The sequence below is a fragment of the Erinaceus europaeus genome, chromosome 12 (genome assembly GCF_950295315.1).
Source record: "Erinaceus europaeus chromosome 12, mEriEur2.1, whole genome shotgun sequence".
Taxonomy (NCBI): Eukaryota; Metazoa; Chordata; class Mammalia; order Eulipotyphla; family Erinaceidae; genus Erinaceus; species Erinaceus europaeus.
The window spans coordinates 78,221,326-78,292,590 of record NC_080173.1 but is presented as its reverse complement, the minus strand read 5'-3'; the positions used below and the strand labels follow the sequence as shown (position 1 = coordinate 78,292,590).

General features: G+C 46.1%; 2 protein-coding genes across 3 annotated transcripts; both read left to right on the top strand.

Moving 5' to 3' along the window:
* Positions 1-16,902: 16,902 nt before the first annotated feature.
* On the top strand, positions 16,903-21,048 carry BHLHA9 (basic helix-loop-helix family member a9). The gene is made up of 3 exons (XM_007520471.2): positions 16,903-17,599; positions 18,143-18,245; positions 20,192-21,048. Exons 1-2 carry the CDS (start codon positions 16,940-16,942, stop codon positions 18,185-18,187), a joined length of 705 nt encoding a protein of 234 aa, XP_007520533.2. The 5' UTR covers positions 16,903-16,939; the 3' UTR covers positions 18,188-18,245; positions 20,192-21,048.
* Positions 21,049-30,412: 9,364 nt separating this feature from the next.
* TRARG1 (trafficking regulator of GLUT4 (SLC2A4) 1) lies at positions 30,413-43,218 on the top strand. 2 transcript variants are annotated; one of them, XM_007520472.2, is made up of 3 exons: positions 30,413-31,183; positions 41,951-42,083; positions 42,895-43,218. In XM_007520472.2, the coding sequence occupies exons 1-3, from the start codon at positions 30,794-30,796 to the stop codon at positions 42,936-42,938; spliced, it is 567 nt and encodes a 188-aa protein (XP_007520534.2). In that variant the 5' UTR covers positions 30,413-30,793; the 3' UTR covers positions 42,939-43,218. The 2 variants fall into 2 exon arrangements, with proteins under 2 accessions (XP_007520534.2, XP_060058432.1); XM_060202449.1 differs by lacking the exon at positions 42,895-43,218 and having other exon boundaries at positions 41,951-42,479.
* Positions 43,219-71,265: the final 28,047 nt, after the last annotated feature.

Genomic DNA, 71,265 nt, shown 5'->3' with positions numbered 1-71,265 from the left:
ACAAAAGGGAATAAAAATAAATCAAACTCCAGCCTGTTCATGGAGGAAACTATTTGCTAGAAAGCTTCTTTGTGCTGGGGGATCAAGACTTGTCTTGATGTATTCTATGTTCTCTCACCTACAACCTTCATACCACCAGATAAGGAGGACTCCATTATGCTAGTTTAAAAATGAGGAATCTGGGGCGGGGGTAGATAGCTAATGGATCTTCAAAGAGACTGTCATGTCTGAGGCTCCAAAGTCCCAGGTTCAATCCCCCACACCACCACAAACCAGAGCTAAGCAGTGCTCTGGTTTAAAAAAAAAAAAAAGAGGAACAAGGAACTCAGAGAAGCTGAGTAATTTACCCAAGTTATCCAGCATGGACACCTTAGCAGAGCCAGGATTTGAACCTGTGTCTATCTGGCCCAACATCCATTAAAAGGGCATATATGTGTGTGTATATATATATATATATATATATATATATATATATATATATATATATATATATATATATATATATCCTAGTGCCCCCCCAAAGGAAGGGTTGCACTTATTTGTTCCATGGGAACTGGGGCACTGCTGGGTGAGGAGATGCTGCCCCTCTCATAGCACAGCCAGTGGGTGGTAAGATAGTGGGGTTGTATTTGAGGATAAACACTTGCTGTGCCTCACCAGGGGAGTAGCTAGGACTTTACCACTGTCTGAAATATCCCCCAGAGAGAGGGAGATCTTGTTATACCTGCGGAGGTGGACTCTTCTTTGTGGAGGGGCCCTTGGAGCCAAGCCCCGTTACTCATTGAAGCCCCCAGAATCCTGCTTAATTGGTGAATTCAGTCTGGTCCCACTGTTCCTTTCCCAACCCCACAAAGAAGAGTAATCCACAGGAGTCGGGCGGTGGCGCTGTGGGTTAAGCACACGTGGCACAAAGACTTTAAGGATCGCGGTTTGAGCCTCCAGCTCCCCACGTGCAGGAGAGTTGTATCACAAGTGGTGAAGCAGGTCTGCAGGTGTCTATCTTTCTCTTGCCATCTCTGTTTTTCCCTCCTCTGTCCATTTTTCTCTGTCCTATCCATCAATAACAACAAAAATCATAACCACAACAATGTTAAACAACAAGGGCGACAAAAGGGAAAATAAATTAATTAATTTTAAAAAAGGGAAGAGTAATCCAGATAACGGTTCTCCCATGAGTGAGTGACTAAGCAAAAAGAAAGAAAACTAGACCTGCATCATCCAGCGGCTGCGGAACTGGGCTTCCGGGGTGGGTATTTTGGGGGCGCTGGTAGCGGGGGGGGGGGGGGAACCCGCGTTGGGTTGAAGGGGGGCTCTGTGCATCATTTTTGATGCTCGTTTTCCTCCTGGGGCTGAAACCTTGAGGGACGAGACTCTCCCAAGCCTTCCCTCCACCCAAATTTGTGACCCCCGTCAACTTGGGGTGGAGGCAACCACTGTCACCCACCTTCATTTAATCCGGGCCCCCCCCCCCGCCCTCAGCCTGGCCCACCCCAGGCCTTCGCAGCCCAGGATCTGATCACCCCAATTGCTTGCTTTTTCCCCCTTTGCCTTCAAGGCTGATGTCATCGGCCTCGCCTCGATTTTTATTTTATTTATTTATTTTTATATTTATGGGGGGGGTGGATGTGGGGAGACCCTTGCAGGCTGACCTGTGTCTCCTCCTCCTCCTCCCACAGCAAGACCTGCAGGGGAAGCTGCAGCTGCAGTCAGGAGATCGCCAAGAGGTGAGCCACCCTCCCGGCTCCAGCTTGTTGCCCTGAGCCCCGCGGGGACCTGTCAATCAAAGAGCAACACCTATGGGGGCCGGGGAGCCGGGCAGGTCGCTTCTGCAGAAAAAGCGTCTTGCTTGAAGCTGCTCAAGTCCCAGGTTGAAGCCCCAGCACCAGCAGCTGCCAGAGCTGAGCAGGGAGCTCTGGTTTAAAAAAATAATAATAAGTAAATAGGAGTCGGGTGGTAGCGCAGCGGGTTAAGCGCACATGGCAGCAAAGCGCAAGGATCAGCCTAAGGATCCTGGTTCGAGCCCCCGGCTCCCCACCTGCAGGGGAGTCACTTCACAGGCGTTGAAAGCAGGTCTGCAGGTGTCTTTCTCTCCCCCTCTTCTCTCGTCTTCTCCTCCTCTCTCCATTTCTCTCTGTCCTATCCATCAATAACAACAACAATAAAAAAAGGGCAACAAAAAGGAATAAATGAATATATAAAAAAAGTACTTCACAGTACTTATTTCTTTCCTATTGCTGTCCCATCCAAAGCCTGTGCCCTGTCTGGGTGTGGGCTCTGAAGGAAAGACAGTCAACTTGGCAAGTCAAATCGGCACACAAGAATGAAACAATAAAAGCGAAGCTGCTGCACTGTGGGTAAAGCATTGGACTTTTAAACATGGGTTCCCCAGTTCAAACCCCGGTTTGCTAGAATGATATTCTCTCTAGTTTTTCTTCTTCCTCCTCCTCTCCCCCTCCTCTTTTTTTCTCACAAACAGAATCTTTAAAAAGAAATGCAGCGATGGAGTTAGGACAAATTCAGTCTCTGAAATCTGGTTGTCTTATGTCTAAAACGGGGTAATAGATAGGGAGAACCTACAGGATATGGTGAGAGTCAGACCCTGGGAGGTGAAGGAGGGAGGACCCGCTCCGGGAGCAGGTGTGGCAGCACTTCGGCAGGTCTTTCTCGCCTTGCTTCCAGAATGGGTCCAGGATCCGGTCGTAGCTCATAAATCTCCTTCACGCAGGGCACGATAAATCAGAGAGTGGGGTGGGCGGACCCCACAAATCTCTGCGCCCTCCAAGCTCTGGAGAGGGCGGAGGTGCAGGAAGCCCCTGGGACAGGGTGGGCGGGGCCTCCGGGACACGCCCACTGCGGCAGGTTAATTCTTCTAGCGTTTGCCGGCAGGTTAATTACAGGCTGGTCACTCAGGACTTGATTTATAGCAGGCCTGTCTCGGTCCTGTAGTGGGCAGAGGCACTGGGCAAGCAGGGGTGGGAGGGTGCGGGGAGACGGGGGTGGGGGTGGGGACCCAAGAAGCCTCCAAAGTCTGGGGACTTTGTTAAAATAATGTTCTAGTTGTTTTATTTTTGGTATTTTAAAGATTTATTTTATGAGGAGAGAGAGAGGCCAGGGCGTGATTTAGTCATACACTGAGCTAAGAATCCAATTTGGGACTGGATTGGATACAAGGAATGCGCTCTACCTGCAAAGCTACTTCCCTGGCCCTTGAGGTGACAACCTTAACAGTTATAAACTTTCTTACATTTACATACAAATAAAACATAAACATAATAACAGCAATAACTAACACTGATTGTGCGCCAGTCACTGGGCTAAACACTTTATTCAGTCCTTCCTGGCATATTTCCTGAGTGCCTACTTGATGCCAGGAGGCTTGCATATATTATCTCACCCACTTCCTCAAACAGCTCTGCAAGTGTTCACTATGGTTACCATTATGCACATGGAGAACTACAAAGAAAAAAAGGATTAAATGTGACTTGTTTAAAGTCACTAGGCTGTGGATAGTCCACAGACTATCTATCCACTAGGCTGTGTCTGTCCCCAGAGCTTAAACTTTTGGGGCTACATTATCCTCACCTCTCATTCTTCCTGTTCCACTCAAGAACTGTGTGACATTGGACAAATGCCTTTGCCTCTCTGAAGTCTCAGTTCTCTTTATTGGCATAAGAGGCACTCTGCTCTAAGTTCTTCGTGACTTAGAAGATCAAGTTAAGGGGGGGTCGGGCAGTAGAGCAGCCGGTTAAGCGCACATGGCGCGAAGCGCAAGGACAGGCATAAGGATCCTGGTTCGAGCCCTGGCTCCCCACTTGCAGGGGAGTCACTTCACAGGCGGTGAAGCAGGTCTGCAGGTGTCTCTCTCTTCCCCTCTCTGTCTTCCCCTCCTCTCTCCATTTCTTTGTCCTGTCCAAAAATGACGACATCAACAACAACAATAAAAAGAAACAAGGGCTACAAAAGGGAAAATAAATAATAAAATAACAATAATAACAATAACTTTTTTAAAAGATCAAGTTAAAGCCAAACTTGTGGAAATGCTTAAAAAAGAAAAATGATGGGAATTGGGCAGTAGCGCAGCGGTTTCAGCTCAAGCAGCGCAAAGCACAAGGACAGACATAAGGATCCTGGTTCAAGCCCCTGACTCCCCACCTGCAGGGGAGTTGCTTCACAAGCAGTGAATAAGTTTGCAGTGTCTCTCTTTCTCTCCCCCTCTCTGTCTTCCCCTCCTCTCTCCATTTCTTTCTGTCCTATCCAACAACGATGACATTAATAACAATAATAACTACAACTATAAAACAAGGGCAACAAAAGGGAATAAATAAATATTTTTAAAAAAAATAAAAATGATTTATCCATGATGCCAACCAGACTTCCCTGGACAGACAACCCCACTAATGTGTCCTAGAGCTCCACTTCCCCAGAGCCCTGCCCCACTAGGGAAAGAGAGAGACAGGATGGGAGTATGGATTGGCCTGTCAATGTCCATGTTCATCGGGGAAGCAATTACAGAAGCCAGACCTTCCACCTTCTACACTCCATAATGACCTTGGGTCCATACTCCCAGAGGGATAAAGAATAGAAATGCTATCAGGGGAGGGGATGAGATACGGAGTCCTAATGGTGTGAATTGTGTGGAGTTGTACCCCTCTTATCCTATGGTTTTGTTAATGTTTCCTCTTTATAAATAAAAAAGAAAAAAAGTAATTTATTTATTTACTTTAATGAGGGGGGATAAAGGCTAGAGTTATCACCCTCAGACTTTCACTAGAGGAAATTCTAAAGGACAATTCAGGCAGAGGAAAAAAGAAAAAAACTCTCAGGTGGAATGTCTGAGATTCCACAGCTAATAAAGAGCAAAGAAATAACTTATTCTTGCTATGATAATTTATAAATTAACCTTTATCATAGGTGCTTGTGTAGGATACATAGTGTATATAAGGTTCAGTATTGCACAGTTTCAGACATCCACGGGGGGGTTCTTATCCCTCAGGATAAGGTGTAATTCTATATTAGTTAAGGTGGTATTATATTCTGTGGTAGATAAATGCCCAAACCTCAATGTCATCACTCAGTGTGTGCATTCCTGGTCAGAGAGTTTTCTGGTCAGTTTTCTTCCAAGCATGGGAAGGCTCAGGCTTTTTTTCCTCTTGTGGATCTGCCATCTTTAGCCATGGGCCTCCCAGGCTATTCTCCTACCAGGAAGAAGGGAAGAAGTGTGGAGGCTGTGGATGAGGAGTTATTATGGTATACATCATATCCTCTGCCATTCTCATGACAGCTCACGCAACTGCAGGAAAGGCTAGGAAGTGGTGTGACTGCTGTATTCACTGTCTGTTGCTGTGTAACAGATTACTTCAAAACTTTTGGGCTTAAAAATAGCAATGAACGGAGGCTGGGTGTTGACACACCCTGGTTGAGTGCACATGTTATAATGTACAAGGTCCCAGGTTCAAGCTCCTGGTTCCCCCCTGCAGGGGGAAAGCTTTGCAAGTAGTGACGCAGTGTTACAGGTATCTTTCTCCCTCCCTCAATATCTCCCCTTCTCTACTGATTTCTCTCTATCTCTATCCAAAATAAATAAATAAATACAGCAATATACAGGGCCTGGCAGTAGCTCACCCAGTAGAGTGTATATGTTACCATGGATGAGTACCCAACTTCAAGTCCCCCTCACACACACACACACACACACACAGACACACCTGTCCCCACCTGTAGCAGTGAGGGACTTTATGAGCAGTGGAACAGTGATACAGGTATCTCTCTTTCTCTTCCCATTTCTTTTACACTCTATTTCTCTGTCTCTACTAGAAAGAAAGGAGAAAAAGTGGTTGCTGAGAGCAGTGGAGTTGCACATTCACCAGCAATAATCCTTGTGGCAACAAACAAGCAGACAAAACCAGCAATAAATAGCACTTGCTATTTCATAGTTTCTATGGGTCAGGATTTCAGGAGTAACCTACTTGGATGGTTCTCTTCCCTTTTGTGCATGATGGAGTATGCATCTGAATTCTAGAACTCCCGAACCATTTCTCACCATGAGAGAACCACCTTGAAAAAGACATGTACAAAGGAGAGATATAAACAAATCAGAAAAATAGGGATGACTACACTAAACAGAAGGATACTAAGATTCCCATGGATAAGCATCAAAGGTCAAGAACACAACAATTCTGAAAATGAGCAAGGAGGCCAAGAGACTGCAGGATCAGGTGGGCATGCAGCAGAGGTGGTTGTAGGTTGCATTACACATATGTGTGGCATTCCAGATCACTAGAGATAGAATAAGCAACTCACCAAATGAAGCTGGGAAATCAGACCAAGTTTTAAAAGTCAGAAGCAGTGGGAAGCAATGACAATAGCAATAACAGCTGTCATTTCTCAACACCTTCCTTGTTTTAGAAATTTACATATGAAGGCTCAATCCCTCAGCCAGAGCTGAGCAGTGCTCTGATCTCTCTGCATCTTTCCAAAATCAAAGTCTCTCTTTAATTAAAAATAAATAACATTTTTTAAAAAGACATCCCCATTTGATTGATTTCATTCTACCTTGACACTATACCTACAAAGGTAGGTATTATCAATTATTTATTTCTACCTAACAGATGAGAAAATTGAACCTCCAGAGGAAAGAGGTGGCTCCTTGAGAGGACACCTGGCTCTCAGCCTCCCAAGCACTGCCTGGGAGCCCTGTTTTCCCTCCCCACCACAGTAGCACCCTGCCTCTGGAGACAGGGAGACAGAACCCCTCCACCTGCACAAAGCCAGGGCCCCAGTATCCAGAAGTCTTGCTCAGCCCATGATTGCCCCCTGGGGCAGATGGGAGGCTGATTAGACTCTAGCTAAAGCTACAGAGGCCTCTTTGTCATTTATTTAATGAGAAGCCAATCACCAGGTTATTAGTGGGTGGAGGTGAGGAGGAGCTTGGTACTGGAGTGGGAGGGAGAAAGATGCTTTTGGTTATCTGGATGATTTACAGCTGCAGGACCAGGCTGGTGGGGAAAGGAGGAGAAGGAAGAGGAGGAGGAGGAGGAGAAAGTTAAAATCCACACAGCATCTTAGAGGAGCTAGGTCCTGTGCTGGAAGTGTAACCATGTCTAATTTAATTCTCATGGCAAATCTGATGAAGCAGTACTATCAATAGTACCTTTCTCTGTTTTACAAATATGTGTCTGAGGTTCCACTCAGCTGCCTATCATTTCTGTAATGTCATTAAGTTTTTCAAACTTAATTTTATCCATTGATTTTTGAGTGCTACCCATTAACTTTGTCTTCTACTTACCAGAACCAAATAAGGTTTTGTTATTTACACCCAGGAATCCTGACAATACAAAGCAGAGAGGAAGGAAGCTTCTTGTTTCTCCTTTCTTACTCCCAAGCCAATTATCTACCTGCTGCTTGCCAGCTTTGAGATCCAGGTTGATCATTTAGCTTCTCTGTGTCTCAGTGTCTTCCTCTGTAAAATGGATGGTGTTAGGTGACTGAGATGGGGTCAGTGGTCTGTGTCTACCTGTAGAGCCTCACGCTGGCTTTGGTTAGATAGTGCCAGAATTCAGTGATGTCGCACACACTCAGCAGGATAGTTATCTCATATTAGAGTTGTGTGGGTGAAATGCACAGAAAGCTCTGGTGTAGTGCCTGCCACATAGTAGGCACTTAAATAAAATAATATTTATTTTTTAAATATTTATTTATTCTCATTTGTTGCCCTTGATTTTTATTGTTATAGTTATAGTTGTTGTCATCTGTTGTTGGATAGGACAGAGAGAAATGGAGAGAGGAGGGGAAGACAGAGAGGGGGAGAGAAAGACAGACACCTGCAGACCTGTTTCACAGTCTGTGAAGCGACTCCCCTGCAGGTGGGGAGCCGGGGGCTCGAACCGGGATCCTTACAGCGGCCCTTGCGCTTTGCACCATATGCGTTTAACCCGCTGTGCTACTGCCCGATTCCCTTAAAGGCTGTAAGATAGCAGGTTCTTTTTTTTTTTTTTTAGAATTTTTTGTTTATTTTCCATTTTGTTGCCCTTGTTGTCTTTTTATTGTTGTTGTAGTTATTATTGTTGTTGTTATTGATGTTGTCATCGTTAGATAGGACAGAGAGAAATGGAGAGAGGAGGGGAAGACAGAGGGAGAGAAAGATAGACACCTGGAGACCTGCTTCACCACCTGTGAAGCGACTCCCCTGCAGATGGGGAGCCAGGGGCTTGAACCGGATCCTTAACGTGGTTCCTTGCGCTTTTCGCCACATGTGCTTAACCCCCTGCGCTACCGCAGGACTCTTTTTTTTTTTTTTTTAACCACAGCATTGTTCAGCTCTGGCATACGGTGGTGCGAGGGATTGAACCTGGGACTTTGGAGCCTCAGGCATGAGAGTCTGTTTGCATAACCATTATGCTATCTACCTTCCCCTTAAATAATATTTAGTTATTCATCAAAAACAGCACCAGGGGAGCTCCATGGATGGTTGAGAAGTGCTAGGTTATCTCCTCTTCCTCCCTTCCTCTCTCTCTTTCCTATGTCTCTCTCTCCTCTGTCTCTATCTGAAGTAAAAACAATTTAAAAGCTGACCTGGGAGCAGTGGACATTTGAGGCTCTGGAGCTGTAATAAAGAAAATTTAGTTGCTGTTTATTTGGTGTGTATGTGTGTGTGTCTGTGCTAGATGTCAAACCCAAAGTCACATACATGCAAAGTATATGTATTACCAGTGAGCTATATTCCAGGTTAAGTTGTTCTTGTTATTATCCTTTTCTTAGCAGCCTAGTTCTGCATCTCTGGGGTTCTTTCTCAGAAAGAGAGAGGTGGGGGAGATTTATTAATGAGAGATAGAGGAGAGAGAGAAATAATCAGAGCCATCTCTCTGGCACATGTGATACCAAGGATCAAACTCATGAACTCATGCTTGAGACTCCAATGCTTCATCCACTGTGCCACCTCCAAGGCTGCTTCTGGGGTTCTTTCATCCAATTTCATGCAGGCATGTGACCCCTGCCTGCAAAACAACATTCCAGAATCAAGCGCTTCTCACTTGTTCCTTCTTAGTCTAAAGCCAGAGCATTTCTTGGTCTTTCATCTACACTCCTCTGTACCTCCTGAATAGCAGATTATTTGGGATCTGGAATAAGACCACTTATTTTTTATTTACATCTTTATTTAGCTGTATGGCCTTGTCTCCTTGAAGTCCTCACTCAGATGTTACCCTTCAGGTGACCTCTCCCTGCCCCTGCCTTCCCCCTACCCCATATAGACATATTCCGCTTTCACGAAAGCTGTTTGCACAACCATTTTGCTATTTTCCCCAGTCCCTGATACACTTCTACTAGTACTCACTACACAATTTCCTTATTAGTTGCTCTCCTGACCTCCAGCAAGGCGCTTGTCTGTTTTATTCACTACTCTACATCACCAACAATAGTAGGCACTCCATACATCTTCGTTGAGTAACTGACTGGATGAAGGGGTAGAGTCTGAAAGTAAGCCCAAGTCTGCTCTTTTGAATTTGCCCCATCCTATTGAAATTCCAAGAGTCTCAGTGAGCAGGACTGCCTTCCAGGAGGCCAGCTCCCAGGAATATTTCAGGGCCCTGTGGACTGGGTTCCTCAGTCCCTGACTCTGCTGTGCGAGTGTGCCCTCCCTAAAGCGAAACCAAAGCGGGAACTTCCAGAGGACGAACAGGAATTTCTGAAATCCAGGCCCAGCCAAGCCATAATTGGCACTTTGGCGGCTGCTGCGGAACCGCCTGGCTCTAAATCACCGGCGGCCCCTCCTCCTGGCCGGGCCCGGAGAAGGGGGATGGGAGCCAGGCGGCGACCCGCCGCCTCTGCAGGTGCCGCGGAAATTCTTGTGCCCCGCCCGCCTTTGAAGTCAGCCCGCGGGGAGCCGCGCCCCGGGGTGGCGGCCTGCGGCCTCGAAGTCCCGGGACTGGGCCAAAGGGGCCGGGTGGTGCGGGGGTGCTTCTCTCTTGGAGCTCTGACCATTTGTCAACGGAGTGTGGCCGGAGAATTATGAAGCTGGAACCATGGGGTGATCCCAGATCGCTGTAGGGAAGGGTGGGGAACCGCCCTGGAATTGCAGGCAACACCAGAAAACTGGAAGGGAAACTTGTGCTGTTTGCCCATTGGATTTTGCCTTTTTAAAAAAAATTTATTGTTGTAGTTATTGTTGTTGTTATTGTTGTCGTTATTGGATAGGACAGAGAGAAATGGAGAGAGGAGGGGGAGACAGGGGGGAGAGAAAGGTACACACACCTACAGACCTGCTTCACTGCTTGTGAAGCAACTCCCCTGCAGGTGGGGGAGGGTTGAACTGGGATCCTTACGCAGGGGCCTTGCGTGGATTTTGCTTTTATTAACCTCCTCTAATTGTTGAGTTGAAGATTCACGGTTGAGGACCAGTAGAAAAATCTAAGGCTCAATCTCATTTTTTTCTAATTGATTTTAATTAAACTTAATATTAATGAGAGAGAAAGATACAGAGATAATGACCAGAGAGCACTGACTGGCTTACGGCAGTGCTGGGGATTGAACATGGGACCTCTGAGTCTCAGGTGCTTAAAGCCCTTTTGCATAACTATTATACTGTCTCTCCAGGCCATCTTTTTTTTTTTTTTTTTTTTAATAACAGTGTGGTTCCTTTTGAGCGGTGTGCATGGCTATTCTGATGAATTTCTTTACTGTTCTTCCATACATACCTGGAGCATGTTCTAAAGTAAAATGCAAGAAAAGGAAAGTGTGTTTTAAAAAATCAAATTGCCCAACACTAAGTTAGAAGAAGTTGAAATCCAGAAATCAATTCCGTTTACTATAGCAACAAAAACAATAAAATATCTAGGAATAAACCTAACCAAGGAAGTGAAAGACTTGTATACTGAAAATTATGAGTACACTACTCAAGGAAATTGAAAAAGACACAAAGAAGTGGAGAGATATTCCATGTTCATGGGTTGGAAGAATTAACATCATTAAAATGAATATACTACCCAGAGCCATACACAAATTTAACTCTATCCCCAACAAAATTCCCACCACATTTTTTAGGAGAATAGAACAAATGCTACAAACGTTTATCTGGAACCAGAAAAGACCTAGAATTGCCAAAACAATCTTGAGAAGAAAAAACAGAACTGGAGGCATCACACTCCCAGATCTCAAATTGTATTATAGGGCTACTGTCATCAAAACTGCTTGGTACTGGAACATGAATAGACACACTGACTGGTGGAATAGAATTGAGAGCCCAGAAGTGAGCCCCCACACCTATGGACATCTAATCTTTTTTTTTAATATTTATTATTTATTTATTTATTTATTCCCTTTTGTTGCCCTTGTTTTCTTGTTGTAGTTATTGATGTCATTGTTGTTGGATAGGACAGAGAGAAATGGAGAGGAGGGGAAGACAGAGAGGGGGAAAAAGAAAGACACCTGCAGACCTGCTTCACCACCTGTGAAGTGACCCCTACCCCTGCAGGTGGGGAGACATCTAATCTTTGACAAAGGGGCCCAGACTATTAAATGGGGAAAGCAAAGTCTCTTCAACAAATGGTGTTGGAAAAAATGGGTTGAAACATGCAGAAGAATGAAACTGAACCACTGTATTTCACCAAATACAAAAGTAAATTCAAAGTGGATCAAGGACTTGGATGTTAGACCACAAACTATCAGATACTTAGAGGGGAAATATTGATTGACAGAACTCTTTTCCGCATAAATTTTAAAGACATTTTCAATGAAACGAATCTAATTACAAAGAAGACTAAGGCAAGCATAAACCTATGGGACTACATCAAATTAAAAAGCTTCTGCACAGCAAAAGAAACCACTACCCAAACAAAGAGACCTCTCACAGAATGGGAGAAGATCTTTGCATGCCATACATCAGACAAGAGGCTAATAACCAAAATAAATAAAGAGCTTGCCAAACTCAACAACAAGAAAACAAGTAACCCCATCCAAAAATGGGGAGAGGACATGGACAGAATATTCACCAAAGAAGAGATCCAAAAGGCTGAGAAACACATGAAAAAATGCTCCAAGTCTTTGACTGTCAGAGAAATGCAATCAAGACAACAATGAGATACCACTTCACTCCTGTAAGAATGTCATACATTAGAAAAGGTAATAGCAGCAGATGCTGGAGAGGTTGTGGGGTCAAAGGAACCCTCCTGCACTGCTGGTGGGAATGTCAGTTGGTCTGGAGAACTCTCAGAAGGCTACAAGTGGCCCTACCCTACGACCCTGCAATTCCTCTCCTAGGGGTATATCCTAAAGAACCCAACACATCCATCCAAAAAGATCTGTGTACACATATGTTCTTGGCAGTTAATAGCCAAAACCTGGAAGCAACCCAGGTGTCCAACAACAGATGAGTGGCTGAGCAAGTTGTGGTCTATATACACAATGGACTACTACTCAGCTATAAAAAATGGTGACTTCACCGTTTTCAGCTGATCTTGGATGGACCTTGAAAAATTCATGTTAAGTGAAATAAGTCAGAAACTAAGGATGAATATGGGATGATCTCACTCTCAGGCAGAAGTTGAAAAACAAGATCAGAAGAGAAAACACAAGCAGAACCTGAACTGGAATTGGCGTATTGCACCAAAGTAAAAGACTGGCGTTTGTGTGTGGTGGGGGAGAACACAGGTCCAAAAAGGATGATAAAGGACCTAGTGGGGAGTTGTATTGTTATATGGAAAACTGGGAAATGTTATGCATGTAGAAACTATTGTATTTACTGTCGAATGTAAAACATTAATTCCCCAATAAATAAATAAATAAAAAAATCAAATTGCCCTTGAGTAAGACTTGAATTGCTGTATTCAAAGCATTATGTGTATAATGCAAAAATAAAAAAAAACTATTATGATGCTAGTTAAAATTTAATAACCACTGAGCCAGATCCTGGAAGCACTAATCTATATCTTTCTGAATTTTTGAATCACTTTATTTTATATGAGAATTCAATACATCTGGGCTGGGATCTGAGAAATTTCTTTCTTTCTTCTTCTTATTTTATTTATTTATTTATTTATTTATTTATTTAGTCTAACCAGTGCAATGCTCAGCTCTGGTTTATGGTGGTGTGGGGGATTGAACCTGGGACTTTGGAGCCTCAGGCATGAGAGTCTCTATGCATAACCATTATGCGAGAAATTTCTTTCTAATTGTTTTTTCTGCCAGAGCTTCACAGGAACTTCCTGACTGCATGGCCTCACTATTTTCTTTCCAAATAGCAGGTGAGAGACAGAGAGGGAGAGAGAGAGAGAGAAACCATAGCACTGATTTATGGCTTGCTCTTGCCTGATGCTTTATGTGGTGGTGACAGGGCTCAAACCCAGATCCCTGTTCAAGATACAGCGTGTCCTTTACTTGGTAAGCCAGCATGGGCCCCATACTCAGAAATTTTAAGATAATGCTACTGCCATTGCAACCAGACTTTGAGAACCACAGCTTTAATAGAGCAAACTAGCTTCCTGGACTCTATGCTTTTTAAAATGATTAAAATTAATTTTTTCTGTATTTTTTAATTGATTTAATAATGATTAACAAGATTGTAGGATAAAAGAGGTACAATTCTATACAATTACCAGCACCAGAGTTCTGTATCCCATCCCCTTCATTGGAAGCTTTCCTAGTCTTTATCCCTCTGGGAGTATGGACCCAGGATCATTATAGGGTGCAGACAGTGGAAGGTCTGGCTTCTTTAATTGCTTCTCTGCTGGACATGGGTATTGACAGGTCAATCCATACTCCCAGCCTGTGTCTGTATTTCCCTAATTGGGTAGGGCTCTGGAGAGGTGGGATTAAAATTATTTTTAAGAGACAGAGAATGACAAAGACTGGAGCACCATTTATCTCTGGTATATACAGTGCCACAGACCAAACCTGAGGCTTTGGGCTTGAATGCCCAATGCTCTGTCACTGAGATACTCCCCGTTAGTTTCAAAGCACAGATGACAGGTGGTCAGTGGGCGCTGTGGATGTTGGGAGGAGGTGCTCAGTGAGACAAGGATGCAGACTTAACCTAGAGGGTTTAAGAACTTTTATCTCCTGATAGGAGCCACACTGCTTGGTCTGAATTCCTGCCTCAGCCCATAACTCAGCCCACTGATTTGAGTCAAATTACTTAACTCTCTTCAAGTCCAAGTTCCCTGTCTGTAAAGTGGGTATTATAACAACAGGACCTTCCACATAGGATTGTTGAGAGGTTGAGCTGTGCTTGCTGAAGGAACACTTAGGGGACTTTGCTTGGACTATAATAAGCACTTGACAGACATTACTACCAATATGGTTGAGATGATGATTATTATTTTTTTATTATTGTTTTTTAACAACATAATGTCCATGATGGGCTGTGAATTCTCATTGGAGGGAAGAATACTGTTGGAAGCAGTTTAAGCTTGTTTGTTACTGACTGATACCCTCCCTCTCTTCAGTTCCTGCCACAGGAATCCTGTCCTATCCCACACACCCCTCCTGAGGCTGTCCAGAGGTCAGTGGGAAGGGAAGGCTCCCTTAGGTACGTTACCTCCATTTTTCTGGGCTTGGAGATGTCTTAGGCTCGTCCACCTATTTCTTTTTTTTTAATTATTTTATAAAATATTTATTTTATTTATTTATTCCCTTTTGTTGCCCTTGTTGTTTTATTGTTGTCGTTGTTGCATAGGACAGAGAGAAATGGAGAGAGGAGGGGAAGACAGAGAGGACGAGAGAAAGAGAGACACCTGCAGACCTGCTTCACCGCCTGTGAAGCGACTCCCCTGCAGGTGGGGAGCCAGGGTTCGAACCGGGATCCTTATGCCGGTCCTTGTGCTTTGCTCCACCTGCGCTTAACCCGCTGCGCTACAGCCCAACTCCCTCATCCACCTATTTCTTTCTCACTGTGAGTCACGGGTTCCCAGGGAACACCACAAGGAGGGAAGCTTGTTAAAGTCACACTCACAGAGGTCATCTTCAAGATATCCAGACACAGCTTTCTAGAGACCCAGTCTTTGCCACTTGTTTTTGTTTGTTTGTTTGTTTTTTACTGCCACCAGGGTTATCAATGGGGCTCACTGCCTGAACCATGTATCCACTGCTCATGGTGGCCATTTTTGCCTCCCCCTCTATTTTATTTCACAAGACAGAGAGAAATTGAGAGGGGAGGGGCAGGTAGAGAGAAAAAGGTAGACACCAGCAGACTTGCTTCACCACCTGTGAAATGTTCCCCCTGCAGGTAGGAAGCTAGGACTTGACCGGAGTCCTTTTGCATGGTAATATGGGCACTTAACCGTACATCACCGCTTGGCCCCCTACCACATTCCTTTTTATTGAATTTTCTGTCAGTGATATCACCTAGTTTTTCAAGTAGAAGACTGAGGCTCAGAACTTCTCCCAGGGTCTTTGTGACCCAAGCTTATGCCTGTTGCCACTATGCTATATCCTGTGCTCAGGACCAGCTTCATGGGCATAGGACCCAAGCAGCTACTTAGAAAGGCCTCAAACTCACTTTAATACTCTGCTGCCACCATTTTCAAAATCTCAATAACTTCAAACAAAGACTACTTTTATTCCGCACTGGGCAGTGCACAGATGCAGTTGGTTCTGTGTGCCCTCTTTTGCAGAGACTATCCTTCCTTGTAAAGGGAAGGAAACTACAAGGCAGAGAGGAGACATGACTGGCACAGGGTCATGGATCAAATTAATGGCAAAGCTAGCACCTATCAGAACGGGTCTCCTCATCAATAACTGTACTGTAAAACATAACCCTCCAGTAAAATGGGGAAAAGGGTCTCCACTGTCCAGTTGAATTCTCTGAAAGCATTTATATGTATGTCTAACTGTGCCCTGGCTGGGAAAACTTCAGAGAGAAGCCACTGGTTGGAAGGGTGGAGGATGGGGAGGGAGAAAAGTGTGTGTGTGTTTTCTGCTTCCTCTTGGACTGCCCACCTTTGAGTCCAGGGTTCGGGCTTTTGTAAGAAGCTGGGCCAAGTCGATGAGCAGAGCAGAGACTCAGCTGTCTCTGGAGTGGCAGAGGAGCTAAAGGGACATGGGATCCGAGTGGGAACAAAGGTGGCTAAGGAGTGTGACACTAGGAGACAGACTGCCTGGACTTTAATAACCTGAATCCCTGGCCTCCCACTCTGAGACTAGCACAAATGATATCCTATTATTTGAATTGGGTATGTGGACACTACTGCCTGGACATCTGTGGGTCATAGTCTCTGTAGAATACTGCTGGAAGGTGTGTGTGTGTGTAGTGAAAACACTCTCCAGCAAGTTGAGTTGCTTTGTTTCACTTATTAATTTTATCTACATGACAGATTAGGGGATTAGAACCCCAGAAATACAGATGTCCCTAGTATACTTACAGAATCCCAGCAAACTTCTCCCAGGTCCAACTTTACCCGAGGGACCTGGCGTATCCTTCAGTCCTTTGGGACAGTTATACAGTCATGCTTTCCTCTGTGACAGCTCTGTGGTTGACTAGTGGGATTGACAAGAATTTTGAAGGTTCTTGAAACACACTCAAAGACCATTGCAGTCTTTTTGTGAGCCCAGAGGTCAGATTTGACACTGTCTGGAAGAATGTGTAACCCAGCCATCCCAGAGAGGCCCTAGATGGAGGTAGAACAAGTTCTTTGTGGTGGCTGGGGCTCTGCTCTAGGCCTGGCCAGGCAGCCCTGTCTGATCCTTTCCTGCAAGAATCTGCACACTTCCTAACTTGCTTGCTTCCTTCTTGGTTCCTCCTCCCTCCCTAACTTACCTGGATACCTAGAGGCAGGTCATAAAGCAGGAGGGGGGAGGTGAATGGATGGGGAGGGTGGGGAGCCACGTGGTGCCATAAAGCCTAGCTAGAAAGGGCCTGTCCAGGGAGTGTCCAGCCTGCAGGAGCTGATGCTCAAGAGATAGCCATCCCGTCAACCTCGTAAGCCAGAGCAGCAGGGCTCGGGAAAAGGCCATGCACCCAGGCAAGACAGGACCAGGCCTCAGACACCAGAAAGAGGTCGAGGAATCTGCTGAGGACTTGGGAGTCTCTTGCTCGGAGGCCAAGCGGGATTTTGGGGTGCTGGGGGGGAAAGGGTCCCCCCGCGGCCTGGACGAGGCAGAGGTGCCAGGCATCCGGAAGCGCGCGCGGCCAGTGCGGTCCAAGGCGCGGCGCATGGCGGCCAATGTGCGGGAGCGCAAGCGCATCCTGGACTATAACGAGGCGTTTAACGCCCTGCGCCGGGCGCTGCGGCACGACCTGGGGGGCAAGAGGCTCTCCAAGATCGCCACTCTGCGCAGGGCCATCCACCGCATCGCCGCGCTTTCGCTAGTGCTGCGAGCCAGCCCGGCGCCCCGCTGGCCCTGTGGGCACCTGGAGTGTCACCGCCAGGCGGCGCGCGCGGGGGGCGCAGTGGACGCGGATCCCATCGCGCCGCAGCCCGCGCAGCCGCACTGTGCACCCAGCCCCAGGCGCTGGGACAGAGCGGGTCCGGTGCCGCAGCGCTGCGCCTCCTGTTCCCCGCACACGCAGCCGGAGCGGCCCTGGGCGGCGGCGGTGGAGGCGCAGGGCTGGCGCTGGTGTCGGTGTGCGGGGCTGCCGTCCACAAGGCTGCTTCCCTGCCAGCGGAACCACGTGCGTGCGGGCCCGGGTCCGGGGCTGGGCCCACAGCTCCTCTGATCCGCCCACAGGACAGCCCCTGGGAGTGGCAATGGCAGAGCGACTAGGAAGGGAATGGTGCTCAGAGGTGCCAGACCGAGCAAGACGGGAGTGAGCTGAGACCTGAGGGGGAAGGAACTTCCTTGGATAGTCGAAAGGAAGAAACTGTGACACTTCTCGCCCCATCCCAAACAGGGCTGGCAGTTCTGAGAAAGGAGCCAGACCCTTCTGAGCTGAGCTTAGCTCCCTTATATTTGGACTTAATGAACTCCTCTTGGAAAATAATTCTTGTCTTCTTATGTCTCTGAGTCCTTTTCCCCCTCTTGCTGCTTTTTAGTGGAATGGGTGCTTTGGGAGCAGGGACACTTGTGTGGGGGGGGTGAGTGTGGGTGGCACTTCCTTTAATCTGACAGAACAGTGTGGGGCCCTCTTCCCCTGCCTGTGCTGAGGCCCCAAGTGTGAGAGACCATAGAAAATGCCAAATAAAAAGGAAAAGCTATCGTCTCTGTCTGCTACCAGGTCTCTGCACTAGGCCTGGTGGTGCAAGGTGGCAAGAAGGCCTGAGGGGCTCAAGGCCTGGGGGCTCACCCCGAAATGTCAGTCCGGGGATTGAAGCCCACAGGTAGGTCTCTGGGAGGGGCATTGGCTCGTGGCAAGATCCCAAGGGTGGACCTACACTTGAGGGACACAGGGGTGAAGACATGAATTGGACAGCAGGGGCGGAGCCCGGTCTGCCTAATCTCTGGCCTGTCTGCACAGCTACTGTCTGGAGTGAGTGAATGTATGCGGAACGAGGGAGAGAGGGCTGCAAGGTAGGTAGTCTGTGCCAATCACAGGAGATAGTGGAGAGCAGGGCAGAGAATTGGGGTCAGTAAATTCTGCCTGTACCAATCCATAGCTGAATGGAGCTCCCAGGCAAGTGTAGACCAGCCAGGACCTCTGTAATGAGGAACAGACTTGAAATCCAGGGAAGATTATGCAGAGAAAACTGAGGGAAGTCAAGTCTCAGGCCAAGACTGCTGAAAAAATGGGAGGCATAGGCAACCTTCAAGAAAAGTCTGGAGAGCTACTCTGCATCTGGAATATGAGATTCAGGCTAGAGTGTTGTCTCAGGAGTGTGATGGTGCAGGTGCTTCTTGGTGGAATTAGGACCCAGGAGTGCTAAGAACTTTCAGGGACCCAGTGGTGGCACAAGGCATTGACTGACCTATTTGGCCACCTATTCGCAGCCTACAGGCTCCCAGTTTCACAGGGCAGATGGCTGTGGCATGGATCCCTGGGAGGCTCTGACTCTGAGGCAGACAGATCATGGAGTTCAACTAGAAACAAAATATAGGTTTTTGTTCCCTGACCTGCCCATGGTACTGTCCCCTCTCATGAGAGGCAGAGCCACAGGCTGTCATTGGAAAGGAAAGAAAAAGACCAGCCTGGAACCCAGTCTCTGCTTTGTCATTTATTGCAGGTGTGACCCATGGTGTTTCTTAATCTTTCTAGGCCTCCAGCTCCTCACCTGAGACACAGATTATATTACCTCAGGGTCGCTCTGAGGATTAACATTCCTTCATAATGGACAATTTCTGGCAATTAGAAGGTGTCCTGCAAATTGCTAGTATTGTATATTATTACCATCTTCCGACAGACCAGCCTGGACAGTGATTCTGCCTCAGGTCCTGCTTTTCTGAATTCCAGGACAAAAAGAGTTGAGGGTTCTCTCTCTGCATGCTGCAGTCTCAGCCTGCAAACAATGAGGGTGTCTGCACCTGTAGGTAGATGCATGAGTATGCATGGACATATGAGTTCAAGGGAGGAATGTGAAAGTACTTCTAGGTCTCTTTGCTGGTCAGCCAAATGACCGGGCACAAATGGTTTTGGCCTTGGTGCCTTTGTCCACGTAATGGGATGCAGTAAGTACTTAACAGTATAGGCTATTGTATGCATTAAATGTGATAATTCATTTAAAGCACTTAGCATAATGCCTGCATGGAATAAAGAGTCACTGAATTGAAGCTATTAAGATGTTATATTTACCAGGTTGCACTAAAAAGAGAAAGCAGATGTTTTCTGATCTAAAGTCTGCAACACCTTAGCTATAATCATCACGGTGTTTGAATATACAGCTCCTCATGTCCTCATGCTAATCTGTATTTCTCTAGCACTGAGTTTTCAACACACATTATGTGCTAACATCACCTGTGTGAATATTGTGTGTTCAGGCATATATGTATCAACCTAACAGGGACTCACTTCCTCCTAGGTCAGAAAAGCTTTAGTTCAGCACCTTCCAGGTTTTATTTGATTAAATCATTTTGTTTGATTTTTATAAAACCTGCTTCCCAAGATTATATCCAGCCAACCAGTTTGCTGAGAAGAGAAAAAAAATTGTGATTATTAAAGAAATGTGTGATCCTCTAGAGGAAATATAGAGGAAAATAGTGAAGAGATAGTTGTTAAATGAAAATTGGGAAGGGAAAACATCTACATAAGAAGTTATAAAAAGTCATGTCTTAAAGATATGCAGGGTCTCTATATCTAAAGAGAGAGATTTCTTTTTCTTTTTCTTTATTTTAGGACAAGAGGAGTACAACTTCGCACAATAAGAGAGAGATTTCTGTATGGAAGAGGCTAAGACTCAAGGAGTGTCCAATGGAGAGAGTTAAATTGTAAAATTAATTAATTGATTAATTATTATTATTTTTTACCAGAGCACTGTTCAGCTCTGGCTTATGGTGGTACCAGAGATTGAACTGGGACCTCAGACCCTCAGGCATTAAAGTTTTTGCATAATCATTATGCTCTCTCCCCAGCCCATAAACATTTTTTAATTATAGAAACCGTATTGAGATGTTATTCACATATCATACACTTCATTTTTTTTTTTTTTAAACTGGAGCATCAATGAGCCCTGGCTATTGATGGTGCCGGATAGGAAACCTGAGGAAGTGTAAATCCTGTGTGCTATGTACGTACTCTCAACCCAGCCCAAGAGTCACTTATTTTTTTAAATTAGTGATTTAATAATTATTGACAAAATTGTAGGATAAGAAACAGTCCCCACCATCAGAGTTCTGTATGACCTCCCCTCCATTGAAAGGTTCCCTATTCTTTATTCCTCTGGGAGGATGGATCAAAGATCTTTATGGGGTGCAGAAGGTTGGAGGTCTGGATTCTGTAATTGCTTCTCCACTGGACATGGTTGTTGACAGGTTGATCATACTCCCAGCCTATTTCTATTTTTCTTTTTTTTAATATTTATTAATTCCCTTTTGTTGCCCTTGTTTTATTGTTGTAGTTATTATTGTTGTTATTGATGTCATTGTTGGATAGGACAGAGAGAAATGGAGAGAGGAGGGGAAGACAGAGAGGAGGAGAGAAAGATAGACACCTGCAGACCTGCTTCACCGCCTGTGAAGCGACTCCCCTGCAGGTGGGGGAGGGGCTTGAATTGGGATCCTCACGCTGGTCCTTGGGCTTTACACCACCTGAGCTTAACCTGCTGCACTACCACCAGACTCCCTGTTTCTATTTTTTCCTAGAGGAGTAAGGCTCAGGGGAGGTGGGGTTCCAGGACATATTGGTGAGGTCATCAAGTTAATTTATTTTTTACAGTTCTGGAGAATAAACCCAGGGCCTTGTGAGCTATCTCCCAGCCCAAGAGTTCATTTTCAAAAGCCAGAGGATAATGATTTCAATTTCTACACTTTCCGCAGCTTGACAGCTCACAAAGGGCTCTCATACACTTAATCTCTTGGCTTCCCTTAAGACATTAGCATCTTCCAAGCTCTTCTGACATACTCACTGCCTGAATCACAGGAAACAACATCTCATTTCTCTCTCTCTCTCTCTTAATGAATGAGACATATCAGCAAAAGTAACTAATAATGAGAAGAGAGTCAGTGTTATTAGGAATGTCAAAAGGGCACATTCACAGAATTCTATCTTCACATGTTTCTGTTCCCTTTTTTGAGAGACTAATATACTAAAATTATCATAAAAATAAAGTGGCAATCTGTTGTTTTCGACGGGTTAGGTTGTTTTCGCCAGGCTGGCTTCACAGGCGGGTAACAGATGACCAGGGACTCATGGTTGAGCTGTAGGCAGTATCTCTTTATTCGTGCAGGACGCAGCCGAGCTAAGCTAAACTCTAGGTAAAGTACTGTAAAACTCACAATGCTGTCTTTATATATACTTCCCAAGTAGGGTGGAAACAGGATGTGACATAGAGAGGGTGGAGAGAAAAGTGACTGGTGAAAATCAGAGTGTGACAAAGAGGGGGCGGAGCAGGCAAGAATCCTATCACTGAACCACAAATGCCCTGGAGGGAGGGTGGAACTTGTTAACAGTGGTTATGTAAATAGAATGAAGTGGTTATGTAAATAGAATAGTGTTAAGCAGGGGGGATTTAAACCAAATGAAACAGAAGGGGTCTCATGCATACCAGCAGCAATCCAAAGGAAATGAAAAAAAAAGTGCAAAAAGGCAGTCCTCAAACCCCTGGCTCCCCACCTTGTCTCTTTTCCTCTCTATCTCCCCCTTCTCTCAATTTCTCTCTGTCTCTATCCAATAACAAATAAATTAAAAAAGAAAAAAAAAGGCAGTCCTGTGAGGGGCCCAGGTAGTGGCGCACCTGGTTGAGCACGTTACTTATTATGTACAAGGATCTGCGTTCGAACTCCTGCTTCTCACCTAAGGGGGGGGGGATCTTCATAAGCAGTGAAGCAGGGCTGCAGGTATCTCTCTTCCTCGCTCCCTGTCTACTTCCCCTCTCCTCTCAATTTCTCTGTCCTATCTAGTAAAAAAGAAAGGGGAGGGGTGGGGGAAGGAATATGGCCGCCAGGAGTGGTGGACTCATCATGCAGGCACCAAGCCCCAGGGATAGGCCTAGAGGCAATAAAAATAAACGGCAGTCCTGTGCCACTGACCATGGGAGTGAGAGACTTGAAACAGAGCAACTGCTCATCACCACCACCAGGCAAGAAACACTGCTCTGGGTTGACTTTTTCAGCTAGAAAAGAGTTAGACGTGGAGACCAAGGGAGAGAGGGAAAGACACTGCAGCAACAACTTCCCCTACTGAGGTGGGGGCCAGGCTCAGACCTGGGTCACAAGCAGGCAAAACACTGGTATTCTAACGAAGGAAAACAATGGAGAATTCAACAAGCAGATCTCCAAATGGCCTGTATCTACTGCTTACATTGTAGACAAGCATGTAGATACACAGACAAACAGACCTTGAAATAACTTGGAGGGATGTAAATATGGTTCATGCCTATGAGTTTCTTCATTGTTTTTAAAATGTGAAAGATTTGTCTCCTTGAGCTACCCTCCAAAGAAGAGGAGGGGCATGAACTAAGTAAGAATGGAATGTCTTCAGTGGGTTCTATAGGAGGGACCCCACTTCACTGGATGTGAAACAAGTGTTGATTGGGTGAATGATCAAATCAAGTTCTCCTCACACTTTGCAGAGGTGTGTGTGTGTGTGTGTGTGTGTGTGTTTACCAGAAGGGTACTGTAGCCTCTGGTGCAAGGTGAACTATACCCAAGAAAATCTCAATGAGAAGAATTTGCTTATTTATTCCTGCCCTGTAGTATTTCCTGACACCCAACCAGGTGCCAATGGTCAGAAGGGAATGAGTACAGAGATATGAGAGAGCTTTTACTTCTGCCCCTTGGGTTAGGCTCAGATTCACGCATTCTTCTGATGTTTGCTTCCCTCCCCCCGCCCGGCCCCCACACCTGATAAAGGGTAGCCCAGGACAGCTCTATCCCTTCCACTGTTTGCTTATCTGCAGCCTCTGTGCTTAGTGTGTGCTAAGGCTGGAGATGACAGAGCTGGAATAAGTGTTGGTGTGGACATGCCCTGGGCACTGCATCTTACTGTGGCCATGCAGTCAGCTGTAACTGTGAGCCTTTTGACTGACTGCACCTAGCCTGGAGGACCTCACAACACAATGAGGAAGGGGAAAAGGGAGGAGAATCATTTCAATCTCTTTTTCCCACAGAGACTGGCTCCTGTGTGTGTGATGTCATCACTTCTGGGCCAGTTGTCTTTTCTTTCTTTCTTCCTTTCTTTTTGTCTGTTTTTATTTGATGGGACAGTGAGGAATTGAGTGGGGAGGAGGGGATAGAGAGGGAGAGGAGAAAAAGAGGCCTGAAGACCTGCATCACCACTTGTGAAGCATCCCGCCTGCAGGTGGGGATCAGGAGCTGGAATCCAGGTCCTTGTGCATGGTACTGTGTGCTCCTAACCAGTTGGGTGTATGATCCACCACCTAACCCCCTGAAGTGTATTATAGTTCCAGAGTCTCCCCTGGTGCGGTGGCACATCCCTGCAGTGCTGGGGCTGGAGTCTGGGCCATACACAGGATCAGGCATGCACTCTACCCAGTGAGCAACCTTTTAGTTGCTCTTCATCACAAAGTAGCAAGGCCAGCTAGCTGTGAGAGAGGAAGAGAACAGGAAGAGCCTGATCTAAGAGCCCCGGCTCACGGCCCAGCTCCCCAGAGATAGGCAGGCAGAGAGGCAGGCCTTGTGAAGATGCAGCTGGAGAGAAAGCTCAAACCCTGCCTTAGCGGAACTGTGGTGGATCACAGTGGGGACACTGAAGATTCAGCACTCTGGTGGTGAGAATGGTATAGGTTCCAACCCTTGTTCACATGTAATTCTGTAATATAAACATAAACAAATTTTTTAAAAGGGAGAAAAATGAGGCCACAGTTTTCCACATGTTAAAAATCTAGAACTCCAATTTGTACCTGAAAGCATTTTATAAAAACCTATTTCCAGGCAACACTGCACAAAGCCAGGCTCATTTTGCATGATAAATAAAGCCTGTTAGACTCCACTTAAGATCTAAATTGGGGTGGGGTATGTGGCAACAGCAGGCTGAAATAGGAGCAGCTGACTTTGTAGGGTTTGGGTGTGCACCTACCAACTCTTTGTGGCTGCCTCTCCTTTTTCCTCCCACATGATTGATTATTCCATGCACCACTAGGCCACTAGGTGGCGCACGGAGCCCAGATCCCTCCAGTAACCAATCAAACCTGGGTCCCCAAACCCCATATCCCAGGGCCACCTGGGCCCTTGGGAACTTCTGGATTTTTTTTCTTTTCTGTTTCCCCCCCCCCTCTTTTTTATTAAGTTAAAAAAACCTTTTGGGGCTAATTTTATTCTCTTTTTAAATTTTATTTTACAAAATTACATGTCAACAGGGATTTAAATCCATACCACTCCCAACACCAGAATTCTGAATCTTCAGTCTCCTCACTGCAATCCGCCACAGTTCACATAAGGTTATAGACATGGACCAACCATCATCTCTACTACTATCTGCCTACATTTATACACAATTGCCCCCTTTTTCTTCCTGATCCAATTCTCTCTTCCCCTCCAAGCCACTCACAACATTACTACCTCCATATGTCCCTCTCCTTTTCCTTCTCTCTCTCTGGGTGCTGATGGAGCTGGAGTGCACAGTCCTCTTATCTTCCTCCTATCATTTCTCCTCGCTGGTAGTATGGATCAAAGTTGTTTTTGGGGTGCAGAAAGTAGGAGTTCTGGCTTCTGTAATTGCTTCTCCACTGGATATGGGTATTGGCAGGTTGATCCATGCCCCCAGCCTGTTTCTATCTTTCCCCAGTGGGCCAGAGCTCTGGAGTGGTGAGGTTCCAGGACACACTTGTGAGGTTGTCTGCCAAGAGAAGTCAGGATGGAATCATGGTAGCATCTGTAACTTGGTGTCTGGAAGGTAGTAGGACAGATGTTGAGACAAACTGGTTAATGAACAGGAACCAAAAAGTAGGAACAGAACAGAGGAGATTAGCGATCTTAAGGTAGAAGAAAGGTAGGAATTCCATTCTAGACATGTTCCTGGGGGCACACAACTATGATAGTTTTGCTTGAGTTTGATAGCTAGCCTGAAGTTGGATAAGAATATTGTCTGAGAGAATGGTGTCACTGTAGAGAAAAGGACTAGAAAGTTGGATTAGGGCAGTGAGTAGCTTTCATTATTGAAAAATTTCTGTGAATAAAATTAACTATTCAACCCCATCCACCTGACCCCTGTATATAAATATTTATATTTAGCACCAGAGCCTGTGTAATCTCTAAGTCCTTATTGGTCTGAGCTTGTAGCTCATGGTCACAGGTGGGAACATTGTAGGCTGCATTTATTTCAGGACCAGTCTTCCTGGTCCTGGACAGGGACACGGCAGGATACCCCAGCCTCCCTTTGGAGACTGGGGTATCCCTACCATCACTACTTTATGGTGAGGGTAAACTTATGGAAGGGCCCATAAGATGCTGTTCCTGTTGGGAGTGACCAGTGGTGGTGGAAAGAGGGATCCATCAGAAGTCTAGGCCCATCATATGTGTATGGGAATCCAAGGATTCCATAACTAGAACCCCAGATGATGAGGTGCTATGATATTGACCAAAATGGCCATTATTAAGTGGGCCAGTCTCTTGCCCTTATCCAACTTTTGTAGTCCTCTCTTTATCTGATGACCTTAGACTTTCTCCCAGTTATTTAAACATTGAGTATCATTTGTTGCAAGCAACCAGAATTAGATTTTGGGATCTATCTTCTTTGGGCCTTTGTGCTAGGCTGCCCAGATAATTTAGTCTAAGTCCAATCAATTACAGAATTCATGATGCCTTCTTTAGGCACTTTAACTATTTTTTTAAAATTTTATTTATTTACTGGATAGTGGCAGAGAGAAATTGAGAGCGGAGGGGGAGACAGAGAGGGAGAGAGAGAGACACCTGCAGCCCTGCTCCATCACTCATGAAGCTTCCCCCCTGCAGGTGGGGACCGGGGACTTGAACCCGGGGCCTTACGTATTGTAACGTGTGCTCAACCAGGTGCACCACTGCCTGGTCCTGACACTTTAACTCTTACTGAGCACTTTGACTTAGAGTTATATAATTTGTTTATGGGTACATGTACCTGTACCCAGAACCCTAAACCCTAGCCCATATCTGGTATCTGTTACTTAGTTAAATGACATGCCACATGTGTTAGGAAAGGTCTCACCAGATTTGAAGAGTTGCGAGGTCGACTTTTCAGGCTCGGTGTCTCTGGTTACAGTCCACAGTAGGAATTCAGCAGCAGCATAGCGCAGGGTGGCAGCATCAGCAGCAACTTGGTTGAAGTCGGCAGAGGTGGTGTGGCGGTAAGGGATCATAGGGAAGAAATGCTAATTTCATTCTCTCTTTTTAAAAATAGTTTTCTTTTTTTAAATTACTTTTTTGACTTAATTTTTTATTATCTTTATTTATTTATTGGGTAGAGGTAGACAGAAATTGAGAGGAAAGGGGATATAGAGAGAGACACACACAAACACACAGACACCTGCAGCACTGCCTCACCACTTGTGAAGCTTTCCCCTTGCAGGTGGGGACTGGGGGCTTGAACCTGGGTCTTTGAGCATTGTAACATGTGAACTCAACCAGGTGTACCACCACTCAGCTCCTTTTTTTTAGTCATTTATTATTGGATAGAGAAAGAGAGAAATTGAGAGGGGAGTGGGAGACAGGGAGAGAGATAGATACCTACAACTCTACTTCGCCACTCATGAAGCTTTCCCCCTGCATGTGGGGACCAGGGGCTTGAACCTGGTTCCTTTTGCACTGGTAGTGTGTGCACTTAACCAAGTGCAACACTGCATGAGCCTGCTAATTCTACTCTTTATTCTCTAGGTTAACACCAGTCAGTAGAAATATAATACAACCATGATTTTTCATTTCTTTTTCTTTCTTACCAAAACTTGGGGCCGAATCAGGTGTGCTTTAAATTTTCTAGTAGGCATATTTTTAAAAGTTAGGAAGACATAGGTGACATTGATTGTGTGTGTGTGTGTGTGTGTGTGTGTGTGTGTGTGTGACACTGATTTTAACGGTTTATCTAGCTCACACATGCAAATACCACTTCAGTACATAGTCAGTATACAAAGGCTAATGAGAAAATCCAGAGTGTGCTATACTCGCAGAACATCTCAATTTGGACTAGTCACATTTCAAGGGCTCAACAGCCTCATTTAATGAGGGGGCCTGGAATTGGCTGTGCTCTTGAGGCATTGGGAGGCATTGGCCTCCCACCTAGGGTCGGCTGCCAGGATATAACATGGAGTTCTGTGCAGTTTAAATACTAGACCAAGCCTAGGGCTCCTGAACATTCAACTTTCTGCTGTCTGCAGGCATTCTCAGATTTGAAAAGCTGCGAGTGTACTTGTGGAAGTTCCTAGGTGAGAGAAAGCACTCCCCCCCCCCACACACACTCAAATACACTAGCCTGGGAGGGATAACAACCCTGGTGATGACTGAAATGAGGCCAGGGTGCAGCCCACTCCATGCCCAGGAGGCCTGAATTTTGCACCTAGCAATGGGTTTCTTTTCTTTAAAGATTTTTTTTGTTTTACTTTTCATTTCATTTTATTTATTTTTTTGATATTTGATAAAGCAGAGAGAAATTGAGAGGGGAGGGGGAGATAGAGAGGGAAAGAGAAAGAGAGACACCTGCAGCCCTGCCTTTCCACTCACGAAGCTTCCCTACTACAAGCGGGGACAGAGGAGGTTGAAATCGGGTCCTTGCATACAGTAATGTATGTGCTCAGTCAGGTGAGACACCGGCTTTTTTTTTTTTAATTTTTTATTTAAGAAAGGATTAATGAACAAAAACATAAGGTAGGAGGGGTACAACTCCACACAATTCCCACCACCAATCTCCATAACCCACCTCCTCCCCTGATAGCTTTTCCCATTCTCTAGCCCTCTGGGAGCATGGACCCAGGGTCGTTGAGGATTGCAGAAGGTGGAAGGTCTGGCTTCTGTAATTGCTTCCCCGCTGAACATGGGCGTTGACTGGTCGGTCCATACTCCCAGTCTGCCTCTCTCTTTCCCTAGTAAGGTGTGTCTCTGGGGAAGCACCGGCTTTCTTTTATTACACACACACACACACACACACACACACACACACACACACACACTCATTGAATGCAACTTTGTCAAACCTGAAAATTTGCCTCCAAATCAAAAATCTTGAAACTGTATTTTCTCCAGGTCCTTCCAGGTTCCTAGGATTCCCCTTAGCTTCAGGTGTGGTTCTTCCCGACTGCCCTTCCTTGCTTTGGTGCCCCCATTAGTCTGCTCTCTGCTGCTTCACACCCTCTCTCAACCTTGTTCCCACCCTTGCTAGAAGCAGCATTTTGAAATCAGCTCAAGACACAACCCAAAGCTGTCTCTATCAATTGAAAGGGCCCAATTTTTTGCTTCAAATCATCCACTGGACCTGGGCTGAGAACTTCTGTCTGACTGGGACTCAGTTTGAGATGAGTGTCTCTATCTGATCTTGGGTCTGGGCTTTCTGATCTGTGGCAGCAAAGGATATGAACTCCACAACCTCTGAGACCCTTCTATCTCTCATCACCCACTCCCCATCATTCATGGGCCCAGGGTTTGAAACTCTTACCTGCTGTGGCCTCCCTGTCCCCACACCCTACTGGGTCTGGTCACCCATACAGAACAGTATAAGGAGGGTTGGGTGGTGGTGCACCTGATAGAGCACACATGGCACAATAAGCAAGGACTTAGATTCAAGCCCCTAATCCCAACTTGTAGGGGAAAGCTTCACAAGTAGTGAAATAATGCTACAGGTCTCTCTCCCCGCTCATCTTGCCTACAGGGTTATCACTGGGGCTCGGTGCCAGCACTATAAATCTACTGCTCCTTGTGGCCATTTGCCCCTATTTTATTGGACAGGACAGGGAGAAATTGAGAGGGGAGGGGAGATAGAGAGGGAGGGAGAAAGATAGACACCTGCAGACCTGCTTCACTGCTCATGAAGTGTCCCCCTGCAGGTGGGGAGCTGGGGGCTCAGACCTGGATCATTGTGCGGGTCCTTGCACTTTGTAATATGTGCACCATACCATGTGTCTCTTTTTTCCCCCTCTATATATACCACTTCCATATTGATTTCTCTCTGACTCTGTCCAATAAATAAATAAAAATATATTTTTTAAAAAATCACATAAGGAAAGAGAGCAGAAAAGGAGATGCAGAGAATAGAGGAGGCCAGAGGTTCACCTCTCTGGTGAGAGCGAGGGGGAGAGAGAATAGAGAAGGAGGCAAAAACAGAAGAGGGTGACATAGGAGGGAGGGAGGGAGGGAGGGAGGGAGGGAGGGAGAGAGAGAGAGAGAGAGAGAGAGAGAATACAGAGAGAGAATACAGAGAGAGCTAGAACCAGGCAGTCAGATTTCAAGTTCAGCATCTGACCCAGCAGCTGACACCAGGAGGACCTCTGTCTGCTTTAGCACCTGAGCACAGGAGGCTGACGCTGGCCTGGGTGTCTCCAGGTGGTGGGGGTCAGGATGGGGATGCCAAGAGGTCCAGAGTTCCTTGTTTCCTGACAGATAGGAGGAAGCAGACAAAGCAGAGGGCTTCATTTCCCGGGACAGTTGATGATACACTTCTTTGTGACCCAATTTGTCTTTTTCCCCCATCCAGACTGTCCTCTCCCTTCCTGACAACCCCTCAACCCCCAGCCCAGCCCAGCCTGGAGGAACTTGTCCTATAGCTGCAGTGGAAATCAGAAGTGAACCCAAGTCCCTCTGGACTGGGCTGGGCTGGGCTGGAGAGAGGCAGAATGCTACTGAATGTTTCTCTGGGGAGAGGGGAATTGAAAAGGAAAGGCATCTCTAAGGAGGGCAGGGAGGGAGGGAGGCTGTGTGGCATGCACACACATGCGCGCGCGCACACACACACACACACACACACACACAGAGAGAGAGAGAGAGAGAGAGAGAGAGAGAGAAAGCACTTCCCTGACTTAGCCTGAGCCTCACTAGGGAGAGGAGCACTCTTCACTCAGCTCTTGGAGCTTTCTGTTGCTTCCCCGCCCATATTCCGCTGTCAGCAGTGCTGGCAAAGTTGGCCTCAAATGTGAACTGAGCTGAAGGCTCCAGCTTCCTGGAGTGTTTTGAAGGCAGCAGACAGCATCCAAACTCACCTTCCTGAAGAAGCTGAGCCTCCCAGTCCCCAGATGGCCACTGCTTCCCCAAGAAGCCGCTCCAGTCTCTGAGCTGTGGACTCCTGCCAGACTGAGGAATGGTGCACTGAGGTTCCTCTGAAGCCCTTTGTTATAGCTTGGACTTGGAGCAGCCCAAGGGCCAGACCAACATGGCCAACCCTGTGCTGCCTCAGTTTCCCCCAATGCAGGAGTCGGGCACCGCTGCCTCCCCTCTGGAACTGCCTGAGATGCAGAAGCTCCTTACCCAGGTGGAGGTCAAAGATGACAAGCCCCTGAAGCTGTCTAAGTCCCTCTCGGGGACTCTGGACATGGAACACAATGGCCACGGCCTGCCTTTCAAAGTGGCATCTGGGGGTCATCAGGATGCCCCATTGTCCAGGTCGCTCTCTCGGGTCAGCTCAAGGCGAGCATCCTCCATTGTCTCAGCCTCTGATGCCCAGGACCGAGAAGCCCCCAAGGATTACCTCATCCTCGCCATTGCCTCTTGCTTCTGTCCCGTCTGGCCCCTCAACCTCATCCCCCTCATCTTTTCCATCATGGTAAGTGCTGCTCTTGCTCTCAGGAGGGGCCACACTGAGGGATGGCTAGTACCCCCCACCTCAGGCAGGTACTAGACACCCTGCCTAGGGTGTCCAGCAAAGAGATGGGGTTCTGGGGCTCTGGGTGGCAGACTCTTTCTCCAAGCTGACTGCCCATGCCATGAAGAGAGGGGCCAGGGGCCAGGAGTCTGCTGTCCTGCTTTGTCCTGACTTTGCACTTCTCTTTGCTGGTGTAGGGTGTGGTATGGTGGGAGGTTCCTGGAGCTGAATCTCTGGACTGCAGACACAGCTGAGTTGGAGGTCTTGTTTTTCGTGTGTGTGTGTGTGTGTGTGTGTGTGTGTGTGTGTATGTGTGTGTGTGTATGTGTGTGTGTGTGGGTCCCCCAAGGAATCATTCTTGAATGGAGTTCTATATCAGCAGAGGCTGTAGTCAGCGAGTGGTCCCAGGTCCCCAAGTTCTCAGGAAGGGCACCAACAGCAGCATCCCCTTTCACCCCAGCCACCTGGGCATTCTAGCAGCTTTGCCAGCTCTGGTTTCTAAGCATTGGCACAGGTTTCCTTTCCACACCTGGAAGCCCTGGAGCCTGACTCCCCACAAGGGCCACATGAGGAGAGAAGAATTTGCAGGTTGCGCCTCTGGAGGGAGTTCTCTCTGCAGCCCTACCTGTTCCAGAAGTTACACTGAGACCAGTGTCTGTCTACGGAGAGGGTCCGGACCACGGGTTAAAAACTGGGTATCAGAGGGCATGCCCCACCCCTACCAAGGAGGAGCATGTGGGCTAGTTTTTGATTCTCACTCTTGTGCTGTAAGGGTGTGAGTTCGTTGTCTTAGATTGTCCCCAGTCTGAATCATTATGAATAGAGCTACTTCCAGAGGATCTACAGAACAAGTCTTTGGGTGTTAGCAAGTGACTTTTGTGAGGTCTGGGAAGGAGAGAGTGATAGAGAGGCTCTGGGCATGGCCCACTTTCAGAATAAAGTTAGGAGCAGGGAAGAGTAAGCTGCTGGGCCAAGAGAGTCGGTGGGAAGACTCCCTCCACCTCTTTCTGGAGTAAGTCAGTGCTTAGTCATCTGAGCCCCTAGGAGCTGTGGTCACTCCTGCTGCTCCCAGGTTGGCCTCTGAGAAAACCCATGTTTCCTCACACATTTCCACCCACATCTCTGAGGTGCAGCCTCCAGTCAGCCCAGGACACCTCCTCAGACCCCCATGAAGCCTCAAACTACCTACCAGGGTGTTAGGGGATTCAGCATGGGGGTGAGAGCCAGAGCTGGGCAGGGCCAGGGCAGTGCCTTCAGGAGGTTCTTGTGCTGCTTGCACGCTTGGGGATGGCTGGGGGCAAAGGCAGGTCCCAAGGGTGCAGCCAGTGACTCTGGGCAGGGCCATCCTCTTGGTTACAGGGAAAGGCCCCAGGAGAAGAGGCAGGTTTGGGGAGGGAAACCACAGTAGGGCCCAGGAGAAAGCAGTTGCTAGAATTCGCCTCCTGGGGTGCTGGCAGTGCCTGAGCTGCTTACGTAAAAGCTGCCTTTATCCAAGGCAACCTGGCCCCACAGCTGTGAGACCCTGGAATCCTTCCCCAGCACATTTCTAAGGTTCTCAAGTCTAGTGTGACTGTCACTGGGCCCAGGGCAGGGAATAAGGTGCCAAGCCAGACAGTATCACCTATTCCCAGGAGCTCTCAGTCCAGTGGGGAGATCTGTAAACAGGTCCTTACAATACATAACAAGAAGTGCCCATGTGAAAGACAACACAAGATATTGTGTGGCCCCAGGCAAGTCACTCGCACCCCCTTCTCAGTATTCCCGTTTGAAAACTGGGTGTCACCACGACACGTATGTGTTGGAAACAAGATGAGCCATGCAAAAAACTTTCAGGGATGAGATCAGCACTATAGTAAGTGCTAGCACATGCTGGTGGCACGATAGTGGTAGCTGAGTGTTTCTCTGGTGGAAGAAGCAAACCCACCACAGGTCAATTTTTAATCTTATAGCTTTGGTATATAATCCATCTATCATGTTATATCTCGAGAGCATGGTTTAGTGATGTTTAGTAGATTCACTGATAAATGCAGCCATACCCTTTTTTTTTTGCTTCCAGGGTAATTGCTGGGACTCAGTGCCAGTACTATAAATCTACTTTTCTTGGAGGTCATTTTTTTCTACTTTATTGGATAGGGAAAAGAGAGGTTGAGAGATAGAGAGAGAAAAATATAGACACTTACAAACCTGCTCCACAGCTTGTGAAGTGTCCCCTCTGCAGGTGGGGAGCCAGAGGTTTGAACTCTAATCCTTGTTCAGGTCCTTGTGCTTTGTGCTATGGTGCACTTCACTGGGTCCACTACCACCCAGCCTGAAGAATATTTTCCATACCTGTAATGAAAGTCAGTGTCCTTCCTCCCTTCCTTCCTTCCTTCCTTCGTCTTTCTTTCTTTCTTTCTTTCTTTCTTTCTTTCTTTCTTTCTTTCTTTCTTTCTTTCTCATCTCCTCCCATTCCTCACAGACTTAAAACAATCACTAATTTTTAAATTTTTTTTATATTTATTTATTCCCTTTTATTGCCCTTGTTGTTTTATTGTTGTAGTTATTATTGTGTCACTGTTGTTGGATAGGACACCTACTTCACCACCTGTGAAGGGACTCCCCTGCAGGTGGGGAGCCAGGGGCTCGAACCCGTATCCTTACGCAGGTCCTTGCGCTTTTGCGCCACCTGCGCTTAACCTGCTGCGCTACTGCCCAACTCCCTAATTGTCTTTTTTTTTTTTTTTAATATTTTTTAATTTTCATTTAGTCCCTTTTTGTTGCCCTTGTTTTTTTTTTATTGTTGTAGTTATTATTGTTGTTATTACTGATGTTGTCATTGTTGGACAGGACAAAAAGAAATGGAGAGAGGAGGGGAAGACAGAGAAGGGAAGAGAAAGAGAGACACCTGCAGACCTGCTTCATTGCCTGTGAAGCGACTCCCCTGCAGGTGGGGAGCCAGGGGCTCGAACTGGGATCCTTGCGCTGGTCCTTGTGCTTTGCACCATGCGCGCTTAACCCACTGCACTACCGCCTGATTCCCAATCACTAATTTTCTTTCTGTCCTATGGCTTTGCCTCCTCTGGACATTTCAAATACATGGACTCATGCAATGGAATCATGTAATATGTGGTCCATTGAAAGTGGCTTTCTTTACTTGGCAGGGTGTTTTCAAGCACTCCCTATGCTTTATAGAGTCTCCTCTTGCCTTCCCTTCCTGTATGTCATTCCCAAGCAACCAGCATACACCTCTGTCCATGGTCCTGACTCATTTTAAGTCATTCTCAATTCATTTTAATCAATACTTTTTAGACATTGAAATATAGCTACTATACATAAACATTGTTCCAAAGAATTGCACCTGTAGTGACTATTTCTAGGGCAGAGTTATGTAAACCCATATCACTGAATCATTCCTGAAAACACAATTATATTTCTCTGGAAAGTGGGGACAAGATTCATCTCAAACCCTGCTCCCCACACCCCTACATTTGAAAAGGAGTTCCAGGGGAGTCAGGCGGTAGCCCAGCGGGTTAAGCGCACGTGGCGCCAAGCATAAGGACCGGTGTAAGGATCCCGGTTCAAGCCCCTGGCTCCCCACCTGCAGGGGAGTCGCTTCACAGGCGGTGAAGCAGGTCTGCAGGTGTCTCTCTTTCTCTCCCCCTCTCCATCTTCCCCTCCTCTCTCCATTTCTCTCTGTCCTATCCAACGATGACGACATCAATAACTACAATAATAAAACAACAGGGGCAACAAAAGGGAAGAAAGAAAGAAAGAAAGAAAGAAAGAAAGAAAGAAAGAAAGAGGAGAAAAGGAGTTCCAAAAGACCCTAATAGTGAACTTCTTGGAAATTCCTTATCTCTTTCTGTGTACCGACACCCCCTCCCACGCTCTCCAGTTTCCTTCCCAAGGTCGCCTTGGTGATGAAGTCTTGCATATTGAAGTTCAGTGGTCTGGGCTGGCAGTAAAAGGGAGCAGCAAATGGTGCAGGTCAGTGAGTGGGGCCAAACCCTGATGACATGTCTTTCTTCTGGGGCCTATTGTCCTTATTTCAAGAATTTTTCATTATAACATATTAGTAGAAGTTTTATATATGTGAACACTCCACTGGCCAATTTCAGTAGTTTGGAAATAGACTCCTTTCATTCTTTTTCTCTTTCCTTTCCTTTCATTGGTTACTTTCTCAAACACCTATTGAATGCTTACTAGAGTTTATCCCTAGGTAACATGTAAGGGATACTGAGATGGAGGCTGCCTCCCAGGAGCTTACAGTCTAAAGAAAGAGACTAGAATGGCCTTAAGAAAGAATGACACAGTGGTCTGGGAGGTGGTGCAGTGGATAACGCACTGAACTCTCAAGTATGAAGTCCTGAGTTCAATCCCTAGCAGCACATATACCAGAGTGATGTCTGGTTCTTTCTCCCTCTCTCCTCCTGTATTTCTCATTAATAAAGAAATAAATAAAATATTTTTTTTGCCTCCAGGGTTATTGCTGGGGCTTGGTGCCTGCACTATGAATCCACTGCTCCTGGAGGCTATTTTTCCCATTTTTGTTGCCCTTGTTGTTGTGCTTGTTGTAGTTGTTATTGTTGTCATAGCTGTTGTTGGATAGGACAGAGAGAAATGGAGAGAGGAGGGGAAGACAGAGAGGAGGAGAGAAAGACAGACACCTGCAGACCTGCTTCACTGCTTGCGAAGCGACCATCTGCAGGTGGGGAGCTGGGGGCTCAAACTGGGATCTTTACGCTGGTCCTTGCGCTTTGTGCCATGTGTGTTTAACCTGCTGTGCTACCGCCCGACTCCCAGAAATAAATAAAATCTTTAAAAAAAAGAAAAGAAAAGGGGGATGGATGGTAGCACACTGAGTTAAGTGCAAGGACCGGCACAAGGATCCCGGTTCGAGCCCCCAGCTCCCCACCCACAGGGGGATCACTTCACAAGTGGTGAAGCAGGTCTGCAGGTGTCTATCTTTCTCTCCCTTTCTCTGTCTTCCCTTCCTCTCTCCATTTCTGTCTGTCCTATCTAACAACAACAGCAGAAGCAACAGCAACAACAACAATGGAAAAAAGGTAGCTGCCAGGAGCAATGGATTCAGAGAGCAGGTACTGAGCCCCAGCAGTGACCCTGGAGGCAAAAAAAAAGAAAGAAAGAGAGAAAGGAAGAAAGAAAGGAAGAAAGAAAGAAATAAAGAAAGAAAGAAAGAAAGAAAGAAAGAAAGAAAGAAAACAAAATGTGATGGGAGAAAGAGAGTAAGACAAGATATGTGGGGTTCCTAAAGAGAGACTAATCAGTGGCAGAGGGAGAAAGTCTTACTGGAGGGGATCTTTTAAGGATGGAGAGAGCTGTTGAAGTGGCAAGATAGTAAAATGAAAGTACATTATGGCAGAAACAGTACACAGAAAAGTACAAAAACATAAAAATGTCTCTTTTTCATGGGGAGTCACATGACCCGGTCTCAGATTTAAAGATGTCACCATGACTGTCAAGAAGAAGCAGGGGTAGGAGCAAGACTACAGCAGGGAGACCAGTGTGGAGAAGGCTGATGCAACTTCCAGATGAGACAGATGAGGAAGTAAACTGGTGCTGTGGAGCTGGAGTTGAAAAAGAAGCAACTGACCTGAGGGGCATTGGAGGAGTGGGTGGTCAGGAGTTCATATCTGATGGTATTATCAGAGTGGAGAGAGAGAGACAGACAGACAGACAGACAGCAGGTCCAGGAGGGGAAATACTAGAATTCTTTTCTGGAAGTGGTATTTGTGGGGGGAACAGTTCTGCAATGAGATTTTTCTATTTATGATGCACCTGCCAGCATGAGGTGGCTTGCTCCTTGGTGAGACCAGGTGTCAGAGATAAGGAAGGGGGGAGTACTGGGTGCTCTCAGGAACAGATACCAGGGGGATCCCTCCCCCTCCCCCACACTCCCCTATTCTGTTGCCATCCTGATAGGACTGAGTGGAGGGGAGAGCAGGAGGAATTTTAAAATATTGGGAAAAAAGAATGAAATATTTAACACACCAACTCGACATTTATGAAAGTGAAAGGGATACTATTAATTATTCCACTAAGACCTAGCAGACAGATTTTCTCCTAGGAGAGGACCTCCCTCTTCTTTCAGTCGACTGTTATGGTTATTTGTCCTCAGACTCAGTGAAAGCAGGGATTCGCCTGATAACAAAAACAAAAATGTCACATTACAGTAATATTGAGCACTTACTATGTATTGCTAGGCACCACACTAAACTCATACTATAGTATGACTTCACTTGATTCCACAGCAGCCCAGTGAAGTCGACACTATTTTTTACAGATGAGGAAACTGAAACTTTGTTTGACAGATGAGGAAATTGAAGCATAGAAAAGGTAAACCACTAGTCCAGGTCCCATCGATGGTAAATAATGGATCTGGGCAGGCCACAAAGTAGCGTTGCTCGAGAATCGGTGCTTCCTTCCAGAATGCTTTTCTAGGGAGCTAGAGGCTACACTAGCTCCTGGTTGGGTCCCTATTTAAAATTGTCATATTTAGAAGAGCTGAGGACTCAGTACAGGTGTTACTAGAGTCCCACTCTTACCACCAGACATAACTTCTCTTTTTTATCCCTGGGTGCCATTGGTCACTGAGAATCTTGAAGCCCAGAGGCATGCGCACTAACAACTTCTTGGTCAGACCTTCTCACCCCCTCTGCCCCGCCCCCTTTGGCCCCTCACCTCACACACATTTCTTGGTGATAAGGTGTGACCCCACCTGCCTTTCATCTCCCATCCCCAAGGACTTGTGTGCCTTCCTCCTCGACCCGTAGATCATCTTTGAAGCTCAGACCTTAGCCTCACCCTTGATCTTTTTTTTATCTTCTCTCTTTATTTTTTTGCCTCCAGGTTTATTTCTGGGGCTCAGTGTCTGCACTATGAATCCTCTGCTCCTGTGGTCATTTTTTCGATTTTTTGGATAGGACTGAGAGAAGAGGGGAAGATAGAGACGGAGAAAGACAGACACCTGCAGACCTGCTTCACTAATTGTGAAGCGACCCCCCTCTCCTGCAGGTGGAGGGGAAAGGGGGCTGCGGGGGGAGGGAGTGCTCAACCATAATCCTTGAGCCAGTCCTTGAACTTTGTACTATGTGCGCTTAACATGGGGTGCCACTGCCCAACCCCCTTTTATAATCTTCTCTTTACTAGAGAATTTTCTGCCTTGTCTTGAAGAAAACCTCAGTGTGTCCCAGTTCGATGTAGTTCCTCTGCTATCACTCTCCCCCATCCACAGTCAAGTTTCCAAGTGCCATCTAAGCTGCTGCATCTCCTATTCATTCCCCATATCGTCCCATGCTGGTCTCTATCCCCCCTTCCTCTGAAACACTGGTAGCAAGATTATCCATCTCTTCTTGTTGTCACCTGTAGTTTACTCCGTATCTTGCTTGACCTCCACTTGTCCCCACTGGCTGCTCTTTTCTTTTTCTCTTTTCTTTTTTTCTCTTCTAGATTCATTTTTATTAGTGATTTAATAATGATTAACATGATTGTGGGATAAGAGAGGTACGATTCTATATAATTTCCACCACTGGTGTTCAATATCCCATCCCTTCCACTGGAAGCTTCCCTATGCTTTATTCTTCTGGTAGTATAAGCCAAAATTCCTTATGGGGTGCAGAAGGTGGGCGGTCTGGCTTCTATAAGTGCTTCTCCACTGGACATGGGCACTGGCAGGTCAATCCATACTCCCAACCAGTTTCTATCTTTCCCTAGTGGGGCAGCATTCTGGAGAGGTAGGGTTCCAGGACACATTGGTGAAGCCATCTGCTCAAGGAATTGAAGTTGACGTCATGGTAGCATCTGCAACTTGGTGGCTGAAAAGCATTAAGATGGAAAGCAGAACAGATTGTTTAATAGTCAGGAACCTCCAAGTTAGACTACAGCAGATGAGATTTAGGGTCTTCATGTTGGAAGATCTTGACATTTTCCATCCTCGACTTCCGGGATGATCCTCTCTTGTCACTTGCAACTCAGTCTCCCTTACAACCTTCCCCTCCACCTTCATTAGTTGGCATTAGTTGGCATTACCCACAATTAGTTGGCATTACCCACAATTAGTTGGCATTACCCACAATTCCACGTATGGATCTCCTCTGCCACCTCTGTGCTCCCAGGATAACCTCACTCCCTCTTCAGTCACCACCACATGTGGATGCCCCCTGAGCTCAAGGCATATTTAACCAGTGCACCTACAAATTCACAGCTCCCAGGTACCTCTTTCTGATCAAATCAGATCCTGAATGGCCCCTCAAACAGCCCTCTTTCACTCCATGTAGTGTATCCCACAGAACCTTAGCACATGCTATTCCCTCTGCCAGGAATATTCTTCTTCCTCTTGGGAAAAGAAACCATTTAATTCATCTTTCATACATCAACAGAAACTCCAGCCTGAGACACATCTCCTTTGTACTGATTTTGCTTATAATGATGTGATTGCTAAGGAGACCAGCCTTCCCACCAGTCTGTGAGCTCCATGAGCACAGGAGCTGGGCTCTTGCACACAGCTTCCTCACCAAGATCTAACTTAGTGCCTGGCTTAAATATCTGTGGAGTGAAATGGTGGTGTGGGGAGAGACTGATAGGAAAATGGAGCTGGGAGAGTTGGGAGCTGGGGAGTTGAGCTAGGGAGAAAGGGTAGGTGTTAGGGACTAGAGAGGAGAGGTATAGAGAATTGAGTAGGAGAAGAAACTATCTGGATGTGGGGAGCAAGGGAAAGGGGTCAAGATCAGGAGGGAGAGGACTCCAGACTGTTTCCAATGACTGGGGCTTGGTGAGAGGAAGGAGGAGCAGATCTGGGAAGCAGGAAGTTACAGTTTGGGGCAAAGTTTGACTTCCTGCAGTGGCAGACACATGTGGTTCTGTCCTGGAAGGAACTTGGAATTGTGAACCACCTGGTGGTGGTGGGGTTGGTTACAAATCTGAGTGATGGAGAGAAGACACACAGATTAAAAGAGCAGTGTGTGTGTGTGTTTGGGGGGAGGGGCGCATTGCTTCTTTGAGCTTCAACTTCTTTAAAAGCAGGCAACTGTGAGGCCAGGTGGTGGTGCAGTCAGTTAAGCACACAAGCTATCATGCATAAGGACCTGGGTTCAAGCCCCTGGTACCCACTTGCAGGGGGGAGGTTTCATGAGCGGTGATGCAGGTTTGTAGGTGTCTCTACCTATCTATCTATCCCTCCCCCTCTCAATTTCTCTCTGTCCTATCTAATAAAAGGGAAAAAAGGGGGAAAGTGGCCACCAAGAGCACTAGAGGATTCACATGCAAGCACTGAGCTCCTATGGAAACTCTGGGGGCAAAGAATATATAAATAAATAAAAATAGGCAACATTACCAATATTAAAAGAAAGTCTGTGGTGAAATGAGATCATTTAGTATGGCCCTTAGCAGACTATCATCATCAAGGGTCTGACTCTATACTGAAGTCAGGAGCCTCAAATAATCATGAAGTTAAACAAGTGCTTGAGACCTTGAAAGCAGACCCCCCTTTAGTGAACTTGTGCCCATGCTTGTCCTTGAAACTCAGATCACCCAAGAAACATCAGGGAGCTATAGAGTGGGAGAATGGGAGGGAGGCCACAGGGCCAGCCTGGCTCATGCCCAGCCATGTTCAGGGGAAGCAGGTACGTGTGTGTGTGTGTGTGTGTGTGTGTGTGTGTGTGTATGTGTGTGTGTGTGTGTATGTGTGTGTGTGTGTGTGTGTGTGTGTGTGTGTGTGTGTTAGAAAGAGGGTTAAGAAGAAGATTCACCTCTTTAGACACCTGTAGAACTACTTCACCGCAGAGGCTCAAACCTGGATCTTTGTGCATGGTAATATGTGTACTCAACTGGGCGCACCACCATCCTGCTTCTTCAGTTAAATTTATTCCAAAATGTTATGTTGTTCTTTTTTCATGCTACTGTAACTGGGATCAATCTTTTTAAAATATTTTTTATTTACTTGCTTACTTACTTAAATGAGAGATAAATACCAGAGCACTGGTCAACTCTGGCTAATGATGGTGCTGGGCCTAGAACCTGGAACCTCAGAGCCTCAGGTGTGAAAGTCTCTTGCATAACCATAACTATTACAGGACTTTGGCTTACCTGTTTCCACCAGTTTAGCACAGTTTGGATCTGCCCTCCCCAACCCTGGGGCCCACAGTCTCCAGAGTACCACTCACTTCTGTCCCGAGAGGAAGTGGCTGCCTCTTGTTCTCCTTTACTCCCCTCCTGCTGTAGCCTGAGGGCACCAAAAACTCTTGTCCGCCAGAGAAGAGGAACCCAGTGCTCATGACCACCATTGCTTGACTCTGCTTTCTGTTGTTCCCAGCCAGAGGAGTCAAGCTCAGCTATGGGTTCCTTCTTGAGGACTGGGCCATTTGAGTTCATGTCACTTCTCTAGAACCTTTTTTTGTTAATCTACCATGGGCCATTCGGGTATAATTAACATAATTTTTAGGCCATCAAAAATGATCAACTTAAAAATGAACACTTGTTGAATTTCAAGTCCTGCCTGTAGTTGCCATGACAGGAACAGACCAAATAATTTCTTGGACCACATAATTTCTTCCTCACTATATGTTCCATGGACTGGACATTCCCTACCCCTGCTTAGGGGCAACTGTTCCAGTGTAAGCTGCAGGGAGACCCAGTGGGCTTCGGTGGTCCTGGCAAGGCGCCCCCGGCAAGGTGCCCCCTGTGGAGTTGCTGAGACCAGTCTTCCTGAGATCTTTGCCCTCTTCTCTACAGTCTCGAAGTAGCGTGCAGCAAGGAGACATAGATGGTGCCCGGAGGCTGGGCCGCCTTGCCCGGCTGCTCAGCATCACCTTCATCATCATGGGGATCGTCATCATTGTCGTGGCTGTGACTGTCAATCTTGCAGGTGAGGCTGGGTGCAGAGAGAGGAGCAAGCCAGCTTGTTTGGCATTGGGAATGGGTGATGTGGGCTACTTAGGTGAGGGAGGATTTTGGCTTTTTAATCAATTAGCCTGTGCCAGCTCAAAATCTAGGTCCTCCCTTTTCTGTTCATCTGCACTGAAACAAACTCCGTTTTGTCTCTCAGACTGATGGACATGGAAGCATGTGAGAGCAGCAGCCCTCTAGGCCAGGGTATTGGCTTTAGTCACCATGTAATACCAGGGTCTCCTTTGTCTTCCTCAGCTTTTTAAAATTTATTTATTTATTCCCTTTTGTTGCCCTTGTTGTTGTTTATTGTTGCAGTTATTATTGTTGTTGTTGGCTAGGACAGAAAGAAGTTGAGAGAGGAGGGGGAAGACAGAGAGAGGGAGAGAAAGATAGACACCTGCAGACCTGCTTCACTGTTTGTGAAGTGACTCCCCTGAAGGTGGGGAGCCGGGGGCTCAAACTGAGATCCTTATGCCGGTCCTTGCGCTTTGTGCCACCTGCACTTAACCCGCTGCATTACTACCTGACTCCCCTTCCTCAGCTTTTTAGCCAGGACTTCTTTGATGACAAGTGACTGACTACCGCTGAGTTTGAGTGACTACCACTCAAATGGGCAAAGGGAATTGTTTATCTTTCAGGAAAAGTTTCAAGCCTAGAAGGTTCTATAGTCAAGGGTCTCATGCCCACATTGGAACCAGTCACCCAGTCTACAATCCTCTCACTGACAGGAGGTCAACCTCACCTAGAACTCCCACGTTATTTATATCCCTCTTACCATTTCTTACCAGGAAACAAAATCCTAAATCCTCACAACAGAGACTTGAAGATGTAAGTTCTGAGCTCTGTTCTTATGGCAACTGTTCCTCTCTTTACAGTCCAGAAGAAGTAGAACCAACAACCAAGGCACAGTACTCTCCGAGGCACATCCTGGCCAGCTAGAGAGTTCCAAACCCACAACTTCACAGACCACAGGCAGATGGAACAGTGACTTTCCGTGTCCACTGTGCCCCAGCTACAAAAGCACAAACTTGGGAGGGGGAGGGACCCCAAGTCACCCCATTGTCAGCCCACATCAGATGGGAAAAGCTGGGGAAAGGAAGGGAGGGATGAGGGAAGAAAGCAAGGGAGGCATATGGAAGAAGGGTACATTTTACTGCGAAGCCAGTGTAGCTTTATGTCACGGACACATCCCAGAACTTTAAGCCCACAGTGCTCTAGTTTTCTTTTCACCCCAACCCACCCCCACTTTCCTGGAATCAACCAAGCAGCACATACTGCCAGAATGAGGAGAAATCAGGCCCACAAATGAGTCAAATGAGTACGGCGGGGAGAGAAGTAGCACATTCCCTATGTACATGATGACCAGGAGCAAAAGATGTGGGACTTCATCTTTGCTGTACTTCTTGAGGAGAGGAGGCAAAGACCGCCTGCATGCCTTGTGCCACATGCCTGCTGTCACCCTGGCCAGTGCCTTTCCAGAGGCCAATAGCCACATGCACTGGAGCCTCTCAACCACACGGAATACAGCCGCATTCAAGTTCTCCATCTTCAGGTGTGGGCACCAAGCAGAATGCTGATGAAGTCAGAACAGGGTCAGCTTTCCAGACCTTTCATTTCTGCTTTGAACTCTGTTCCTCACATGGCTCCCAGAACTACACAGGCTGCCTCTTGTTCTCCTTTACTCCCCTCCTGCTGTAGCCTGAGGGCACCAAAAACTCTTGTCCGCCAGAGAAGAGGAACCCAGTGCTCATGTTACCAGAGTTGCCTGTCTGCCTTGGCTCTGGGTACAAGGTCAGAACTCCACGCATTTGATCCAGGGCTCACTACAAGGTGGCTTCAGTGGGGCCTGGGCTCCTGGCTCCCAGCTTAGTGGCATCTGACAATCAGTGACTCACCCTAGTCCCCTGCCATCCACAAATGGCAAAGGCTTTCCCTGGGGGAGGCTTCGGGACTGCCCCTGGGAGGTGGCTGTTGGCAACATGAGCACTGCCTGCCTACAGGGGAGTGGGCTGAATGCTTTCCTGAAGGTTTGCTGCTTATTGGGTTTAGAGGCTTCCAAGACAGAGGGAGGGACTGGGTCATCTACAGGTGAATGGGGTGTGAGGGATTTGGGAGCACACACATATAAAGAGACTCAGGTAGGAGGCCATGGCCTCTGTTTCAGGACTCAGTGAGACCCAGAAGGAGCTGCACTTGGCCTCGCTGCCTCCTGCCTGGCTGTGGACCCTGTTCTTTCCAGACTTGTTCCTGGCATAGGCTCAGCCCACCACGACTTTCCTGCATCCACTTGCTATGCTGGCTTCATCTCCCCAGGCCTGAGAAGAAGGATGCTCCAGGCTCCCTGTGCTCCTTGGAGGAAGAGTTCTGGCCATAGCTGGAGTGACCAAGGCTGTTTGTCCCCCTGCAGGCTTAGAGATTTCCTGCCTCCACCTAGGGACCTGCCTTCCTCCCCATCCTCTACAGAGGTTCCTTGGAGGGGACCTGTGAACACAGAGACCATTTGTAGATGTCTCGGAAGAGACAGGGGTCCTGAGTGCAACTCTGAACTTTCTAGAAGAGCCCTTCTAGAAGATGGAGGGAAGGGGTCCAGGGCCAGTGGGTGGATCCTCTGTGTTCCTACATTAGCTGTCTCTCACCCCCCAAACACAGGGAATAAACTCCAACCTCTCCCAACTCCAAGGGAGTGACCTACTGAGTCACTTTATGGGATCTTGTGTCCCAGGTAGAAACACCCCTGCTTGTTGGTGGACAGAGGGGGTGAGCCCAGGGTATAGGTGTCACTCTGGAAGTCAGATCAGGCCAGGGGGGAACCTGAGGCCCATGGAGTGTATGAGTTGGTGGCCTCTCCAAAGACATCAAGGGTCCCCATGGAGGAGAGTGAAATGAACCAGATGGTTTAGGCACAGTCTGAAAGGCAGTGGGGGATGAGGGTAGGAGTTGAGAGGGACTGATGGCAGAGATGGGACCATCTGTCACTGTGTGTGCCAGAATGTTGCATACACCCTCCCTCTCCCTTGAAGTCACACCTGCAATGGTTAGACGCCTCTGTGTACTCAGCCCTATTCACACTCAAAACCCAGGACAGTGAGACCCAAGCCCCCTCCCCAGCAGCAGGAGCAGCACAACTGGGACAGTACCTTCTAGATGAACCAAGTACAGAACTTGGAGGGGTCTGAGGTGTGTGGAGAGACCAAGAAACTTGCTGAGAGAAGCCCAGGACTCAGGACAAGAAGCCCTCTGGAGATAAGCCTGGGAAGGAGGGATCCCCCCTCCCAGACAGTTTGGCACCCTCACACCTGATCGAAGCTGGAAGAAGCAATTGCCCTGCTGTCCTAGTGCCATCTGGGGGTCAACCATTGGCTGCATGAACACAGTGGTCCCCTGTCTGTGCATCTCCTAGGAACAGCAGGGCTGCCCCTCACGCTACTGGCCCCACACTCACCAGTTCACGCCTATGTATTTCTCTGCATGGAAAGAAATAAAGCTGAATGTATGTGCTCACCACAGGCTCGAGAGTGTGTGTGTGTGTGTGTGTGTGTGTGTGTGTGTGTGTGTGTGTGTGCGCGCGCGCGTGCGCGCGCGCTCGCAGTCAAAGGGTTCCCGAACAACAGGGTAAGGGATGCTGAAATCCACTTTGTAGCTCCACAGACCCGAGTTCTCCCCAGCCTCAGTTTCTCTAGTGAGGAATGCCAGTCCCACTTACCCCCAGTGTTCTTTCTCCAAATGAGCAAAGGTCTCAGGTATGGACAGAAGGAGGCAAGACTCTACATACACTGGCGAATCCATGCATGGGTGACTGGCATTACCCAGGTTTGAAGGAGTAAACTAAGGCTCAGAGGTTCAGGTCCCAAGTCACACCATACCTGGTGCACAGAAGCCGCTGAATGAATGCTGATGAACGGAGCCCCTCACCCCCCCCCCCCACTTAGTCTGTCTGACCACAAAGTAGGCCTCTTGCTGCCATGCTTTGAGTTTGGAGACAGAAGGCAAGATTTGGGGGGGGGGGTTTGGAGTGGGGGTATAGGTGGAAAGAGAACCACTTTCCAGGCTGCAAGATGGAGTGGACAGGGGAGCTCTCCTGGGGAAGGTGGTAAGGGCCTCAGGAGAGCATGCCAGGAGAAGCTGATGCAGGCAGAGCTTTTTTTTAGGAAGGGGAGGAACTACCACATGGTCAGGATGAGATGCTGAGGCTGAGGCTGAGGCTGAGGGAAGGAGGAGGGAAAGGCATAGGACTGGGTTAGAGCTGAGGATGGGAAGAAAAGGATGGGAAGAAAAGAAAAGGATGGGAAGAAAAGGTATGCCTGCACATAGCTCATCTGGTAGAGCATACTCTTTGCCGTGCATGAGGACCCAAGTTCAAGTCCCCAGTCACCACGTAAGAGCATCATGTAAAGGGAAACCTTATGGGTAGTGGAGTAATGCTGTGGTGTTTTTTTCCTTTGTCTCTCAACCTTTATCTGGGGAATAAAAAGTCTGCTAGGAGCAGTGGAATTATGCAAGCACCAAGTTCCAGCACAGCCTCAGTAGCAAAAACAAACAAATAAACAAACAAAACTTATTCAAAAAACTTAAAAGGGAGGGCAGGCAGCAGTCATCACAGGAGCCAAGTGATAGCTTAGCCATATGGATAAGGGTGTGGGAGCTGGGTGGGGCCAAGCCTGCTGAGTGCAGAGCCCACCTGGCTGTTAATTAGCTGAGCCCTGCTAAGAGGAGCTCCTGACATTTCTCCATCTGAAAACAGCGTCTAGTGAGTTGCTCCCTGCCATCTTGGGCTGTCTGCTCCACAGACCCAGCTCCCTCTAAGACAAACATGGTGTTAAGTGGGAACACTTGTGGGGAATAAGTTCCCTTCTCTACTCTCCTCCAGAGCACTGAACTGCCTGCCTTAGGTAGAACCCCTAAGCCCCCACCCCACATCAATAATGGAGGGCTAAGCCCAGGCCCTTCACCAGCATTCTCTGGCATTTCACATACCTCACTGGGTTTATGGGAGAGTTAATACACAGTTGCCACTATAGTGCCTCCCCATCACTGTGACTTAGCATACTGTTGTGGACAGGTAGCTGGGGGGTGGGTTAGTGGTTAGCCTCCTACACTCTGCAAAGTAGCCCCTGAACAATCAGGAAGTAACTGTGAGCACACAAATCTTACTGCTGACTCAATGCAACACACATCTTCTGTGTGCTGGCCAGAGACCAGCCATGGGCCTGCAGGGATGAATAAAACCCAGGTCTTCTTAACCTAGAGAAGAAGATGTAGAATTATGGCACAAAGGATGAAAGTATAGTATTTTTGAGTGGCCATAACAAAATATCAGAGAGCAGGTAACTTGTAGGCAACAGAAATGTATTTCACTTCAGGCTAGTGAAATAGCTCACTGGACAATGTTCTGCTTTGTCATGTGTGTGACCTGGATTCAAACCTAGGCCCCACTGCCTTGAGCAGAAGTTCTGGTGCTGTGGTCTTTTTCACTCTGTCTTTCTGTCTTTATTTAAAGAAGAAGGAGAAGGATGGGGGCCAGGGTGAAGGAGGAAGAGGAGAAGAAATGGGGGTGGAGTGATCCTCATGAGCCAGGTACCAGGCTCAGTACTTTGTACAAATTATTTTATTTAAAAACAACAAGGGCAACAAAAAGGAATACATTAAAAAATTATTTCATTTAATCATCATAGCACCTCAGAGAGATGTGCAAACCCATTTCTCTGAGAAGGAAATGAAGCTTACAGAGCCCCCACAACTGACCCCAGGCCACACAGTCAGGAGCCCACAAAGCACAACAGTCCTTGGGAAAACAGGCTTTGGGAACCAGCTCCTTGCCTGCTGTCTGTCAGCTGTTTCAAGGGAGCTGGCCATTTCTACCTGGGGTTGAACGGGATAGCATGACAGTCACATTTCTCTGCAACTTCTTGCTCCACTGCTGCATCCTCTCTAAGGAACCTTAGGAACCACAAAGGGGTCTGAATTAAGATAAAATGTCACCATGTGCATAATGCTACCAGTCAAATAATGGAATGGACACCACTAGTTTATGGTTACTCTAGTGCCTGACTTGGTGGGCAGCCTGGAAGCTTTAGCATCATTCATCAGATACCACCCAACTTTAGAAACTTTAAAATGGAGACAGGGTCTTGTGTCTTGGCATCTGTGAAAGGAAAGCTGGAGATTCCACAGTGCATGGGGTTTCACTCAATGGCTGTGCTACAAGAACAGGAGCTATTCTGCATCTCCACTTCCTGCCTAGAAGCTGGGTGACAATCCTCTGCACATCCATACCCAGAACTGTTGGAATGCTGGCGGCACATCCTGGTGAACTACAATGGTTAGATACACATAGGACATAACCATTTCCCAGGGCCCAGCCTAGAGAGCACCCCAAAATCTATGAGGCTCTGAGCACCCCCAGCTATTTTCCTCAATTACCAGCCCTATTTGCTCCTCTTCCCAAGGCAGCAGACAAGCCTGGAAAGCATTCTGGCCTAGGCCCCAAGCCCTTCCCTCACTGGCTCCCGTCTCTCTGGGCCTGGCTTTTTAGGTAGAAGAGTGAACTGAGCTGATCTAGACTGGGCTGTTCAATCCTGACTGCACACTTGGAGACCCATAGGAATTTTTTTTTTTTCCGAAGGCAGATGACTGGCTACCACTCCTAGAGAATCTGGCTTAAGTGGTCTGTGGTGTGGTTGGAGCATCCTGATTTGTATAGGCTTTTCAGATGATTCCAATGGTCATTTGAGGTTGGGAGCCACTGGGTAGACTCTAGAGTTTCCCTACTTAAAGCGTGTGCCTGGGCCATTATCCTGGGCATCACCTGGGGCTGCCAGAAACACAGGCCACATCCTGAGCTAAGGATTCAAGATCACAAAGTAGTCCCTAAAGCCTGCCAAGTTGGGGGAGCTTCCCACAGAGATGTCTGAAGACAAGAGGGACCAGCTGTGCAGTCATGATTCAGACTACTTCAACCCCCCCCCAAAGAGAGTCATTATTTCTCTTTTTATTTATTCATTTATTTATTTTCATTTTGCCTCCAGGGTTATCGCTGGGGCTCAGTACCTGCACTGTGAATTCACTGCTCCCGGCGACCTGTTTTTCCTTTTTTATTTTATTTTATTGGATGGGATGGAGAGAAATTGAGGGGGGGAGACAGAGGGGGAGAGAGAAAGATAGACATCTGCAGACCTGCTTCACGTACAGGTAGTTGCGTATAATATGTACGTATTTATGCATGTGTGCTTAACCAGGTGCACCACTGCCAAGGCCTCTCATTTTCCTTTATCACATGGGTCTATCCCAGTGAATTTAAGAAAGAGAGACCAAGACTGAGACCCTAGACTAAAATGGGTTTTTTTGTCTAGCAAAAGGGTCCCTAGAGTGTTTGCCAGTGAGAAATTCTCCTAGAGAAGGCACCCCAAGTAGAGGTGGGAAGGGTGGCTGTGTGTAGCTGGTGGGTAGGATGTGGAAATTGAGGGTGGGTTAGCCTGCAAAGCACAACTCCCAAGGAAGCACGAATCTTCCTTCTCAGCCTCCCCCACCCCCTGCCCCAGCCTGCTAGAACCTACTTTGTGTTGGGGAGGACTCAAGCAGGTATCTTTATTTTTTTTCCCTTTTGTTGCCCTTTTTATTATTATTGTTGCTGTAGTTATTATTGTTGTTATTGATATCGTCGTTGTTAGATAGGACAGAGAGAAATGGAGAGAGGAGGGGAAGACAGAGGGGGGAGAGAAAAACACCTGCAGACCTGCTTCACCGCCTGTAAAGCAACTCCCCTGCAGGTGGGGAGCTGGAACCCGGATCATTACGCTGGTCCTTGCGCTTTGCGCGACTTGCACTTAACCCGCTGCCCTACTGCCCGACTCCCTCAAGCAGGTATCTTAAGGCTGCTGGGCTAGGAGCTCTGATCATAACAAAAATTAAGACCTGGATCACTTGGGTCTCCAGCTGCCCCAGGCCCTGATGCCTAGAACAACTGCAGAGGAAGAGAAGCTGAAATTGTTTCTTATACCTCTATCCTGTGGCAGGAATTCTTATTCCCAGCATCCCAGGGACACATAGTTCTGTTGAACTAATAATCAACTGGTCCCTTCAGCCAGAGGAAGTTTGAAAATGTCCCCCTTCCTGGGCATGTGTTCAGCCCTGAGGACAAGGAGACTTCAAGATAGGGGCACAGAGGTCTGTCTGTAGTGTTGAAGAGGGCTGCAGAGTCCCTCCCTGCAGCTGGGGGTGGGGTGGGGGGGTGGAGCAGCAACACCGGTCAGCTGGAAGCTGGGCCTGCCTTGCTAGGTTTTTGCCTCCTGCATTATTGATCCACCGCCTTTCGTGAGCATAAATAATTTATCAGGGGAAGGAAACACTGAGGATTGCAGACCAGAGGCATCAGGGCTCCTCCCTATCTCAGAGCTCAAGAGTTTACTTCTCTTGCTTAATGGGCTTCTGTGGAGGCCTAGTTGAATCTAATTTCTCCTCCTGCCCACAGGGCAGTCCCAGGAAAAGATTTACACATTTGGGGTTACAAAGAAACTGACCTAACTGGGACAAGGTGGCCAACAGCCTAGAAGCCAGATCTCCCATTGATGCTGAATGTGTGGTTAGTGCCTCTTGCCACAGAAAAACAAACACTGTCACATCAATTTTTGCAAGAAGAAAAAGTTCTCAATTGCTGTTTGAAGTCAGGATGCGACACAGCGGGTGCACCTGCTCAAATCTACCTCTCCTCATTCCTTTGTGTCAGAATATTCACTGCAGGTGGGAGGAGTGAAAACCAGGAGTTGGGTTCCAGAGCAAACAGGATGGGGACTTGAGGTCAACAGGTCATCTGATCTCCTGGACAGAGATGGAGATCTCTCTCTCTCTCTCTCTCTCTGGCTTGGTGTGGCACTAAGAATCCACTGCTCTAGGCAGTTGTTTTTTCCTTTACTTTTTTATTTGAGAGAACAGAGAGAAATTAAGAGGGGAGAGAGAAAGACACCTGCAAACCTGCTTCACCACCCATGAAGCTTCCTCTCTGAAGGTGGAGGCTAGAAGCTTGAACTTTTGAACTTGGGTCCTTGAACATTGGTAACAAATGATAACAAAAATCTGGATTCAAACTGTAGAACTGAGGTTACCAAGGGTTAGGGTTAGGGTTAGACCTGCAAGGGTGGAGGAACCAGTGGACTTTGGTGGAGGTTGTGGTATGTTACCATATTTTGAAAGCCTTTACAGTCTTGTAAACCAAAGCTACCTCAAATATAAATCAAAATATGGGGCCAGATGGAGACTCAACTTACTGAGTGTATACATTGTAGTATGCAAGGACCCAGGTTCAATCCCCCAGTCCTCACCTGCAGGGAGGAAGCTTCATGAGTGGTGAAACAGTGTTGCTCGTCTCTCTCGCTCTCTCATTAAAAAAAAAAATCTTTAGGAAAAAGAGAATGATGGGGGATAGATTGGATGGTGGTGCATCTGTAGAACACACACATATACAAGGGCCAGGATTCAAGCCCCCAGTCCCCACCTGCAGGAGGGACACTTAACAAGTGGTGAAGCAATGCTGTAGCACTCCCTCCCTCTCCCACTGTGGGAAACAGTGCAAAACGCACTCGGTCTATGCCTTAAAACAAGGGCTGAGACACTGAGGGTCATGAGCAAAGCAAAAATTTTACATATATATATATGTATAAGGGTATAATCCAGCAAGCACACGAAAGGCAATCTTCAGAGCCTTTTTATATATTACTGGACATGGGAACAACCTGTCCTCTTCCCCTTTGGCGAGAGGGAATTGGCTCACAATCTAACCACATTCAGGAAAAGGGGATGGGAGCAGACAGTAGGAGGGAGCCAGGGGTCTACTATAATGGGAAAGGACGTGCAAGAAGGGGATTTTGGCCAGGACAATGTGGCTATACTGGGAAAGAGAGATTGAGGAAGGGGCTTTTGGCCAGGAAGTCTAAGCTAATTTCAAAGAAAAGGCATGGTTGTAGTCACATAGACATGTAAAAGTCAGGGGTCTGTAGTCAGGCTTCATTGATAGACATCAATGAAAAGGCTATAACCAACTGGGCTATTTCTCACACCACCTTTACCCCTTTACCCCTCTCTATCTCCTCTTCCTTCTCAATTTCTCTGTCTATCAAAAATAAATAATTAAAATTAATTATATATCAATAAGATTAAAATATAAAACCAAACATCTCCAACTCACAGCCCTGTGGCTTCATGACCTTCTGGAAGTGCCTACAAGGCTGCAGGCAATGGTGTCCACTAGCCCAATCCTGATATTGGAACCTCTGGCTCAGTTTTGCCTAGTAGTCCCATAGAGCACATATGAATCCAGGGTAACATACAATGTGCATACATAGACCAAACTCAAGTGTGCCAGGAATGTTTACTTATTTTCTTTATAATCCAACTAAATTTCTCCTTTTACCTCATTCTGCCTGGTGCCAGAAATGTAAAATCAGTCAGTTAAGATTTCTTTGCCCTTTCGTGGGGATTACAGTAAACTGAGATGATGTCCAGGACTGGGACTGGGTAGCAGTAGTTTGGTCCCTCTTGTTGCTGAGACATCCCACCCAGTTCTATCATCTTAGTCACTGGAGGTGGCTGCTGAGTCAGCCTGTTGTCCCCACTGGCGTCCCAGCTCTTGCTCTGCTACTCCCTCTCTCTCTGCCCAGGGACAATTCAGTTGTTTCCTCACCAAATCTGTTGAGAAATGTTTTAGACCACATCCTTCAAACACTGGAGTATTTCAGGCATATCATACTGTACTTATAGTGGATTTGTTAACCAGACTTAGTTTAGTGTCACTTTTGCATTCTTTATAACAGTTTAAATACGTATTTAAAAGTTTACTCAAAGGTAGACATTTTGCACTGAACTCTGACAAAGGTGAGAAATACTATTATACTGGATTAAGACTGAAACTGAAAGGGGATGCAAGATGAGATGCTTGAAGCTGAGCCACAGGGACACCATTTTCCATCACCAAGGTCCTACATTCTCACAATACTGACTCATCAGGGAGCTGGCTGTGACTCCCAGCAGTCCATAAACAAGTAGGTCACTAACTGAGGACAAGTTGTACATTCTTTGACCACAACCCTGTCACAGGAGCACCTCCAACTGCAAGGGAGGCTGGGAAATGCAGTCCTTTTAGATGAGTGCACTGCTGACCCAGTGCACTCATCTATCAAGATCTGTAATAGAGGAAGTGAGAAGGGAAGCAGGTGGACGTGGAGAATGGAAACTGACACTGCTGCCACATCCACTGTGAAGGGAACAGATTCTGTCAAGCTTTCCCTGGGACCACTTTTTCTGTGCCTCTTCCTCTTTACCTGGTCTACCAGAGAGAGGCTCTCAGGCCTGCTGTTCTTGGAACCTATACACCGGTCTGAGTGTACAATGTGACTCCCCCCCCCACTACCGCATCTCAAGAACATGCCCAGAGGGAAAAGACAGCGGTGTGTCCTCCCTGCCTTTCTTTTTTTTTTTAAATTATTTTATTTTATTTTATTTATTTATTCCCTTTTGTTGCCCTTGTTGTTTTTTTATTGTTGTAGTTATTATTGTTGTTGTCGTTGTTGGATAGGACAGAGAGAAATGGAGAGAGGAGGGGAAGACAGAGAGGGCGAGAGAAAGATAGACACCTGCAGACCTGCTTCACCGCTTGTGAAGCGACTCCCCTGCAGGTGGGGAGCCGGGGTTTGAACCGGGATCCTTATGCTGGTCCTTGTGCTTTGCGCCACCTGCGCTTAACCCGCTGCGCTACAGCCCGACTCCCTTTTTTTTTAAATTTTTTTTTTTAATTTTATTTCTCCCTGCCTTTCTTGATTTCCCCTGGCTACTGAGATTGGAGGTTTGCTCTGACCCATTTACTTTTGTAGAATTTTTTAGGGTTAAATTTTTTTGATAGATCACATATGAGAGAGAGTTTCCTATGACACAGAAAGAGAAGAGAAAGAAGCCTGAACATCACTCTGGTACATACAGTACTGGGGATTGAGCCAGGCAACTCAGACACATGAACCCAGTGCTCAACCAGTTGAGCTATTTCTTCAGCCCCCACTTTATTTATTTACTGCTCCTGATGGCCATTATTTTCTTTCTTTTATTTCATAGTACAGACAGAAAATTAAGAGGGAAGGTACAGATAGGGAAAGGGGGAGGGGAGAGACCTGTAGCACTGCTTTACTCCTCATGAAATTTCCCCCTGCTTGAACCTGGGTCCATGTGTGTGGTAAATATATTCACTCAACCAGGTGTGTCACCAATAGGCACCTGCTCTGACCCACTTTAACATTTATTCTTCGGGAGGGGGGGGTGGGTGGTGGCACACATAGTACTAAGTACAAGGACCCAGGTTTGAGCCCCTGCCCTCTACCTGCAGGGGAAAAACTTCATGAGCAGTGAAGCAGGTCTGCAGGTGTCTGTCTCTCTCTCCTCTCTGTCCCCTCCTTTCTCAATGTCTCTTTGTCCTGTCAAACAAAAATAGAAAGGAAAAAAAAAATGGTCCCCAAAAGTAGTGGATTCATAGTGAAGGCACCAAACCACAACAATTGCCCTGGTGGCAGAAACAAAAAAGATGCCGTTTATTTCCTCCAAGTCTTTTTTTTTTTTTCTTTTTTTGCTGGGGCTCAGTGCCAGCACTGCAAATCCACTGCTCCTAGATGCAGTTTTCCCATTTTATTGGATAGGACAGAGAGAAATTGAGAAGGGAGGGGAGACAGAGAGGGGGAGAGAAAGACAGACACCTACAGACCTGCTTCACTGCTTGTGAGGCAACTCCCCTGCAGGTGGGGAGCTGGGGGCTCAAACTGGGATCCTTGCTTGGGTTCCTCACTTTGTGCTATGTGAGTTTAACCCAGTGTGCCACTGCCCACCCCACTCCAAGCCTATTTTAAGTCCCTAATTCTTTCTGTCCCTCTCTCAAGAGCAGGTTTTTGAATCTCAAAAGCTAAGAGCTGGCTTCTTTTGCACTCTGGTTTTTCTAACATTGTGTTAATGAATGTGGATGAATAGAGGGATTTACAGAAACATGGGCAAAGGGGGAAGATGTGGTTGCTGTTTCAAAACAACACCCTGCCCCCCAGACTCTGTGCCAGTTGTTTTTCCTAGTTACACAAGCACACAGATCCAGGAGCAAAGCATGCATGGCCTCCACTCACAAGTTGCTCCTCCTAGAAGACCAGAGAGACATATAGAGTAGACAGGAATCTGGGTTGTTTGAAAAGATGTCAGTCAAACTCTTTCTAAGACTTTGCAAGAACTATGGTGGCTGCTGGTGATTGGATAGTGAGCACAGTATCTAGGTGGTAGACTCAGGACAGAGATTGTCTGAGCAAAGCCCAGAGTTAAGCAGTGGCATGTTGTGTGTAGCAGGGGACAGCATGAGTTCTGACACTTGGGGGAGGGGAGGGCCAGATCACAAGGGGCCTGGGAGCTCCTACCTGTGGCCAGGACTTTATTGTAAAAGTAGATTTGGTTTCCTGGTGATCTGGGAGGTAGCACAGTGAATAAGGCATTAGACTCTCAACCATGGTGTCCTGAGTTCAATCCCTGGCAGCACATGCAAAAAAGTGGTGTCTGGTTCGTTCTCTCTCTCTCTCTCCTATCTTTCTCATTAATAAATAAATACAATATTTTTAAAAAATAGATAATGAGTTTAGCTTCCTGCTCCTGGTGGAGCCTGACCCTGATTCTGCCATCCCTCTAGAAGGAGGGACTTAGTTCTCACTGGGTCACCAGTTCTTTAAGTTGCTTTATCAGGAGATCTCTCTCTCTCTCTCTCTGTCTCTCCATCCCTCCCTTCCTTCCTTCTCCTCTCTCTCATCACTAGGCTTCACTGCTCCAGGCCAACTTTTTCAGACAGAAAGAGATAGCCACTTGGGGAAGACTGGTCCTGAATTGAGTATAGCCTAGAATGTTCCTTGCTGTGACCATGGAATGTGAGCTCAGACCAACAGGGATACAGAAGTTACACAGGCTCCTGTGCTAAATATGAATAGACATGGGCCCTAGGTCAGATCAATGGGGTTTACAGCTAATGGTGTTTACATTTGTGTCCAATATTTTGGAGCTGTTCTCTGCCCTGATCCACATTTCTAATCCTATCTCCAACTCTGGCACCATCTTTCCAGACTTTTATCTCATCTGCATGTTAGCTGTTGGGCTCAGGCAAAAATTAGTAAAGTATATTCCCTTGGAATATACCTAAAATAGACTTCCTAGTTCTTCTATCATGAAGACCGAAATGTCATCTGCTATATTCCTATCTTTAGGTTCCTGACTATTAAACATTTTTTTCTGCTTTATATCTTAATGCTTTTCAGTCACCAAGTTGCAGATGCTACCAAGAAGTCAACCTGACTTCCCTGGGCAGATGACCTCTCTGATGTACTGTGGAAATCCACCTCCCCAGAGTCCTACCCCACTAGGGAAAGATAGAATTTATAAGCTGGAGGTATGGACTGACTAATCAACATCCATGTCTAATGGAGAAGCAATTACAGAAGCCACACCTTTCGTCTTCAGCACTCCCATAAAGAATGTTGGTCCATACTCCCAGAGGGATAAAGAATAGGGAAACTTCCATTGGAAGGGACAGGATACAGAACTCTGGTGGTGAGAATTTTATGGAATTGTATTGCTCTTACACCACAATCTTATCAATCATTACTAAGTCACTAATAAAAAAGAGAGAGAAAGAGAACACCAAAGCTTCATTTATTGCAGTAGGGGAAAGGTTCAAACTCGGGTAGTACACATGACAAAGGGGATGTTTATTTCTAATTGCTGAGCTCTTTTCAGTAATTTAAACAACTTTAAAAAAAATGATGCATCAGGTTATAACTTACTAAAACTAATACTCTGCTGAACGTTAGGTATATGATGATGAACAAAGCCAACTGGGATTCTGCCCTTAAGAAGCATATAGTCCAGTGTCTAGAGAAATTAAACTGTCATAGGTGACAGGAAGTATCTGTGAAAGTATGTTATGATGTGATGATACTACCAGGGAAACCCTCCTCTGAGAGATGAGATGCCACTTGAGTCTTGGAGTTGCCCATCTGTGGGAGAGTGGAATGTCAGGAAGGCCAGCTAGAGCACCAGGCTTTCCTGCTGGGTGATTAGTCCCTTATTAGAGGCAGAGTAATGACAGTTGTGGCTTTGAATGATTGCTCATTCCCCATGATAACACCACTGAGAGAAGAAGGAAGGAAAAGTCAGATCATTAGTCTTTAATGTGGACTCTTGATTCAGCCCAATCCCAAAACTTGTCTTAGAAACACCCAAGTGCTGGGCCTGAGGACAGGAACTAGAGGTGAGGAGGGGAGGTAGGAAACTTAGTTCCGGGGGCCTCCAGGCAGGTCTGAAGAGTCAGTCATCTGCTCAGAACATGCTTGTTCCAACAGGAAGAAATAAGGCAGGCAGGGTGACATCCCTCGACCTTGTGGATGGAAATAGGGGGGGGGGGGTCTATAGAAAAATATTCTGTGACCAAATATAGCAGGAAAATGCCAAGTTAAATAGAGCTAAGTACTGTTGCCTGACTGCAAGACTTCCCAGAGCCTTTCATATGCCTGTGTAGAATGAATCTCCAGGTGAGGCTAAGATACATGCTACTTCCTAAATGTGATGCCTTGCCCAGTCCTTTCTTTGAGGAGCATTTTCTTCCAAACTTACTTTAGATGTGCTGAGCTGAGCATTTCCCTGTGTTATTAAAGACTTTGTAAATATCTTTTTTTAAAAAATGTCTGTATAACATATGTAAACCATCACTTATTTATTAACCTTTCCTCCCATTGCTAGGCATTTTTATTTCTTTAGTTTTTTCTGACTATAATTTTAAAAACTGGGTGTAAGCATTAAAAAAAAGGAAACTCTGAAGGTGTCCTAAGAGCAGCAGCTGGTCAGTGCTCACAGTGCTCAAAGGGCCCATGGCTCTCTGGTGCCAGGGAGATGAGCCCCACCTTCTCATGGATGAGGGGGTACCAAACAGTTAACTGGGTCACCACACAGCGGGGAGAGAGGAGGTAGGGCTGGATAAGGAGGCCCCCAGGTTCAGGCTGCTCAGGGGGTAACTACACTTAACTGCTGGGGGAGGGACATCCTTGGACAGGATAGGTGGGAATCTAAGCTGCTTTCATGTACCTGGCTCCTCCTGGGCCCTCAGGACTACCAGGCCTTTTATCCAGAGGCCTGCTTCTCACTGATTTGCCTTTTGGGGGCAAAGCAGGAGGTAAAGGTCAGGATCAGGGGAGGTAGGTGAGGGGTGAGGGGAAGAGGTAGAGAGGGGGAAGAGTAGCCCTTCTTCCTGCTTTAGTTTGCTCCTGTCTTCCAAATTTCTACAATGGCTTTTATTGAATAGGATCCATCATCTACATCCTTTTTAAAGATTGATTTAAAAATGAGTGAGAATCAGGGAACCATGGGAGCTACTCTCTGTCCTAATTCAACTTTTTAGCTCTTATCTACTCTGACACAATTTTCTCAGACAATATTCTATTCAACTTTATATTAGCTATCAAATTCAAGCAACAACTACCATAGTTGCTGGGGCCCTATTCAGGGAGTCCTGAAATGCCCAAACAGACCAGATGGGTTTAGACCTCGAATACATCCCTCTCTTCATTGTTACTGGTCATCTCTATTGGGAACAACATAATAGACCCCTTTGTGGGCCCCCATAGGATCTTGCCCTCAACTTGGATCAACAACAGTAGAGAATGTTCCATCCTTTGAAGGGAGGATGGACAACATACTCTATGCTACACCTGAGGAAGATGGGTCCTGATATTGGGGCAGCTTGGAATGTTCCTACTCATGACCACAGAATGTGAGCTCAGATCTACAGGGATGCAGAGGTCACATAGGCTCCTAAGCTGAATATGGGCCCAGATCACATCAAATTGATGGGGTTTACAGTCAACAATATTTATACACCTTTCCTATATTTGGGAGCTATTCTCTTCCCTGGTCCTAGCTTTCTGGTCCTATTACCAGCCATGACACCATCTCCCCAGACAATAACTTGGATCCACCTGCACATCAGATTTCAGGCTCAGTGGGAAAACAAAACAAAACAAAACTAGTATAGCCACAGGCCCTTTGGAATATAACTAAAATATGCCTACTAGCTATCTACAAAACAAACCCCCCCCCCAACTCTTCATCTACACTGTTCTAGCTTTTAGGTTCATGATTAGTCAACAATTTGTTTGGCTTTATATGTTAACTCTCTTTACAGCCACCAGGCTCCAGAAGCTAGCATGATGCCAAGCATACTTCCCTGGACAGACACCCCCACCAATATGTTCTGGAGCTCTGATTCTCCAGAGCCCTGCCCCACTAGGGAAAGAGAGAAGCAGGCTGGGAGCTGGATCGACCTGTTAATGCCCATATTCAGCGGGAAAGCAATAACAGAAGCCAGACCTTCCCCCTTCTGCATCCCACAGTGACCTTGGGTCCATACTCCCAGAGGGTTAAAGAATAGGAAAGCTATCAAGGGAGGGGATGGGATATGGAGTTCTGCTGGTGGAAATTGTGTGAAGTTGTACCCCTCTTATCCTATGGTTTTTGTCAACGTTTCCTTTTTAAAAAATTTTTTGTTATTTATTTATTTTTATTTTCCCCCTTTTATTGCCCTTGTTTATTGTCGTTATTATTATTGTTGTTATTGCTGTCATTGTTGTTGGATAGAACAGAGAGAACCGGAGAGAGGAGGGGAAGACAGAGAGGGGGAAAGATAGATACCTGTAGACTGGTTTCACAGCCTGTGAAGCAACTCCCCTGCAAGTGGGGAGCTGGGGGCTTGAACTGGGGTCCTTACACTGGCCCTTGCGCCTTGGGCCATGTGCACTTAACCTGCTGTGGTGTTTCCTTTTTATAAATAAAAAAATTCCTGAAAAAAACTAATAATAAAATAGATAAATATTTCTTTTTAAAAATTTCTTTATTGGGGAATTAATGTTTTATAAATAAGTATTTCTAAAAAGAAAAAAAAAAATCTACCATAGTTGTGGGCCCCTAGAAACATGCCTAAAATGGACTTCCTAGCGTCCTTCCACCCCTAAGGTCCTTACTCTCATCTGCTCTGTTCCTACTTTTTGGTTCCTGTTTATTAACCATTTTGACTCATTTTATATCCTGCCACCTTCCAGACACCAAGTCTCAGATGCTACCATGATTCCATCCTGACTTCTCTGGGCAGATGATCTCACTAATGTGTCCTGGAACCTCAGAGCCCAACCCCACTAGGGAAAGATAGAAATGGGTTAGGGATATGGATCAACCTGCCAATGCCAATGTCCAGCATAGAAGGAATTATGGATGTCATAACTACCTTCTGCACTCCAAAAACTATTTTGATGCATACTCTCAGTGGGGGAGAAATGATAGGAGGAAGAGGAAAAGAGGGCTCTGAACTCCAGCTCCATTAGGATCCAGAGAGAGAAGAGGAAAAAGGGAGGGACATTTGGATGTAGTGATAGGGTTTGTGCGTGGCTTGGAGGGGAAGAGAGGACAGCAAGAAAAAGGGGGCAATTATGTACAGCTGTAGACAGACAGTTGTAGAGATGACAGTTAACCCATGTCTGCAACCTCAGGAGAACTGCTGTGGCTTGCAATGGTGGGACTGGGGATTCAGAACGCTGGTGGTGGAAACAGTATGGAATTAAACCCCTGTAGACATGTAATTTTGTAAATCAATATTAAATCACTAATAAAATAAAATAAAAAGAATCAGGGCACCACTCTGGTATCTTCTGCATATTTCTTAATTTGGCTGGAATTCTAGGTTTTTCAAAAAGTTTTAACAGGGATGCCCTTGTGCACAGTTGCCTGTCAGTGAAAGAGGTTTCTGGGTGAAAATAAACATGGTTATCTTGGGCACCTCCCAGGCATGCAGTGAGCATGGCAGAGGTGCAGGGACCAGAGTCCCAGAGGCCTCTGTCTGGTGCCACAGAGCTCAGCCTGAAGCTCAGTCAGGCATGACAAGTGCGGTAAACCTCCCTCCTCCGCAAGAACACTCTGTGCTTTCTCAGCCCATGCAATATTCATTCATCAAACTTAAAAAAAATATATTAAAACAATACAAATTATATACACTAAACTAAGAGCAGCAAGCACCCATGGGGTGAGGGAGTGGCAGCGGGGGAAGGGACAATGAAGGCAGCCTTTTCATTTTTATTCCATGTATCTGCTATCATGTGAGTCTTACGAGAAGCATTCCTGTATTACTTTTACAATTTTTAATTTAATTAAAAAAGCAGGACTGTATGAGAGAGGGAAAATCTCCCCCATAATGCATTAGTCAAAGCAATCAATGTGAATATCTGAGTATTTTTCTTCCAAGCTTTTAAAGGGGGATTTGTTTACAATATTCAGCAAGTAGTTGTATAATAGAAGGGTTCAACTAAGTGCTTGCTGCCTTCCAGCCATCTTTTGCAGAGCTTCCTGGGAAGCTGCCTTCAACATCGCCTCCTCACACAAGCCAGCCTCACCTGACTGAAAAGGACACACAGAGTGAATGAAAGTGGGACAGAGCACGTGTCATCAGAGTGGCTGGAGCCCACCCACAGAGGCTCTCCTGGCTTGATTTGACAGACTGACCAGGCAGGCTCCCAGTGAAAGGTTCTCCCTGGGCTTTGGCGCAAAGAACCTCCCCAGCCTTCACTTTTAAACTTTGACTTGGATTCTGGTCTTGCTCTTGGCCCTCAGCTGAGAACAGGATGCTTCAGTTATCAGGCTCTTGCCTCCAGTCTTCCTCTCAGCTGCCCCCAGCCCTCAGAGCCCTGTACTCCCATCATCCCAGTCACCCACAGATGCCTCCAGCTTCCTCCTGCTCCTCACATTCTACTGCTATGCCTGTCTGAGGGCCTGTGACTGTCGCCAGGCATCCACTAAGAGGCAACACAGACACTGGCAAGTTCATGCCTGGGGGTTGAACCTGGATAAAAGGTTCAGACCAGACAGACCCTAGTCTCCCCCAAAACACCTATCTGTTGCAGGCTTAGGGAAGCTGAATGAGGAGGCTCTCTTTGGCTGTTGGCTCAGAGTCATCATAGCATTGTAGGATTTCAGGACATTCCCCAGGGAGGGGGACACAGAGTTCCAGTCTGGGCTGGGCCATACTCCCAGGGGACCCAAGCATGATGAACTCATGTTTTGATCAGGGCCGGTGGGAGCTACTCATGGGCCGGTTAAACAGGCAGGAGGTAAACATGCACCGAGGAGACAGAGGACGGTAGGTCCCTGTGCAACTCATTTAATTAAAAGTGCAACAGAATGACAACAGAACCAGGTGGGGAAAATAGAGGGAAAATTACACTCTGCCCCGTCCCTGGCCTCCCTCCACGTGTTCTCTCTCTCCCCTAAGTGGCTTCTCCTAAGTATGGAGGGATTTCTTTGATTTTGTTTTTTTTTTTTCCTTCAAATTTTATTTTTATGAGTGGCAGAGAAACCAGAGCACTGCTCAGCTCTGCTATGTGGCAGTGCCAGGGAATGAACATGCAATCTCTGGGCCCTCAAAGCATGCCAGTCTGGTGCACCTGCTCTGCCATGCATGCAGCCCTCACCACATTGAAGGAAACTTTAGTGCTGTGATGTCTTTCTCTCTCTTGCTGAACAAGTTGGCCTGGAGTGTTGAAACACTGGTGACTCCCCTCTCCAACCATCACATACACACAAAAGAAAAGAGCAACATAGGAGATGGACAAGGTGTTGGGATTTCAGCCATCAGTTCTTGATTTTTTTTCTTTTCTTTTCTCTTTTGCCTCCAGAATTATCTCTGGGGTCAGTGCCTGCACTATGAATCCACTGGTGGCCATCTTTTTCCCACTGTTGTTGCTGCTGCTGTTGTTGCTATTGTTGCTGGATAGGACAAAGAGAAACAGAGAGGAGGGCAAGACAGAGAAGAGGAGAGAAAAATAAAACACCTGTAAACCTACTTTACTGTTTGTGAACCAACCTTCCTGCAGGTGGGGAGCTGAGGGCTTGGGCTGGGATCCTTGTGCTTTGTACTATGTGTGCTTAACTTGGTGCCACCACCCAGACCTCCAACTCTTGATTTTGATCTTCTGCATTGCATATGCCCTCTCCATCTCTCATGTATAAATATTAAAATATATATGGGGGGTTGGGCAGTAGTGCAGCAGGTTAAACGCCCTGGGCTCCCCATCTGCAGGGGAGTCACTTCACAGGCAGTGAAGCAGGTCTGAAGGTGTCTTTCTCTCCCCGTCTTCCCCTCCTCTCTCCATTTCTCTCTGTCCTATCTAACAACGACGACATCAATAACTACAACAATAACTCCAACAACAAAAAAAAGGGAAAATAAATAAAAATAAAAAAATAAAAACACACATCTTAGGAACCTGAGTATCTTTTTCATTCAGATACTGTTCTATAGTCTTGATCTGAAGATATCATATTAAGTGAGATAAGTCAGAAGCAAAAGGGTGAATATGGCATGATCTCACTCATAGACAGAAGTTGAAAAACAAGATCAGAAGGGAAAACACTAAGCAGAACTTGGACTGGAGTTGGTGTATTGCACCAAAGTAAAAGACTCTGGGGTGGGGAGAAGGTTCAAGTCCTGGAACATGATTGCAGAGGAGGACCTAGTGGGGGTTGTATTGTTGTGTGGAAACTGTTATACATGTACAAAATACTTTATTGTACTGTCGGCTGTAAACCATTAATCCCCCAATAAAGAAATAAAGTCATAGTTTGTGCATAAAAGAAAATGGATTTCACAAGATTGAATTCTACAAAGAGCTTTGGCTACTGATTGAGGCAGAGGTCCCTTTGAATTCAAAACCGGGTAATCCTTTATTCTGATTCAAGTATGGAAATTATTAGTTTTATTTAAGAGCTCACCTTTTTCCATCAGAAATGTAAAGCTCTATGTTTGTGAGACATATTATAGATGGCTTTGAAAAAATTGTGACTAAGAGAAGAGATGGTTATAGTTTGCTGTCATATGTAGATACCATTTCAAATGAAACATACCAACTCTACTTACTAATTAAAAATAAATTATCCCAGGGCTGGGAGATGGTGCACTCTGTAGAGTGCATGTTACAGTGCTCAAGGACCTGGGTTCAAGCCTGCCCCCACCCCCGTCTCTACCTTCAGGGAGAATCTTTATAATCAGTGAAGGAGTGCTGTATGTTTCTATCTCTCCCTTCCATCTGGGTTTCTGTCTCTATCCAAAAATAAATATAAAAAATTGTCCCAGGATGGCAAAATAGCTCACTTAGTGTGTTTTTTTGTCATGTGCCAGACCCAGGTTTAATCCCAGCCTCACTGCATTGAAGGAAGCTACTGAGCTATGGTTTCTCCCCCAAGGGAAGATGACTGCTATAATTTGCTGTCTTCCACCAAGCAACTTTTCACAAGCGTGGTCTAAGAAAAGAGCTTTGGACAGCTTCTCATTTAAAATTCAATGCAGGTGTTTCTGTGGCCAAGCCAGCTTCTTGCCCAGCTGGCTCCTCCAGATCCGTTAGTCTTCTCTCAGCTATATAGCCAGCTGAACACTATCTGCTACAGATTGAACTGCAGGGGCCAAACCATTTTTAAAGAGAAGCCCTAGGGTTCTCATATCTGGCTTACTGTTCATTTTCTGAGGAGTCTTCTAAAAGTTTCCTTGAGCTCAGGCTAGCCCTGTTGCTGGCCCTCCTGCCGGACAAGGTCCTACTTGCCCATGCGGCCTCTTTGAGGAGCTCCTGCCCCCAGCAGGCTGTTCCTCGTCCAGGGAACCCTCCGCCCCAGGATGCCTCCCTTATTCAGAAGCATCTCCCTAGGGCAGATAAGGTACATGGGAAGGTAGGGTTTGGTGAGAAGGGGGTGCAGGCTGAGCCTTGGAGACTCAGTCTCAAAAGGATGCTTGATCCTGCAGGGAAGGAAAAAAATACCTCCCTTGAGCCTTCACCCTGCTGGAAGAAAGGAAATCAGAGATGCAGAAATTAAGAAAATCCTCCATCAGGAGACATGGGCTTGTGATTGGAGAGCAAATGAACAGGAGGAAGTCACCCACTTTACATGTGGCTAATAGGCAACAGACAGGTGAATGAAATCCAAAACAAAGTGCAGAGTTTAATTTTCACAAAAACCTTCAATCTCATTCTTAATGCTAATCATCTGGAAGGAGGGCTTATGAGCATTTCATACTCAGAACTTGTTTCTTGTTAAAAGTCACATTCAACATTTACTAGGTACCTCCTGCTTTCAATACAACCCCTTGTTTGATCTGTGTGACAACTATTTTTTAAAAAATATTTATTTTATTTATTTATCCCCTTTTTGTTGCCCTTGTTTTATTGTTGTAGTTATTATTGTTGTTGGATAGGACAGAGAGAAATGGAGAGAGGAGGGGAAGACAGAGAGGAGGAGAGAAAGATAGACACCTGCAGACCTGCTTCACCGCTTGTGAAGCGACTCCCCTGCAGGTGGGGAGCCGGGGTTCGAACCGGGATCCTTATGCCGGTCCTTGTGCTTTGCGCCACCTGCGCTTAACCCGCTGCGCTACAGGCCGACTCCCGTGACAACTATTTTAAAGTAAGTTTTAGTCTTCTCATTTTATAGGTGAGAAAAAGCCTATAAATGGTGACATTATTGTTCAGGCATCCACAGCTACAGGAGAGTAAAAATTGACATATTTGCCCTTCCCCCCATCACCACCCCCAATAACAAAGAATCTCTCCTAAATCACTTAAATCCCATTTATTTTTTATTTTAATTTTTGTAATGACACTAGAGTTATCCTTGTGCTTGGTACCTGCATGATGAATCCACTGCTCTGGAGGCCAATCCCGCCTTTTTTTTTTTTCCTATCTAGGACAGAAAAATTGAGAGGAGAGAGAGTTATCAACAGGGATAGCTACAGACCAGCTTCACCACTTGTGAAACTTCTTCCTGCAGGTGAGGAGTGGGGGCTGGAACCCAGGTCCTCATACACATTAACATGTGCACTCAACTGAAAGTTTCACACTGCCTGACCTTCTAAAGCCTTTTTTTTTAAATTACCATCTGAACTATTTTAAGTGTACAGTTAAGTACATTAACACTGATGCACTGTCAGGCAAAGGTGCAGGCCAGGGGGCAGGCTGAGGAGGAATGGTTCAGGAGAGATGAGGTCCTAAGGACGCAAAATCATCAATGGTGGAGTGAGCGAGACTGCTAGCTAGTTCCGGCTTGCTAGTTGCCTGCCTATATCGCTTTTTCCAAACAGCCTTTATACCACTGGCTGACATCAGGTGCATTACATCATTTATGGCAGGTGTATCACATCGTTTACATCAGGTGTCAAAGGTGCTGTGTGCAAAACACGGGCTTTGAACCAAAGTTAAACACCAACCTTCATCATTATCCCTAGAGTTTGTAGCTATACAACTGAGGGAGTCAGGCTATAGTGCAGTGGGTTAAGCGCAGATGGCGCAAAGCACAAGGACTGGCATGAGAATCCCGGTTCAAGCCCTGGCTCCCCACCTGCAGGGGAGTCGCTTCAAAGGCGGTGAAGCAGGTCTGCAAGTATCTATCTTTCTCTCCCCCTTTCTGTCTTCCCCCTCCTCTCTCCATTTCTCTCTGTCCTAGCCAACAACAACTAAAACAATAAAACAACAAGGGCATCAAAAGGGAATAAATAAAATAAATATTTTTTAAAAAGCTATACAACTGAAACTCTGAACCCATTGAATGACTATTCCACATTTTGCCCCCACCCCAGTCAACCACCATTCTTCTTCCGGTAGCTATAAACTTGGTTTTTCTAAGTACTTCATGGAAGTGCAATCCTACATGATCCTTTTGTGAAAGATCTTTATGTGAAAGACTTCTTTCACTTAGCTTAATGTCCTCAAGGTTCGCCCACATTATAACATTTGTCCTTACTTTCTAGGGTGGAATGGTATTCCACTATCCATCCACACCTCATTTTATAGATTCAGAATCCATCAGTCAATTCTTTTTTTTTTTTTTTTGGCTATTGTGGATGTTAGTGGTATGGACATCTTTTAGAGACTGATTTCCATTATTTGGGGGTATATACCCAGAAACAGAGTTGCTAAATCCTATGGTATCTCTATTTAAATTATTTGAGGAACTTCCATCCTGCTTTCTGTAGTGGCTGCACCATTTCACATTCCTACTACCCATGCACAAGCATTACAATTTTTCTATACCCTCACCAAGATTTGCTCTTTTTCTTTCTATAGTAACTACCCTAATGGTTGTGATGCATGCCACAGCTTTAAATTCTGTTTACTGTCCCCAATAGTAGGGAGGATGTGAATGGGAAGGGGACAGTTCTTAGAAAGGGATCAAGATCTGCCACTAAAACCACTGAGATATTATGAGATATTAACAAATAAATAAATAGAGGGAAAGGCCATACACACAGAATGGAATATAAACTATTGTAAAAAGGTTAATTCTCTTCTAATTAATTAATTTAATTCTGATCTATGTTGTCAGTGTAATCTCAGTTAAAATCCAGCAAGCTTTTCTTTGAAATTGACAAGGCAATTCAAAATTTATATAAAAATGCAAATGAGGATCCAGGTGATGCATCAGTGGATAATCACATACTTCACAGGCTTGAAGCCCTGGGTTCCATCATCAGCTCTACATGGGAGAACCACTAATGGTACCAAGGGAACTCCAGCAATGTTGGAGGAGTATTTTGTTGCCTCTTGGTCTTTATCCCCTTTTCTTTCTCTCCCCCACTTCAAAGTACAGAATTTCTTAAAATATAGAATAAAAAAATGGACTGGGGAAGCAGCTCAACAATATCATACATGCTTGATATCCTGCGTTCACTTCCCTGTTCCCCACGACAAGTGCAAAGAATCAGATGGGGGGTCGATAGCATAATGGTTATCTGTCCCGTCCCGTGGGTTAACCTAGGAGAGGGAGTGAGGACAAGGAAAGAAGGGAGAGGGAAGGGGACAAGACACGCGAGAGAAATGAGACAAGTCAAGATTCTGATCAAGTCTGTTTATTAGCATCAAAGATGCTGTTTTTAAGGCCAGGGCAAGGGAGGAGTTAGCAGCTGGGGGCTGTTGATTGAAGTGGTGTGTTGTCATGGTAATCAGCCTTATCTGGAAGGTCCTGGGTGATTCATGGGGAGGTGGAATTGGGAGACAGGAACTTATCTTATCTGTGAACAAAGACTCTAAGGTGTAAAGAGGCAGGAACTTAACTTTTTAAAAAAATTTTATTTATTTATTCCCTTTTTTTGCCCTTGTTGTTTTATTGTTGTAGTTATTATTGTTGTTGTCATTGTTGGATAGGACAGAGAGAAATGGAGAGAGGAGGGGAAGACAGAGAGGAGGAGAGAAAGATAGACACCTGCAGACCTGCTTCACTGCCTGTGAAGGGACTCCCCTGCAGGTGGGGAGCCGGGGTTCGAACCAGGATCCTTATGCCGGTCCTTGTGCTTTAGGAACTTAACTTTTAAGCAAGGCCATCTGTGAACAAAGACTCTGTGGTCATGCCAATAGCAACCTTGAGGGCACATGTGGCTCCCCACAGTTATGCAAAGAGACTCTCATGTCTGAGGCTCCAAAGTCCCAGGTTCAATCCCCTGCAGCACCATAAGCCAGAACTGAGCAGTGCTCTGGGGAGGAAGAAGAAGAAAAAAAAAAAAAAGCAAAGAACTAAGAATAAGTAGCCAATACTATAAGTCATTAACCATTCAATAAAATGATTAAAAACTAGAGGGAGAAAAAAAAAGAATAAGTAGCCAAGGTAATCTTAAGGAAAAATAACAACTCTACTATCTGACTTATTAAAGAATTTACTAATTAGTAGAGAGAAGTACTAATAAAAGGCAAACAAAGCAGGACACAAGAAAGAATGCCAGGTCCAGAAAAAGACCCAACATATTCACATTTACTTGGCTGCTGACAAAAGTGACATGTGAGTGCCGTGAGAAAGGGCAGTGGTAATGGATCAACTGCAGCTCCACATGGAAAACTCAGTCATTAATTCTGCCTTATATAATGCCTAGCCATCAGTTCTACCCCATTATGGTTCTTAATATGCAGAGTAAAACAGTCCTGTTCTAGAAGAAAAAACTGAGGAGCTCTCTTCCTGACATTTGCAGTAGGCAAAGATTTCTTTAACTGGATACCAGACAAAACAACAACAACAACAAAGACCACAAAAACCCACCAATCAAAATGGGTAAAGAAAGTAAGATGGATTACATTAAAATTTTGAACTTATTATTTTACCACTAAACTTATCACTGAGGCTTGGTACCTGCAAGACAAATCCACTACTATCAGAGGGCACTTTTACTTTTTTTTTTATCTTTATTTAATAGGATGAAGAGGAATTGAGAGGGAAGGGAGGAGAGAAAAGAGGAAAAGGGAGAGGGAGAAAGACAGAGACCTGCCATACTTGCTTCACCACTTGAGAAGCTTCCCCCCTGCTGTGAGCCGGGGTCTTGCTCAAACCCAGGTCCTTGTACATGGTAATGTGTGCTCTTAACAAGATAAACCACTGCTTGCCCCCTTAAATTTTGAACTTCTTAATAAAATTATTTTCTTTATTTGATAGAGAAATTCAGAAGAAGGGGGAGACAAAGAGGGAAAGAGACAGAGACACCTGCAGCCCTGCTTCACCTCTCTGCAGGTGGGGACTGGAGGCTTGAACCCGGGTCCTTGCACATTGTAACATGTGCTCTCAACCAGGTGCACCACCACCACCTGGCCCCCACAATTTTGAACTTTTATTAACCCCCTTGTCCCCCATAAGCCAGAGATGAACAGTGCTCTGGTAAAAATCAAAACAAACAAATAAACACAACAACAAAACCCAAAACCTTCTATTCCTCAAAAACACCAGAAAGAAGACAAACATCACGGGGACCAGGTGGCGTCACACTCTGTTGAGTACCCGTTACCATGCGCTAGAGCTAGGATCAAACCTCCTCTCCCCACATGCAGGGACCACCGTTGGATTAATTGCAAGGTCATACTGTTAAAAGCAAAAAAAGCAAAAAAAAATATATAGAGAGAGAGATGAAATTCAAACCCACACCTTGGGTGTCCTCTTTCTTTTTTTCTTCCTCACTTTTTTTCTTCCTCTCTCTTTTTTCTTTCTTTATCTTATAACTGGCTGCCTCCCTTCCTTCCTCAGAATGTCAAGCAGACCCCTCCCTCTTCTTCACCCATCAAGGTGCTACCAAATCCAGATCAAGGCAAGGTCCCTTTTTACCAGGAAGCAGATACTACAGCCCAAAGATGTTTTTTGCCTGATGTGAATATCACATTGTTTAGTTACACAATGAGCTTCTGAGCATTAAAAGCTCAGCCCTGAAAAGGCCCCTCTAGGCAGTGCCTGCTGTTTCTGTGGTTAATTGTCTGTCTGGGGAGGTTGATACAGCTGCATTAAAATGCTGATCTTTCAGCTGAATCATTCGAGTGAGGACACCATTTCCTTCTTGTAGCATCATTTTTGCACCGGCTATTAAAAACTTGGGAAGTGGGGGCAGCTCCTTGGGAGTGCCTTGTGGTTTGAGAGATTCAGCACCAAGGCCAGTCACTCAAATCCAGCAAGAGATTAAGAAACTTTAAAACAAAGGTTCTTGACTGGTTGTAAACTGGAATCACTTAGTCTAAAAATAAAACAAACAAACAACAACAACAACAACAAACCCTGATATATTTGTTCCAATCTAGTTGGATGGTAACTTCTTGGGGTAGATCTGGCACACATATGTATTTTTTGTAATCTGTCCTCTTCCTCAGGTGATTCTAATATGCAATAAGGATTAAAGATTATAATAAGGAATCCACAAATAGGAGGTAGAGTGTTCCAAATAATAGACTTTACTGAGAGAGGCTAGGCGTATGGATCGACTGGCCAACGCCCATGTTCAGCGGGGAAGCAATTACAGAAGCCAAACCTTCCACCTTCTGCATCCCACAATGACCCTGGGTCCATACTCCCAGAGGGTTAAAGAATAGGAAAGCTATCAGGGGAGGGGATGGGATACAGAGTTCTGGTGGTGGGAATTGTGTGGAGTTGTATCCCTCTTATCCTATGGTCTTGTTAGTGTTTCCATATTGTAGAGAAAGAAAGAAGGGAAGAAAAAGAAAGAATGAAAGAGAGAGGGAGAGAGAGAGAGAGGGAGGGAGGGAGGAAGGAAGGAAGGAAGGAAGGAAGGAAGGAAGGAAGAA

Bases quoted from the DNA above. Each gene is read 5' to 3' on its own strand.
- BHLHA9 (XM_007520471.2), top strand. From the start codon at position 16,940: ATGCACCCAGGCAAGACAGGACCAGGCCTCAGACACCAGAAAGAGGTC. The intron at 17,600-18,142 runs GTGCGTGCGGGC...GTCTGCTACCAG, and splicing joins TTCCCTGCCAGCGGAACCAC to GTCTCTGCACTAGGCCTGGT.
- TRARG1 (XM_060202449.1), top strand. From the start codon at position 30,794: ATGGCCAACCCTGTGCTGCCTCAGTTTCCCCCAATGCAGGAGTCGGGC. The intron at 31,184-41,950 runs GTAAGTGCTGCT...TCTTCTCTACAG, and splicing joins CCCTCATCTTTTCCATCATG to TCTCGAAGTAGCGTGCAGCA.